Genomic DNA, 71,489 nt, shown 5'->3' on the forward strand with positions numbered 1-71,489 from the left:
GTGTCCTGGGAAAGGAATTAGCAGTCAGAATAAAGAGAGGTGACACATGGCCGCCGTGGGAAGGGTGAGAGGAGTGTAAGTGAGCACCTCGGCGGATGGCTGAGTCTGTTTACATTTGTAACGGAGTGCTAAATGGGAGCGTGTTGGCCTTGTGAAGTAGATGGTTTTCTTCCTTGACCTGGTTCCCGAGAACCTGAATCTACTGACGTCTACTCACCTGCCTCCCTTTTTATCCCTTCCAGGTTTGCAGTAAGCATTGGCTACTGGCATGACCCTTACATCCAGCATTTTGTAAGACTGTCTAAGGAGAGGAAGGCCCCCGAAATTAACAGAGGCAAGTGACCCCCTCCCTTCTCACTATTCCCTCATCAGCTGAGAGGCCTGGGGTTTTAGGGATTCACTCTTTTTTTTTTTTTTTAAACAATACAAATTTATTATCTTACAGTTCTGAAGGTCAGAAGTCAAACATGGGTCTTACTAGGCTAACATCAAAGTGTCATCAGGGCCGTTTCTTTTGGAGACCATAGGGGAGAGTCTATTTCCTTTTCTTGTCTACCTTCTAGAAACCACCTACATTCCATGGAAGATGGCCCCTTCTCCATTTCAAAGCCAGCAGTATAACATAGGGATTCATTCTTAACATGAGAGTTCCAGTGTTCCTTCTCTCCAGTAGTACATGAAAGTGCTTATTTCCCCACATCCTCACCAACACAGTGTATTATGAAACTCTTCATCTTTGTGAATCTGAGACATGAAAAGTGGTATCTTACAGTAATTTTATTTTAGATTCCTCTTATTTTTGGGTGAAGTTGAAGATCATTAGGATTATTTTTTTAAGATCTTTTTTAAATGTTTATTTTGAGAGCAGGCTAGCGAACGAGAGTTCACTTGCTTGCAAGCAGGGAGGGGCAGAGAGAGAGAGAGAGAGAGAATGAGAGCGAGAATCCCAAGCAGGCTCCATGCTGTCAGCACAGAGCCCGATGTGGGGCTCAAACCCTTGAACCGTGAGATCATGACCTGAGCTGAAATCAGGAGTCGGACACTTGCTTAGCCCACTGAGCCACCCAGGTGCCCCAAGATCATTTTTATATGTTGAAGAGCCATTTATATGTCTTTTACTGTGAACTGTCTGTTCATGGAAGGAATGACTTTTTTTGGCCTTGTTAAAGTGATAGTAACACTGTTAGGCTGTACAAGTCATTTCTATCAAGGCAGTGAAAGGAATTGAGACAGGAGGGTGACTTAGTCTCAGCCAGATTGAGAAATTGGCCAAACGACCATAGTTCTTGTGGGTGCAGGGCATCTTGGCCCTAAAGACGGATCCTATGGGTAGTTTCAATGAGAAATGCGAAGAAATTTTAAAGTGGTGCTTCCTGAGAATAAGGACATGGTACTTACTTTGAGCTGAGGGTGAAACCAGGCATCAGTAAGATTGGACGAGGCCTGGCTAAGAGGCCTTAAGCCTCCCTCCCGCACTCTTGAGGACGCTTTCCTAACAGACGCTGCAGAGGCAGGGCCCCACCATGGCGCCCTGGGTGCTGGGGGCCCTGGGCAGCAGGTCAGCCCTCCGGCCTTCCTTCTTCCTCTCCCTGGGTTGGCATCGCTAGACTAGGGCCCCATAGTAGGAGAGTGCTTCCCAAACAGCGTGTGGGGAGCATTTTTAAAATTTTTCCAATGTCCAGTCCGTTGTGGGTGATAACTCTGTAACCCACGGTAAAAAGGATCGACTAGAAAAGTGAAATGGAAGAGACATGTAACGTTTACTTATTTTTGAGACAGAGAGAGAGACAGAGCGTGAACAAGGGAGGGTCAGAGAGAGAGGGCGACACAGAATCTGAAACAGACTTCAGGCTCTGAGCTGTCAGCACAGAGCCCGACGTGGGGCTCGAACTCACGGACCGTGAGATCATGACCTGAGTCGAAGTCGGACGCTTTACCGACTGAGCCGCCCAGGCGCCCCAAAAGAGACATGTAAAACGGCAAGCTCAAATTATTTACTAGTAGAACCCATAGACATGAAATCCCTATGTCAAATTGCAGTAAGTGTCTAAATGCCACTCAAATTTTGTTCTTAAAATAGTAATACTGTAAGCAGAAGTGTTTAGAACACAGATCAATATTATCTTCCTTTGACCCTCTTTTATTTCTTGTCTCCTCTGGTCCAGCTTCCCACGCCAGAGCTTAACAAGTCAGTTTATTAGGCACCATTTGCCTGTGCACCGCTCCCCGCCCAACCCCGCCTGTGATGTTTTACAAACATCGAGGCTCTAACCCACACAGGATGGAGATGAAGGGAGCACGATAAGAAATATGGCTGTCTTTGCTTTGACATTTATCTGCCCCATTTCCTGACCCCAGAATACTTTCCAGACGGTCTCCCAATTTTGAGTTTCAGCAGAATTCAGAGTAGCTTTCACTGAGCCAGGAAAAAACACATTTCTAAGAGATCCCATGTTTTGATGTAAAATATTTTTCTTTCATATGTAGAATTAGGGGACGTTGCGTTTTCCTTAAGGTAGTTGATCCAACCATTGGATAGATTGTGCTTCTTTTGGTTCAAATGGCTTTAAAAAAAAAAAAAGAAGAAGAAGAGAATGTTAAAGTCGTTACTTCTCCCATAAGGTCTATGGATAACCTAAACCGCTACCCCTGAAGAAGGGCAGAAGTGTTGCGTTTTGTTCTCCTGGTGTGGTGAACTTGGCAAGGCTTATTTCCATCATCACTGAGTCATGGCTTGTCTCTGTCTCTCTCTCAGGATATTTTGCTCGCGTCCATGGCGTCAGTCAGCTTATAAAGGCATTTCTACGGAAGACAGAATGTCACTGTCAGATTCTAAATCTTGGGGCTGGGATGGATACCATCTTCTGGAGACTAAAGGTAAATTAAAAAATACCGCCCCCTTGTTTCCCGAATTGTTTAATTTTCTGAAGGTTCCCACCGGGTTCAAAAATGTCAGGGGCGCCTTGGTGACTCTGTCGGTTGAGCACCCGACCCTTGACTGCGGTTCAGGTCGTGATCTCTCAGTTTGTGGGTTCAGGCCCCGCATTGGGCTCTGTGCTGACGGCACAGAGGCTGCTTGGGATTCTGTCACTCTCTCACTCTCCCTCCCTCTCTGCCCTTCCCCCATCTCTCTCTCAAAATAAGTCAATAAACATGTTTTTAAATGCTAGAAATATATTCAAAAGGAATGCGGTGACTGCCTGTCTCGCGTCCCTGTCCCCATCTGCTTGCACCTGCTGTGCCACCACTGTCAGCCACGTACGTGATGTCACCAGGGCCCTACATATGTGCCTTGCTTCTTAGCTCCTGCTGTTACAAACAGGGCTTTTGATCAAAATCCTTGTATACATTCTCTGTGTGTGTGCAAGAGCCCTGCCAGTGGAGTAGCTGAGACCAGGGGCCCATGCATTTGCCGTTTTGACGACAACGAAAGACTTTACTGTCGTCGTGACGGTGTCTTCAGTATGGCTTGGAGATTTGCAAGGCTGGGTGATGGTAGCATGACACAAAGCCCTTTTAAGTTTATTTATTCATTTGGGGAGAGAGAGAGAGAATCCTAAGTGGGGCTTGGATGCGGGGCCTATCCCACGGAGCACGAGACCGTGACCCAAGCCGAAATCAAGAGTCAGAGCCCAACTGCCTGAGCCATCCAGGTGCCCCTCCATTCTCTGATTTGGTCCCTCACCTCCTTCGTTAGGGTTCAAGAGCAGGTTTAATTACACTCCCTCACAGAAGAGGAAATGGGTCCAGTTAGTGGCAGAATCAGGACCACAGGCCTGGTCTTTGATTCCGGGCTGGAATTGTAGCACCAAACCTTTTCTCTACAACGATCTCACTGATTGCGTTTTCTTTTTTGTAGGTTTGTACAGATCTCTCTCGGTTCTCCTGTCAGGTCGGTCATGTGGCAGTCATGGGTACGTGCATTTCCCCAGATTCTTGCAGAAGTACACCAAGATAAACTAGAGTGTGTGGGCCTAATGCGACCTGAGTGTGTATTTTGTCCCTCATCAGCTCACCCGATGAGGTCTTTGGTCATCGGTGCCCCCAGCCTCTCTCTCACTGAGGCGAGAAATCAGTGGCCTCAGCACAGCCTTAGTATTAACCGGTTGCCTCTGCATTCTTCATTCAGGATAAGATACCTAACGTTTCTGAAGGGCGTGCACATCCATGACCTCGGGAATGAACATGAGAGCTCTGCAGGTGGGGGGGGGGGGTTTACCCAGATGGGGCAAGGCGGGCTCCGAGAGCTTGTGCCGTCCCCAGGTGGGACAGCCAGTGGCACTGGAGCATGGAACAAACAACGGACTGCAGTTCGTCCACGTCCAGATTCCCTCCTTGTTCTCTCCAGAGAGCCCTGCGGCTGCTCGGGGGGTGGGGGGGGGGCTCTTTGCTATAGGTCGGCGGTGCCTCTGGGCCTCAGCGACCACGGTGTGGTGGAAGGAACTGGAAGAGAATGCAGTGGCAGAATGTGTGCGGTGTGAACAGAAGCCACGGGAGAAACTCCTCCTTTGGGCTTGACACCCTTTTCGACGTGGTCCCGTGGTTTGGTTTCTCCCCCCGCCGTGTAGGTGGGTTAATCATTACTAAATCTGAGATTTTTATTTCTGAGCAAGGTACGCTGAAGCTCATGTGCCCCTTCCAAGAAAAAGGTTATCTGTGAGGAGCGAGGAAGGAGAATAGTGCAGGGTCTGAAAAATTTGGTGGAGTTTTTTCGTTTTGTTTGATAATGACATTAGTTATAAGGGTTTTAAAAAAACCTGAGTTTCTTTTTAGAAAAATGATGCTTGTTTGCTCTTTGGAGCAGGAGCTGAACGGGCCAAACTTAGGCTGCCACCTGTGTTGGTAAATAAAGTTTTACTGCCAACTCCCAGTTCCTTCCATCTTCCCTATGGCTGCTTTAGCCCTACGGCAGCAGAGTGGAGAAGTCACAGCAGAGACCGTCTGGCCTGCAAAGGCTAGAGTACTGGCTGTTTACAGCACGTTCGCTGATCCCTGTTTTTGAGCTCTATGTGCTTCTGTAAAAGAGGAGGGGAAATCTCGTCGGCTAGTCTTGTCGTCTCGTGCACCTTCCACCTGGGAGGGTCCCCTGGCTGCACCAGCAGAGGCTTGGCTGTGGGTCACAGGCTTTGTGCTGCCGCTGGTGTGTGAGCTCGTTCTGTATGACGTCAGGCCCCAAGACCAGTCGAAGGGACAGTTGAAGGCTCTCACCTTCAAGCAGCGAGTGAGAGTAGGGTGCAGGAAAGCCAGTACAACCCCAGACAAAGAATAAAGGGTGAGTGAAATCCTTTAAGGGACCTCAGCTTCTTGGTGTCTCTTGAATCCTATTTCCACACGGCCAGAGGATCAAGGACGCAGGGGGTCAGTCTCAATATGGCAGCCTGTGCAGCGGTCGGCCACGTTGGATCTCCTTTGAGCCTACGGGATACTCTTCCTCACGGTTGTCCCCGGCTGCCCTCCGGTAGCTATCCACGGTCCTGGTTGCCTTCCATGCCTCCTGTGACGTGCAAGCTACTGGCGAGTGGAGTGTCGGAAGGGCTTAGGGAATCCCAGAATAAAAAGTTGAAGCGTCATGTCCCACAGCCATTTGTTGCCCCTTTCCCAAAGGCAAGAAAGAAGATGTCTGTTCCTTAAAAGCTCCAGGTGTGCCTTTTGGAAGCTCTCCCTCCATGGTGACCCCTTAATCGGCATTCTTAAGAGGGCAAGTAGCTGATGAGTGGGAAAGCTCTTTAGAAAGTCAGAAGTCCTAGACGAGCTATAGGATTATATGCTGTCCTGCATTTGCTTTTGTTCTCCGGGTCTTCTAGAATTTTAGCGTGTCCTTAACCTCATATCATGTGAGCGAAATCCTTAGAGGTTGTTCTGGAATTTCCTAGCAAAAGTCATCTTCTGGTATGCTCTAAACGTTTCCTCCGAATATCTTCGGACAGCTTTTTACCCGGCCCTGCCCTACACACGGGCAGGGGAGCGCGGCAGCACCGAGAGAGAACGGTTGAGATCGGTGAGCGTGTCTCTTCTGATGGGTCAGGAGACGGTCTTTGTCTCTGTCTTCCTGTCTCCCCCTTCCTCCCTCCCCTTTTGTCCCCCAGACCAGATCCCCTGAGATTTTCCAAGGGCGAGGGGTAGCTGGCTCTCACAGTTCTGACACTTGCCCTCAGGGTCACCTCCTACTGGAAAATGCTTGCTTGTGATTGCTGCCCCCCCGCTCCCCCCTGCCTGTCATGCTGTCTTGGGGGGCCGGCTCCCTCTCTGTCCCTGCTGTCCATCGCTCGTTACTGTGCACGTAAATGGTGTTCTGCGCAGTTGCTCAAGTCAGAAAGAGGGGTGTCATCCTCACCCCAGCTCTTCCTTAATCCCGGCCCACACCTGTGAGGCCCACCACCGGGTTCTGGGCACCAACCGTTGTCTTTTTCTTGGTCTTTCTTTCCACTTTAAGTAAGCGGCTCTGTACTTGTGGAATGTAAGTACAGGTGGATACGGAGGCGTTAGAAGAGCGCTTTGGGGGGGCGCCGGGCAGGTCACCAGGTTGTGGAGCGCCTTGTTTCTTTCCCCAAGCCTCAGGGGCATCGGGAGCTGCTGCAGGCAACACGCAGGGTGTCGCTGAGGGTCCAGACAGCGGTGTCCTTACAGTGTGTGCAGTTGGCGAGCTGAGGAGGAGAGAATGCGTTCATGAATACGCATCGGGGCTGAGGGACCGGTTGGACATGACAGAGAATGTGCTAGGATGGCCAGGGGGCCAAGGGGAGAGCAGGCCGTGGATGTAGAAGGGGGAGCAGGGTCGTGTGTGTGTGTGTGTGTGCGTGTGCGTGCGTGTGCGTCTGGCACGCTTTTTTACTGCAGCCCTCAGTAAAGATAAATGTACACCCCAGGCCAAGACCTAATTCTAAGTACCCATGTCAATAAGGTTTTTAAGTTTATTTATTTAACTTGAGAGAGAGAACCGGTGGGGGAAGGGCAGAGAGAGAAGGGGACAGAAGATCCAAAGCGGGCCCTGGCCCCTACGTGGGGCTCAGACTCTCGAGCCGTGAGATCATGACCTGAGCCAATGTCAGACACTTAACCGACGGAGCCACCTCGGCGCCCTGTCCCCGTGACAGTCAATGATAAAGGCACACACGTGGCACTTACTAAGGCAGGTCCTGTTCTGAGTGTCCCTTGTGTGTACTTATTTCCTCATTACTCCTCACAACCCCGTGAGGTGCTGTCCCTGTCTCTGCTTCGCAGAGGAGGGAAACTTGGCCCAGGGAGTGGAGTGACTTTGGGGCCTCGCAGCAGACAGGCGGTGGAGCTGGGATTCGAACCCCCGTCCCCTGCTCCAGAGCACCTGCCCTTTACCACCCGCTGTATCCTCCCCTCACAGAAAAAAGTAAACGTGTCACAAAACAGTACTCACCCCCACTGTGTGCGATGCTTCGGCATTTTTGCTGTTTTATTCCATTTTATCCCTCAAATGCTGGTCAGCATTGGTGTCCTGACCCTCTCTGAGTCCTCTCGATCTGCTTTTTGGAAAATTCTGTCAGGTCCTACTCCCCCAGCGCCTCCACATACCCCCACCTCCATCCCAGGCACTGGTCCCCCAGTTCAGGCTCCCCGTGACTTCTTCCCTGGACAGCTGTGAACCCCTGACTCCTGTCTTCCATCCATTCCCCACGCGGAGACCACAGTAATCTGGAAAATACATCTCTGCCCATATCGTTCCTGGATGTCAAACCCTTAAGTGCCCTGATGCTCTTCGGGGCCTAGTACTCGCTCGGTACATGAAGGTGGTCAGTAAATGTAGGAGTGAATACATAATTCTAAAGCTTACTGCGTGTTTTTCCTCAGGATGAAGATCTTCTCCCAAGTAAATATTTTGAAGTGGACTTTCCCATGATAGTCACGAGAAAGCTGCACAGCATCAAGTGAGTATGGCTTTGACCAGATGAGAGAGCCCGGTAGGATTCAGGGGCAGCGTTCAGGAGGTGGCCCGTCTGAACGCCAGAGACCTCATTTTAGGGGACTCTTCCCTTTTACCCCCTTCCCACCTTCTTTCTGGCCCCAAGATCCCCATTCCAAACTGTCTTCAAAATGAAATGTCCCCTCCCTTGCAACTCTTCTGTCCGTTAACGTAATTTCTCTGAACACTTAATAGAAATGACCTATAGTGGTATAATTTTAATCTGAAATTAAAAAAAAAATGTTTTAATGTTTTATTTATTTTTGAGAGAGAGAGAGGGAGACAGAGTATGAGTGGGGGAGAGGCAGAGAGAGAGACAGAATCCAAAGCAGGGCCCAGGCTCTGAGCTGTCAGCACAGAGTCCCACGTGGGGCTCGAACTCATGAATCGTGAGATCATGACCTGAGCCAAAGGTGGACACTTAACCGACTGAGCCAACCAGGCGCTCCAATAATCTGAATTTTTATGTGTGCTCCGGCTACTTCTGTATCTCCAGAGCATAGAAAGGGGCCTGTCTCACAGCAGATGTGTAGTAAATAGCGTTTGAATGAATAATGGGAGGCCAACTTGGCCATTTACTATATATGAGATAGTATGGGGGCCACCCTGAGTCCATGTTTTAAGAATTCTGCAGTTATAGATGACGAGTTTGTGAATCTTTGCTGAGAGCTTTTGGAGCACCATGTGAAATGCTTCACTCAGATGATCTCATTCAGCCCTCAGAGCCGACTCAGGAATGACATGCTTTTATTAGCAGTTGAGGAAACCAAAGCTCAAAGAAGTTAAGCTAATTTCCATAAGGTTACCTGTTGACAAAGGGGTAAAGCTGAAATTTAAACCCTGACCTCAAGCCCAAGGTCAGATTTTCTCAGTGGTTTTTAACGTATACTTCTTCCCCTTCTTTTTAACTTAGTCATTTAAACAAAATCTTAAGTCTTACATTTAAAAAAATTTTTAGTAAACATTAAAACTTTCACCTTGTCCTTTAAAGAGGTGTAATTCCCACAAGCTAGAAATAGTTTTCAAGTTTTTTTTTTTTTCTAACTTACCCTATGGAAACAAGTTTTCCCCTTTTCCAAATACAAGATTATATTACACGGAATGTGCATTTTATCTAAAAAAATTTTTTTTTAATATTTATTTATTTTTGAGAGAGGGAGACAGAGTGCAAGCTGGGGAGGGGCACAGAGACAGGGAGACACAGAATCCGAAGCAAGCTCCAGGCTCTGAGCTGTCAGCACAGAGCTCAACGCAGGGCTCAACCTCACGAGCTGTGTGCGAGATCATGACCTGAGCCGAACGGAGTTGGATGCTCAACCGACTGACCACCCGGGCGCCCCACGTAGTGTGCATTTGAGATGCGCTATGGCATCTGACGCTGTGCAGCCACAGAATACGACCTAGCTTGTTAGGACACCGAGTCAAATAAGAGCAGGTGGGCTCTCACTTAAGCCTAGAGGAGGTTTCTGGGGTGAAAGATGTGTGTATGGTGGTTGCGATACGGAAATCGGCTCTCTGCTGTCTAATTTTTTGCACATTCTGGAGGAGAGCAGAGTCATCACAGAAATGTTACTGAACGTCAGGTCTGAGTAGGAATCGGTTTGTTTAGTTGTCTGTGGTTAATAATGGTTAAAAGTTTTAATTGAGTGAGCAGAAGCAGGAAACGAGAGATGGCTTGGAAAACACTGGAACGTTTGGAAACATATCGCTAGCCTATCTTTGGCGATTTCTCCGTCTTGAGTGTTTCGTGATCAGTTTGTGACTTGACGTCAGGTTCAGAGTGTAACGCTTACTGACCTACTCTGACAGCTGATCCACTGAATTTTTCATGTGTGTGCCTAGGGTCAGACGTGATTAAGCAGCAGGCCCTCTGGAGTCGCCCTTGCTTTGAGCAGTAGCGGTACCTATTGGCCATTTCGGTAGTGGGTGTTTGCGTTTTTTCACTAACTAAGCTACTTGACTCATTTCTCTCTCTTTCCCATCTTCCCATAGACACAAGCCTTTCTTATTACAACCCATTATAGAATTACATTCAGAGGACACACTGCAAATTGGCAAGTACCCTTAACCTAAGTAATACAGTATGGGCTACCTCTCTGCTTTTCTTCCCCTTTCTTTTTAAAGATGGTGTGTGTGTGTGTGTGTGTGTGTGTGTGTGTGTGTATGTGTGTGAGCCTGCGCGTCTGAGTCTGCGCGTGTGTGCACATGAGGTCACAGGGTGTATACTTCTGCATCACATTTACTGTGAAGGAACTTGAAACAATTTTTTGTATGGCCCCTCTTAGGTGTCCATAGGTCCCAATCTTAAATCTTTTGAAAAACATTTCAGTGAGTTGCAAACATTTCAAATATAGGAGCTTCTTCCCGAAAATCTTTTCCTTGGAAAAATCCAGTCCGGCAGCCTCAGACCCTGACTCCTACATGGCTGCTTCGCTGAGAGGGAATGCACATCCCCACCGCTGTTGTCTCGTACCTGACCCGCTTCACCTGTTACGTTAGGCCCTTGGCCCCGGGGCTCAGTTTTTCCCCGTAAGTTTTCAGTATGAGTGTTTCCAACAACTCTTTCCTCCCTTCTAAGCCTTTGAAACTAAGATCACAAACACTCTTCCAGAATGTCCCATTGTGTTCAGTGTGTGTCTGACAGAGAAGTTCAAGGGGCTTATTAATAATTCAGGCCAGAAAACATGCTCAGAGAGGATGGCCTTAGATGGTGGGCACAGAGAACACAGGAAACGTCAGGCAACTAGACAGGCCTCTACACCAGCACAGTGCCCTCGTCACGCTCCTAGTGAACAGACTCCCACAGAAACTAATATCTCCTCCATCCTTTGTTTCCGTCGTACAAATTTTTAAGTAGAACCTCCTCAGGCTTTGCCATTGGCTGGCACATCTGCTTTCTCTACATTGTAGCCGTCACACTTTTCTGTGTATTTGGTTAATATTTGCGTCAGGGGGCGCCTGGGTGGCGCAGTCGGTTAAGCGTCCGACTTCAGCCAGGTCACGATCTCGCGGTCCGTGAGTTCGAGCCCCGCGTCAGGCTCTGGGCTGATGGCTCAGAGCCTGGAGCCTGTTTCCGATTCTGTGTCTCCCTCTCTCTCTGCCCCTCCCCCGTTCATGCTCTGTCTCTCTCTGTCCCAAAAATAAATAAAACGTTGAAAAAAAAATTTTAAAAAAATATTTGCGTCAGAAGGATTAGCTGTAATGAAAGGGTTAGCCCTTTGCGTTGCCTTCGACCCATCAGTGTAGAAACAGCTCAAGTAGAAAGTAAAGACCCTGCGTAATCTCTCCCCCCACCACGATAACCACCGTGCAGGGTGTTTTCTCCTGTGGATGGACAGTGTACCTAGAGGCAGGTAAATATCACGCGTAAGAAAATACACATGGAAATAGAATCCCGTGCCCGGCCCGCAAAAGGTTCAGTAAATTTTTGTTGAAGGAATGTATGCCTATATTGAATAAATAAATATATATGATGTAGATCAACATGCATTTGTTGAAAGAGGGAATCTATACTTCTATAAATAAATAAATACAGTTTTATGTATAATTTTAGTAAAGCGAATCATTTACACGTACTGTTTTGAAACTTGTTCTTCGTGCATCCTAGTGAAGCACGGCTGTCTTCATGTTGCCATATTAGATCTACCTCGTTATTTCTGGTGACTTCGTAGTACTCCTCTGCATGGAAATTCCATTTTACTTAACGTCTTCGCTCCTGATGGTCCTTTAGATTGCCGCCTTCTTTATGGTTTCCTGTGAAACAGTTTTGTAGAAGGCCTAGTTATAGGTGCATATTTGCAGGAATTGCCAGTTCAAAAAATTGTACCTTATGAATTCTAATAGCTACTGCCAAGCCGTGCTTCAAGACCCTTTCGACTAATTTGTATTTTCACTAGAGTAGATGAGGGTTCTCTTTCCCTACACCCTCGCTAACACTGGCTACTACCATTTTTAAAAATTCCTGCCAGTCTGCCAAATCTATGAATTAAAAAATTTTTTGTAACTTTTTTTGTTTGTTTTAAATTTTTATAACTTTGAACGTGCTAGTGGAACGGAGTACCCTTCCTTCTGTTGGCCTGTGGGATTTCTTTGTAAATTTCCTTTGCTCATATATTTTCCAGTTGCATTGTTTCATTTTCTTTTCAATTTATAGGAATCCTTTACAACATAAAGCAATGTTCTTTGATATAAATCCCTCATCAACTGTTGATTGGCAGATTTCTTTCCTAGCCTTTCACTTGGTTTTTAACTCTGGGTTTGTGTCTTGTGTAGGCAAATTTTCTAGTCCTGTCCTTGATAGTTTTTGATCTTGCCATCATACTGGGAGAGGGACAGTTGAAATATAAATTAATGAAAATACAAATGTGAGTGAAAATTTGAGAAAAGTGATAGGCGATGATAACAGACACACTTTCACTGAAAAATTGCCCTATTTCATTAAACCTTTGAGGCTGTGATTGCAAGAATCACACTATTTATTTTCTATCAGGAAAGAAAAGGTGCTGCTAAGTTAAACCGAAACGTTATTGACTGATGCATCCTCATTTCAGAAATGTGAAACTGAGAAAAAATACGCATCTTGAAATTGATCATTTCTTAAAGCTGAAATATGCATGAGGTGAAACTTAAAAGTATCTAAATGGGCACACAATGAAAAGTAAGTCCGAATGAGTAAATCAAGGGGGACGTCTGGGTGGCTCAGTCAGTCAAATGGCCAAGTCTTGATTTGGGCTCAGGTCAGGATCTCACAGTTCATGAGTTTGAGCCCTGCACTGGACTCTGTGTTATTAGCACAGAGCCTGCTTGGGATTCTTTCTCTCCCTCTTTCTCCACCCTTACCCCACTCTCCCCCCACCCCCACCCCCCGCCATCTCTCAAAATAAATAAGTAAATGAACCTCCATGTACCCATCACGGAACTTTTAACTGTGGCCAATTTCATCCGTTCCAGTGGTTCTAAAAGTGTAGTCCTGGACTAGTGACATCACCACTGCGGAGCATTTGTTGGAAATACAGATGTCTAGCTTTTGAAAGAATTTGACAAAATGTCTACTTCTGGAAGATCTGCTACATCAGAAACCTGGGGGGTAGAAGCCATCAGTCTGTTTTAACAAGCCCGCCAGGTGATTCTGATGACTGCCAAAGCTCGAGAACCACTATAGAAACCAATGCTGTCTGACCTCTGTGGGAGCATTTTCAAGCAAATGTCATCATTGTAGTTGTAAATACTTTAGAAGCTATTTTCTTTTAAACACAGTATCTCACAAATTGGCACGACATTTAGAGAGTGGCCAGCCGATCGGTACCAATACTTAAATAGGTTACCCTTTGACCTCCTAATTCTACTCCTAGAGACCTACTTAACTGGACAGGTGCTTCATGAGGTCTATACAAAGATGCTCATCGCAGTGCCTCAGATGGAGAAAATTTGGAGATACCACAGGCCTAATCGTGAGGGCTTGGCTGAGTAAGTCGTTTTATCCACTGATGGAATGCTAGGAAATCATTACAGACGATGATGTCATTGATATTACTGTTAAGTAGGAAAAGCAGTTTTCAAAAGAAGAATTGGCCCTGTTTTCTTTTTCCTGTGTGATGTGTGTGTACGTATTTGTGTGACAGAAAATGTGCTTATGTTGTGTGTATGGGGTTATGTTGTATGTATAGAAGAAAGACTGGAATGTTCTATACCAAAACATTAATAGTTGGAAGATGTGATTTTCGTTCATTCCACCCTCCTCCTTCCTGATTTTTTTTTTTTCCTTTTTGCAGTGGGACATGTATTTGTGTAATGGAGAAAAAATAATTTAATTTTGAAAAGAAATCCATTGAAATGATCATCTCTGGATGAATTTCTGTTGAAATGATAATCTCTTTCCAGATGGACACCTGTTGGATTCAAAGAGCTATGCCATTATTGGAGCAGATCTCCGAGATTCACCTGAACTCGAAGAGAAGCTAAAGAAATGGAACATGAATCCACAGTGAGATCTTGTTTTAACCTCTTACGCGTTTGTGATTTCATGCGAATACGAAATAAGGTCAGGTGAAAGTGCAGCATGAGACCCGTGTTCCGTTTTTAATTCTGAAATGTTTATCATTTCATGGCTATGAGGGAGGTTTTCTAAGTTTTTGAGAAGCAATGTTTCTCCTGTTTTCACATCAGAATCACGTGTATTGCTTTTATGACATACTGATGCCTAATACCATAAAGTTTGAGAGAAGATAATTCTATGTATAGAAACCTACAACTGCAGGGCGCCTGGGTGGCTCAGTTGGTTAAGCGTCCAACTCTTGATTTCCGCTCAGGTCATGATCTCACGGTTGGGGAGATCGAGCCCCATGTCAGGCTTTGCGCTGACAGCTTGGAGATTATATTAAGTATGCGTGTGAAAGCAGTTGAACGGAAATTGGCGCATAAGCTATAATCTGTAGATTATTACAGTTGCAGTGGTAACCAGCAGCAACCCGCTGCGAACGTAGAAACACACCATTTGGGCAAATGTGCTACATAGCCAGGGAAATAACCACTTACAAATCAGGAGAGCTCTTGGGATGCCTGCGTGGCTCAGTTGGTTAAGCATCCAACTTCTGATTTCGGCTCAGGTCGTGATCTCATGGTTCATGAGATTGAGCCCCACATTGGGCTCTGTGCTGACAGAGCCTGCTTGGGATTCTTCCTCCCTCTCTCTCTGTTCCTCCCCTGCTTGCCCTCTGTCTCTCTCAAAATAAGTAAATACACTTAAAAAAAAATTAATCAGGGGAGCTCCTGATAGGCAAGTTTGCCTCACTTCTGGAGATTTACAAAATGGATAAGGAACAGCGGCTATCACAAGTATTAGAATTACATCCATAGTTCTCTGGGGTTCATTTGTGCTCTGTGTTTTCCTCCGTGGGCTGTTTTCGCTTCACTTAGACTTCTCTTCTGAAAAGTATTAATCCTGTTTTTAATATTGGCGAAGCTACCTCTTAAAACTACACTGTAAACGTGTCTAACTTTTCATTTTCAAATAATTCAAATTTGTAAAAAAAAAGTTGCAAAAGCTGTACAGGAAATTCCCACGTAGCCTTCTCCACCTGGCTTCCCCCCATGTGGTAATACCGTATGTAATAGTCGGTGCCTTTTGCATTAAAAAGGTTTTTGGAGGGGCACGTGGGTAGCTCAGTCGGTTAAGCATCCGACTTCAGCTCAGTTCGTGGTCTCATGGTTCGTGGGTTCGAGCCTTGCATCAGGCTCTGTGCTGACAGCTTGGAGCCTGGAGGCCTGGAGCCTGCTTCAGATCCTGTGTCTCCCTCTCTCTCTGCCCCTCCCCTGCTTGTGCTCTGTCTCTCAAAAATAAATAAACATTAAAAAAATTTTTTTAAATCAATAAAAACGTTTTTGGAACTGTTTTTCTCTAATTACCAACCTATTGAGGTTTTGAAACTTTTTTTTCCACCCACTCACTTTTTCTAATCGTTCCTATTGATATAATCTGGGGTTTTAGACTTAGGTTAAAAAAAATTGCTTACTTTAAACTTCCTTTTAATGTTTTTCTTTCTGATTTTCAACTTCATCTTGGACTTCATTGTCTATCCTCTGGATTTAGTTCTCTCATTCTTTGTACCATGACCCAATTGGGTCCAGAGAGCATTTGTAGATATATACATACATATGTGTGTGTGTATTTGTATACACATACATATATATTTATTTTAGAGAGAGAGAAAGAGAGCATGTGCAAGTCAGGGAGAGGGGTAGAGAAAACGAGAGAGAGAGATAAGATCCCAAGCAGGCTGCGTGCTCAACGTGGAGTGCCAACACAGGGCTCAATCCCATAACCCTCGGATCATGACCTGAGCCGAAATCAAGTCAGATGCTCAACTGACTGGGGTACCCAGGCGCACCTGGATATATATTTTTAATTTCATTTAGTGTTTATTTATTTTTGAGAGAGAGTGCGAGCACGAGCCGGGGAGGAGCAGAGAGAAAGGGAGACACGGAATCCGAAGCAGGCTCCAGGCTCTGAGCGGTGAGCAGAGCCCGATGTGGGGCTCGAACCCATGGACTGTGAGATTATGACTTGAGCTGAAGTTGGATGCTTGACCGACTGAGCCACCCAGGCACCCCTGGGTGTATATTTTTAAGTCACTTGAGTTGTACAACATTTCCTTGTCAAAAAAAGGAAAAAAAAAAAAAAAAAAAAGGAAATCCTGATAAACAGTAACAGTGGATAGTCGGGACTGTCAGGTCAAAGCCAGCAGCATTTGTGGGTAGCCTTTCTCTCTAGTGATCATGAGTCCAGGCACTGAGTCTAACTGCATGGGTTACATTCTGACACTAATGTACACGATGTTCTTTTCAGCAAATTTCTTGGGTATTTTCAGTTCAGACAATTTATTTGTTTTGAAATTCCCCACCAATAAAAATAGGCAAAAATAATCTACGTGCTTTGTGAGAAAACTAGCAACCAGCCATGAGGAACAGCAGCGTAAAGGGGCAGAGAAGGAGGAGGATCCAGTAAAGGAGTCAGAAGGAGCAGGAATAAATCAGCAGAGCTCACATAATTTAGGGCTGCCTGTGTTCCCTTCCAACATGTAAAGCTTTTAGAGATTTCTGTAGGAGTTTATTGCTTTTCCTGTTTCGTAATTTGTTCGTTACTTCGGGTCTGGTAACTCAGACCGCATACTAATGTGTCATTTGCTGAAGACTGTTCGTGTTGTTTTTAATTCTTGATGACAAAAGTCTGTGTGAGAAGAATTAGATTCTGTTGAAGGGATAGCAGTATTTCTGCATTTTATCAGTCAGCTTTTGACGTGTACCAAAATCTCTGCAGCCTCAGCGGTCTCGAACAACTCACAATTCAGAGCAGTTCACAAGTTGCTCAGGATTGTGTGAGTTGACCATTTGGACTGGGCTTCGCTGGGTGGTTCTTCCACTGGAGCCAGCTGCAGCTGAGGTCCCCTGGGGTTCCCTCCTATGCGGATGCCTCATTCTCACGCACAGGGCCTCCCCTCCGATAGCAAGCCGGCTTGGGTTCATTGCCACACTGGTTCAGGCTGCTGAGCAAGAGGGCAAGGGCCAACGTGCAAGTGATTTTCAGCTTCCGCTTGCGTCGTGTTTGCTACTGTTGTATTGGCCACAGCAAGTTACAGGCCTAACCCAGATTCCAGGGGAAGGGAACTAGACTACCTGGGAGCAAGGGGTCTGCAGGGCCACCTCGTCACCATGTGCGGGCATGCCGGGGGAGAATTTGGAGCCAGCCAGACAAAACCTTGCTCAGTGCTCACGTTGTTACGGTCTGAAACTTTGGGTCACAACGGGGCTCTCCGCCTCTTAGCGCCCTGATAGTTGACGTGCTATCCGGGGCTTCTCCTCTTCCTGCGGTGTGCACCCCAGGGTTTTCCTGCCCTGCCAGCACTATCCGTGGCTGCCGTTAGAGTCCCGATTTGATGAATACATACTTATGTGCCTTTTTTCTTCTCTGAAGATTGCCAACACTGCTGATAACGGAACGTGTGCTGGTTTACATGACTCCGGAGCAGTCGGCCAACCTTCTCAAGTGGGCAGCTAACAGTTTTGAGACAGCTGTGTTCATAAACCATGAACAGGTAAAAGGAAGCTCCAAGACCTTTGCGTGCTGTATGCGTTCGCGTGGTGGCTAACCCTCTCTGAGCAACCTCAGTATAAATTTCCACTCACTCTTTTCCTTCCGCCTCTGGCCACACACACATCTCCTTTTTAAATCGATTCCAGCAATTCCCAGCGTTCCTGATTTCTTAACTTCCTGCAAACTCGCAGCCAGGGTTTTTGGAACTTCTCTCTTGGCCTTTACAAAAACTTTGTAAAGTTCACATTTTACCGTTGTATTAATTATAGAGTCATAGATCGCGATGGAAGGAATTTTGGCTAACATATGGGTGTCAGGGTAGCGAACCCTGATTCCTTCCGAGGCAGGCAGGTGATGCAGTGGAGGAAGTTGGCCAGGTGTAAGGCAGACAGGAGTGCTGGGGACTCTGGTGAACCACAGTTCACCCCTGCTCAGTGCCACCTCGTTCCCATGTGGACATGGGAGCCCGGAGTTGAGAACCCCCAATTTTTCAGGAGAAGCTACAGTGTAGAATTTTAATGTAAAATTCCTAATTTGTAAGATCCCCGAGTTTGGCCCGCTGGTTGCCTGTTTTTCTCTTCTGATGTGGTGGGAAGGCTTCTGTTTTAGAGCTTTGGAATTACTCAGCGTGGGTCCGAGTCCTGGCCCTGGCTCTTAGGATTGGCCGGGTGCCCTTAGGCAGAATTGTAGGGTGGTTGGGAGTCCATGCTCTGGAGGTAGATTGCCTAGCTGTGTGACCTGGACAAGTTTCATAACCTCTCCGTGCTGTCTCTTGATCAGGAAAATGAGAATACTAACAGTCCCGACGTTAATAAGGTGTAGTGAGGAGTAAGCGAGTTAATTTGTACAAGAGCGTTTTCAGGATTGCCCGGCTGCTGAGCAGGTTATTAGCTGTTATTTGGATCTTTCTGAGCCCCAGGTCCTTGTTTTTGATTTTGATTTGTTTTTAAAAAAGTTCTCTACTTATTTTGAGAGAGAGCATGAGCAGGGAAGGAGCGGGGTGGGGATGGGTGGAGAGAATCCCAAGCAGGCTCTGCGTTGGCAGCCTGGAGCTTGACACGGGGCTTGATCCCACGAACTGTGAGATCATGACTTGAGCCGAAATAAGGCTTGGATGGACGCTCAAGTAACTGAACCACCCCGGTGCCCCCGCCAGGGCTTTGTTTATAAAGGGATAACTTCTCTGGACTATTATGGGAGTTCATGAGATGATGTGTAGCGGGAGGCACGTGACTGAATGCATGGTGGCTAATTTCATTGCTTATTTCATTTTAAGTTTATTGATTTTATTTTTTTCATCTCATTTTATTTTTAAATGGTGAGAGCAGTAAAGGCTTTGCCCCGTGTCACATAATTATGGACAGATCTAAGGCTAGACCTTGGTGGACTTTCTCACCCCTTCATGCTCCAGGCCACATTCCCGTAGAGGTGGTTCTCGGTTGAGTTTTCTTCCTTCCCTCTGTGTAACTGGGGGCATTCCTCAGACTCAGTCTTCAGTCCTGGTGAGTGGACATAATGGTAGCTGGCCTCATCTGGCTTCTGTAAGTCCTGGGAATCTGTCTTTGCTTGCAGAATACCAGGACTGGGGAAAATGAATTCTGCTTGCTTTCTTTTTTTAATTTATCTTATTTTTTTAGCGTTTGTTTTTGAGAGAGAGAGAGAGAGAGAGAGAGAGGGCGCGAGCAGGGCGGGGATAGAGAGAGAGGGAGACACAGGATGTGAAACAGGCTCCAGGCTCTGAACCGTCAGCACAGAGCCCGACGCGGGGCTCACACTCACGAACTGTGAGATCGTGACCTGAGCCGAAGTCGGCCGCTTAACCGACTGAGCCACGTAGGTGCCCCTGAATTCTGCTTTGTTTTCACACATTGTGGGTGTTCACCCTGCTCTGTTCACCTTGTTTCATTCGTGCATTCTCTTATTCAACATCATATAGCAATGGTGGATGAAGTGAATCTTGACCACGGACCCAGTCACTTGGGAGCAAGCCTGGGGATGTGTCCGTTTTAACTTAATTCAGCAATTTCCTAACAAATGCAAACCATCAGCCTCCTCAGGTGTACTAATTGCTCACATGCCTTCCGTGATTTCCTAATCAGTGTTTTAAAATGACAAAAACCACATGAATGATGAAAAAAAAATTTTTTTAAAATATTTATTTATTTTTTAGAGAGAGAGCGAGCAGGGGAGGGGTAGAGAGACAGACAGAATCCCAAGCAGGTTCCATGCTGTCAGCACAGAGCCCAGTGCGGGGCTCAAACCCACAAACTGTGAGATCATGACCTGAGCCAAAAATCAAGAGTCGGTCGCTTAACCGACCGAGGCGCCCTGAGTGATGCAGATTTCAGTACTGATACAATAAGGGTAGCGAACTTGTAGAAGTTGCTTGCTATGTAGCAGGCACCTTCCATGAGTGTGACCTGTATTAACCGACTTGTCACAGTAACCGGGTGTGGCGGGTGTGGCCGGTGAGGGGACCGAAGCACAGAGGGATTGGACAGCTTGCTGCCCACGGCCGCACGGCCTCACGGCTGGTAAGTTTCAGGCCAGGATTCAGACCCAGGCAGGAAGACGACGGAGCACATGCTCACAGGCACCCAGTGTGACCATCCGTGCCACGTAAGCCTCACACGTCCACCGAGAGAGAGTGATGCTGCTTCTTGCCTGCCACCGTTGTCACAGGAGCTCTGGGAATCATTTCGTATGGGGGGGGGGGGCGGGTAAGCATCTGCATGATGAAACAAGGCGTTCCTTGAAACTGGCAAACTCTTGAGGCCCCCGTGGATGTTCTAAGAAAGGGACAGGAGCAGACAGTTGCCACCTGCCTCCTGTGGGAATTCTGCAGTCCTCAAACTGCCTGCAAGGCCTGGGGCTTCAAGGGTTCAAGGAGGTTGTGCATATTTATTACTAACGTGGGATGTGGGAGAGAGAACACTGATGTGAAACCTAGTCTAGTTAAAGGTTATCGAGCCCAAGCAACATTTCTGAAAGTCTGAAAGTGAAGCTGAAATATACGATCAAAGCCAATGAGCAAATATTACTAAGAATAAGATTGTCAGGGCTCCTGGGTGGCTCAGTTGGTTAAGTGTCCAGTTTTGGCTCAGCTCATGAATTCACGGTTCAGGAGTTCAAGCCCCATATTGGGCTGTGTGCTGGCAGCTCAGAGCCTGGAGCCTGCTTCAGATTCCGTGTCTCCCTCTCTCTCTGCCCCTCCCCTGCTCACATTCTCTCTCTCCCTCTCTCTCTCTCTCTCAAAAATAAAATAAACGTTAAAAAGAAAAATAAAAAAAAGAAGAATATGATTATCTAATAATTCTTTAAAAAAAAAACCCTCCTACTCTTAATAAAAACTTCCGGTCCTTAAAAACAACAACAACAACAAAAAAAACGTGCTCTTAGAATCTTCTACCTGCAGGTGGCTGTCATAATTTAGAAGGATGTTCTGACATGGGCTGGCATGGCATCATTTTTCTAAGCTATGCCAGCTCCTCTCTGTGGGAAGAGACAGAAAGTCACCCGGGAGCAGACTGCTGGTCTTCAGGGGCTCAGGTGAAAAGACCTGCCGAAGGTCATGGAATGAGAAGCAAGGACACAAGCAAGGAGGCTTAAGAGAAACCTCAGTGCAGAAGGGTTCTGTCTTTCCCGGCGTGCCGTGAGGTGGGCGGAGACGGAACGGGGTTGAGGCCGAGTGAAGGGATGTGCACAAAGGGTCCCAGGCCTTCTGGAAGAAACCCCCAGCCCCAAAGTTAGGGAAGCCTGTGAGAGACGAAGTGCAGTGGCCCCGGCCGAGGTCCCTGCAGGAAATATCCCTCCTGCAGGGCAGAAAAGTCCAGGCTGGTAACAGGCCACCTCAGGGCCTCAGGGTGGTTCTGACAGGTCTGGTCACCGTCACTGAGACTCTATGTCCGTCAGGAGCCAACTCAGCCCAGAAGTGGAGGAGGATAGCATGAGAGGCAAGAAGTGGAAACTCTAGGCTGTTGCTGGCAGGGCCTGTCCCATCAAGGACACCGTCATAGCAGCGAGCGACAGGCCCGCAGCCTGCCCGGGACCCGTGACCAGGCTGCAGTGCCGGTGGACCGGCCAGGCCAGCCAGCGCCTCCCCCACCCCACCCCGACACCTGGCACTTGAAAGCAGGACAGCCCCATCTGAACTTCACAGCATGACACCGAAGTTCCAGATCCCCTTTTTATCACCGTGCAACCCAACTGCTTTTCTTTCCTGCTCGGGACCATGCCGATCAGTCTCATCGTGTCTCAGATCATACATACAGACGTTCGTACACAGATCTGCTTCAGTTCTCGCCGATGAGGCTTTGTTTTGTTTTCCTCTTTAAGCAAAGCACTTTAAGAAGATTTTATTTTGTTACCTGTAACAGATCTTCACTGAGGACTTCTGTTTTCTCAGCTCTGTGGGAAAAAATGAAAAGCTCAGAGTCAGAAATCCAGAAATGCAAAGGAACTCGTGAAATGTAACAATTATTATCCCAGAGTTTAAAACAAAACAGCTAGGGACGGACGCCTGGGTGGCTCGGTCGGTCGAGCATTCAACTCTTGACCTCAGCTCAGGTCATGATCCAGGGTCGTGGGATCAAACCCCACGTCGGGCTCTGTGTGGAGGGTGGCGCCTGCTTGGGGTTCTCTCTGTCTCCCTCGGCCCCTGTCTCCCCCCGTTCCCCGCTTGTGTATGCATGCTCTCTCTCTCTAAAATAAAAAAATAAAAAATAAACAAAACAGGCAGAAATGAATGATAACGTGGGGAGAAATTCCACCAATGTTGACATCAGAGGGCTCCTTGAGCAAAACCAAAGAAAAAAACCAGCAAACAAAAGTCTGCAAAGAATAGCAACCCCAAACAAGAACAAAGCCTCGAGACCAGTGGCTCCCAGACCTGGGCGTGTATAGAATCACTGAGGGTGGGGAGTGTGCGGATTTAAAATGCCAGTTTCCAGGCCTCACCTCTGTTCAAAAGCAGGTCTGGAACACGATCCTGCTTCTTTAAGAGGCCCTTTCCTCCCAGAATTCCATGGCCGAGACCCACAGGCCACCCTTGGAGAGAAGACTGCTCTAGAGGCGCCTCGCTGGCTCAGTCGGTAGAATGTGCAACTCTAGATCTGGGGGTCATGAGTTTGAGCCCCACATTGGGCATGGAGCCTACTTAAAATAAATTTAAAATAAATAAATAAAGAGCGCTGTAGAGAAGCTGAACCTTCAGTTCCTAAAATGATCATTTCTGGGGCACCTGGGTGGCGCAGTCGGTTAAGCGTCCGACTTCAGCCAGGTCACGATCTCGCGGTCCGGGAGTTCGAGCCCCGCGTCAGGCTCTGGGCTGATGGCTCAGAGCCTGGAGCCTGTTTCCGATTCTGTGTCTCCCTCTCTCTCTGCCCCTCCCCCATTCATGCTCTGTCTCTCTCTGTCCCAAAAATAAATAAACGTTGAAAAAAAAAAAATTTAAAATGATCATTTCTGAGCTTGACAGCCTTACTGAAACACGTTTGTCACAAATCCAGGAACGTGATTCAATGATACACACACAAATAGTAACAACTGAGTACTTCCTTCAGGCATCTCATCTTTACTTTAAAAAGAAACAAAGTACTTTCACAGCGTTCTCCCACTCATGCTTTCCAATTATCATTAACTATGTAGACCTTTCCAGAAAGCCGACCTGGCGGCCATCAATCGGCAGAGGAACATCCTGAGTTGCTCGAGCCTCAGTTGCCAGATCACGCTACTTTCCGAGGACTCCTCTGCAGTCCAAAGGGGCAGCACTGTTGCTGTACGTAATACCCAGAATGACGGCAATCGAGGTGCCATAGTGGGACTTCTGGTTCAAACAGTGATTTAAGTCGAGTCATTTGACACCCCTGTAATCAAGTCATTTGATTACAAAGCAAATCAATGTATTTATTATCCTTTGTTTCATTTTACCAACTAGACCCTTTGCTTTCAATTTAGAGGTACTTTACCTAAAAAGGTATCTGGAGACTGAAATCTATGTGGAACATATTATACGAAAATGTTAACATACAGCTTGAAAATAAGTTGACACTATGTTTCCTGCCTTTATGGACACTCAGCCACATATTACACTGATAAAATTAATTTTAGAAAGAGATCCAATATCTCTTCTTAATCAGATTTATTTCTGGGCTTTCTAGTCTGTTCCATTTATGTATCTTTTTTATGCCAATACCATCCTATTTTGATGACTACTGCTTTGTAATATACAGCCGACCCTTGACCAACATAGGAGTTAGGGGTGTTGACCCTGTGCAGTGAAAAATTGGCACGTAACTTTTAACTCCCTGAAAATTTAACTACTAGTAGCTACTGTTGACCAGAAACATCACTGAGAACATAAATAGTTGGTTAATATGTATTATATGTTATGTGCATTGTTTAATGTATTCTTACAATAAAGAAAGTTAGAAAATGTAATTACTTTTTAACATTTTTTAATGTTTATTTACTTTTGAGAGAGAGAGAGAGAGAGAGAGAGAGAGAGAGTGTGTGTGTGTGTGCGCGTGCAGGTGAGGGACAGAGAGGCTTCAGACTCTGAGCCTGTTAGCACAGAGCCCAATGCAGGGCTCGAACTCACGAACTGCGAGACCATGACCTGAGTGGAAGTTGGACGCTTAACCGACTGAGCCAGCCAGGCACCCCTAGAAAGAAAATGCTATTAAGCAAATTGTATGGAAGAGAAAATACATCTACAGTACTGTACTGCAAAAAAAAATCTGCATATACGTGGACTCATGCAATTCAAACCCACGTTGTTCCAGGATCAAGGAGTTTGAAATCGGGAAGTGTGACGCCTCCAGCCTTGTTCTTCTAGCGCAGGATTGCTTTTGCTGTTTCAGTCGTTTGTGGTTCCATGTGGATTTTACAATTGTTTTTCTTTTTTCTGTGAAGAATGCCATTAGAATTTTGATGGGAACTGTACTGAATCTGTAGACAGCTTTGGGTAGTATGGAGGTTTTAATATTAAATCGTCTAAACCATGAATACAGGCTATCTGGTAAGATTACTTTTTGTGACGAATCAGGAGTCTGGAATGTAACATACAAATTGGGGTGGCTCCTTCACACTAAGATACCCCCATTGGTCTATGCTAGCCCCACCTTAATTTTAGGGAACCACCATGGTCCCTACCTCCCCCAATACGTGCTCCAAATGACTCGATCTTTCTCATCACTGTGTCTGGTCCAAGGCTCAGCCCTTTCTATGCTGAACTGTTTGGGAGTGTTCATCTTTACCAGAGAATCTGCCAGTAGAACTTTTACCCAGGGAAGTCTAGCAATTACTCAGAATACTGGCCACGGTGCCCATTCAAAGAGTATATTAGCCACAGAAACTTGGTTTTTACTGAGATGTGATTTTTTTTTTAAGTTTACTTATTTATTTTGAGAGAGACAGGGAGAGTGTGACTAGGGGAGGGGCAGAGAGAGAGGGAGAATCCCAAGCAGGCTCCTCGAGATCAGTGCCCAGAATCTGATGCAGGGCTCAATCTCACAATCTGAACCGCGAGATCATGACCTGAACCGAAATCAAGAGTTGGACACTCAACCGACTGAGCCACCCTGGCGCCCCTGAGATGTGATTTTTGATCAGATTTTAAAAATTCATGAATAAAGCAAAGAGGGAGAGCAATATGTTAAGCTTATCAAGGCACCTAGAGACAGCGCAAGCCAACGATTAAAAAAAAAAACACTTGCTAAATCACATTGTTTTCAATCAGACATTTTTCTCCACAGACCTAAACTTTTTGTATGCGGGTCTTTTTCTGCTTCGTCAGAGCCTTCTTTGTGTCCAATGTTCTGTGCTTGAAAACACACTTGAATGTTTCCTGTCTGTAACTGGGAAAACGATACAAAGCAGGAAAGCACTTCCGGCTCACCATTTTACTCTGGGGTTTGTTTTTTCCTATGCAAGCCACTGTGCAATCTCACTAGTCATTCAAACAAGGCTTACTTACATAGGGCAGCATTTTTAAATTTATTACTTTTTGGTAAAGCATTAACTTTTTCCCTTGTAATCCCCAAAACCTACAAGCGGCAGGGCTGTGCAGGCCTCGATGTCCTCCCCGGTTCCCTTGACTGGTTGTGGTAATGGCCGCCTTTCAGTCGTGCCTAACGGGAGTCTCACGCTTACTGGGCCAGAAGAAAACGGAAACGCCCCCAACCTGAAGCAGTTCAACTTACCCGGAAAGACACAGAGGCTTGCACTAGGGCACAGGGTCAAAGGAAAACCTCCAACTGGCGTGACAATTTCCAACTCTAATTGTGGACTGATTTCTGGAGAAGTTTCTGCCATCGGTACACTCAAATGCCCAACGCCACTAATGTGAAACACCACCCTGTTTCCCAGGATACAGACTACTTACTGCACGTGGGCCGCGTCCACCTGCATAACGCACGTATCATGGGACCGTGGAAATAAATGCTCAAGTCCACACCTTCAGTGCATGCTGTGATCTGCCAAGCACTGTGCATGACTGACCTCTTCCCTGCGAGCCAGAGAGATCCACGGGGGCAGAGACCAAGTCTATCTCGGCCATCACTGCCCCCCCCCTTCCCCGGAGCACCCGGCTTGCCATGGCCACCTGCCTGCCACACCGTTGTGGGTGCTTCGTAAATACACACTGAATGCATTAACGAAAAAGCAAATGGCTGTCCCAACAATAGAGAATGGTTTGAAAAAAAGGTCTTTCTAGATTTCAACAGAGGTAGCAAGAAAAAAATCCAATAGCAGTAGGCAGAAAAGCAGACGTGTGCGTAGAATTGCCTTCCACAGTAAAATCCACAGCGACTAAAATTAAAACATGATAGTGCCTTCCCAAGCTAATGTTTTTTGTTTTGTTTTTTTTTAATGAAAGAAAGAAATACAGCAAGTAAACTACCCATATTACCAGGGGTCAGCGAACTATGGCCCACAGATCCAATCTAGCTCACTGCCTATTTCTGTATGGCAAGCTAATGGTTGTTACTTTAAAATGGTTGGGGGTGGGGGAAAGAAACTCCAAAGAGGAACATACGTACGATGCGCAAGGATGCTACGAAATTCAAGTTTCGGTGTGCACAAATCAAGTGTGACTGGAGCACAGCCAGGCTGATACGTTTCTGCATCATCTATGGCTGCTTTCACACCACAACGGCAGGGTGGCGTTACTGCGACAGAGACCAGACGGCCTGTGGAGCTCAAAATATTTACTCTCTGGCTGCCTACCAACCAGGGTGCCAACCCCGGCTGCACACCAGTGATCCTCACGGGGTGTGGTGCAAACCTCACAAGGAGGCTTTCTGGAGTCACTTTGAGGACTGGTACGTGAAGCCGGTCCGGAGGCGTGTAGCCGGCCTTCTCCGAAGTCCCGCCTCATGTTTGAGAAGCTGCCGCTAAAATGAACGGGGGCGGCTGACTCTGATGATACAGTCCAAATGTGAGGCGCAGCCCGATGCTGGGGACGTTGGTGACAGGCGGAAATCAGACGTGATGTCTCTCCTCCCCCTACCCACCTCCACCCACTCCCCACCCCAAAACCCACTGAAATATTGTTAACTATTGTTCTCTTCCCAATGCTTACCGACACACCAATGTCAGGACAAGTTCTAAATAAATACCACTGCCTGGGTCAGGCGTCGGCAAACTTTCTCCGGAAAGGCCAGATCGTAAATATTTCGGGCTTGCAGGCCACACCATTGCTGCTGCAACTACTCCGCTCTGCCACTGAGACACAGAGGTTGTCACAGACAACATACAGACGAATGGACCTGGCCATGTTCCAATAACCGTGACTTCTGGCCGCTGAAATGTGAGTTCACATAACTTTCCTAGGTCACAAAATATTCTCCTGATTTTTTTCCCAAACACTTAAAACTGCATAGTTTGCTGACCTCTGATCTGTGTACCGGTTCAGTGTGGTTTCCCAAGAAGCTTTGATCTTTTCTAATCACTCCCAATTCTTCTTACTTTGAAGGGGGATGTCTGCGCGTTCCCAACTTGCTCTTCTGAAGGCAAGCGGCGCCGCTAGCTTTTCGGGATTTCACCAGCTCTGAGCCACTCTCAGCCCGAGAGCAAAAGCTCACCTTTTACCACTCAGTCCCTCTCTCCCCAGGGATGGCAAACACACGGCCCCGAGAGCCAACACGAACTTCAAACATCAGTGCCTTCCCACTGCCCCAAGATTCTGGTGTTGACGGCTTTGGTTGACCAAGCCACACGAGAGTTCATAATTCTGTTGGTTTTTCACTTCAACCATCACTTGGGTGTATCCAAAAAAAAAAAAAAAAAAAAGTGAGACACGGAGAGAATTTTTAATAAACTGATTTGAAATGCTGGTTACCTGCAAATATTTAAGTGCATGTTTGAGAAAGAATATAAACTATGACCCATCAATTGAGGCGTCTCAATACGGTCTACAGGGCAAAGACATACACGGTCACCGACTGCAATGAAATTTATATTTGCAGGGAAATGACAGCGGCCAGATGCATTCTGCCGGGAACCAGATTTTGAGCAACGCTGTCCTCTCCTGGTACAAGCCTTTACAAAACCCACTTGAGCCTCTGTGCCCAGTCTGGACACACTCGTCTGATTTCACAGTGAGCCAGGGAACTACTGGGTGACTTTTTCCTGTTCTGTCTCATTAGATTAGCGGTCTTCTTAAATTTCTGGGCAGTGATCTGAAGTCTACCTAACTGGATTTTAAAAGTAAAGGAACCCTATGACACTTTATAAAAATGAAACAATTTGTTACACATTCCAAAAGTAGTTTTAAAAGACTTAAAAGAGGGTTTATAGACTTCTAAAGGGAAAGTATGGGAAAAGAAAAACAGAAGACCCCTGCATAACACTGAAAAGGAAAAGGGTAGTTTTCAGAGGGAAAATGATCAAAGTATTCTGGTAATAGGATGGGTGAAATATACCTAATACCTATTTGTATATACCTAACACATATACCTACGTACATAATTGCCTTCATGTTTATAGCTTTCCTAAGATTAATACCGTTTACTTTTTACCTTAAACAACGATAACAAAACCCTGATGGCTCTTAACTGAATCTCTGTATTATTATTATTATTTGAATTCCAGTCAATAAGATGAAAGGTTATATTCTCAGATAAACGGAATTGGGTTTTATTGTCTTCCTACGCACGTAAGCTTATCCCACAGCTTTTTGTTTGGTCAGCTGGCCTTTTTCCCCCTCTGGCACACGAAATGGAATCTATTTGCTGTCCCTGCTGTAACCATGTGCTCCACCAACAATTTCTGCTCGTGGCAAAGTCGGAAGGAAGCTCGCTGCCGGGGACACTGTGCAAGTCCCTGCGGTGGTCTCCCCAGGGGAGTCATTTAGATAGTAAACCTGCTTGGGCCTGAGGGCAGCTGAGTTTGAGGTTTCAAAATGTACTGAAGCAGGCAGAAATATGTGAGACCTATTTTGTAAAGGATCTCAACGCGGACAAAGCATGTGGAGCTAAATCCTATCGGGGAGGGGGGCGGTTCTGGGATGGGGGATTCAGTTTACTGCCACAGCCGGGCAAGAAGTCAGGCGGAGGCGAAAGGCCATACACAAAAAAATGTAAAGCAGAAGTGCCAAAGGCAAGGCCACACGAATTCAGGGCTCGGCTCTGACTCAGTGCCGTGGCCACCGGCAGGGAGGCACTCCGCATCTTAAGACAGGTTGTGCAAGCTCTCTTCCAAATGCTTCTCCCTAAGTCAGCACATCTGGACTTTGAAAAGCACGTTTCCATAAAAAGCGGGTTATAAATGATCATTAAGCTCTCAGTCCAGGACCCGCTGGGCTTACGGCTTATCTGAAGTGCTCATTACGCTTACGGCTTATCTAAAAGGCAGCCCTTGTAGGCGCCTATTGATTTCTCTGAGCCACTGTGAATCTAGGCAACGGTAGTAAAAAAAAAAAAAAGAAAAATCCAAGAGGTAACAGCGATTCTCAACCATAGCTACACATTATAATCCTGGGGGCTTTAAAAATACTACAGGTGATTCCATTTTTTTTTTTTTTTAATATTTATTTTTGAGAGACAGAGAGACAGAACACGAGCAGGGGAGGGGCAGAGAGAGAGGGAGACACAGGATCCGAAGCAGGCTCCAGGCTCCGATCTGTCAGCACAGAGCCGGACGCGGGGCTCGATCTCACTAACGATGAGAGCGTGACCCGAGCCAAAGTTGAAGTTTAACTGACTGAGCCACCCAGCCACCCCCAGATGATTCCATTTGTATGAAATGGCCAGAAAAAGCAAATCTACAGAGGCAGGAAGCAGATTAGTGTTAACTGAGGGCAGGGGTGGAACTGAGCACTGACTCTAAAATGGCCTAAGGGATCTCATCGGGGTGAGAGAACTTTTGTAAAATCAGACTGTGGTGACGGTCACACGATGCTGTCGGTTTGCTAAGAAATCACTGAGTTTTGGGGGCGCCTGGGTGGCTCAGTCAGTTAAGCGTCTGACTGCGTTCGGCTCAGGTCATGATCTCGCAGTTCGTGAGCTCAAGCCCCACATCAGGCTCCATGCCGACAGCTCAGAGCCTGGAGCCTGCTTCGGATTCTGTGTCTTCCTCTCTCTCTGTTCCTCCCCTGCTTGCACGCTGTCTGTCTGTCTGTCTCTCTCTCTCTGTCTCAAAAATAAACATAAACATTAAAAAAGGAAAAGAAAGAAAGAAATCACCGAGTGTTGCACTTAAAATGTGCGAGTTCTACGACATCCCAAGGTGGTTTCAGAAAGATTAATACCCGGACCCCAAGCCGGAATGACCGAATGGAACCTCTGGGGGTAGGGCAGGGCATTCTGTCGTAAAGCTTCCCCGGCCATTCCAAAGTACGGCGAGGGTTGAGAACCCCTGAGGGAGGAGGGTCAGAGGACCGAAGCTGGCAGGTGGCGCGGTAATCACCAGGACGCGACAGAAAGAGGGTCCGGCAGTAAATGGCTGGGAGTAGCAAAAACAGAGGTGCTCCCAGAGAACGGGCCGCGGCCGCACCCTTGCTGGGTCAGTACTGCCTGGAACGGGGTCTGTGTGTGACTCACAACCGAGCTCACGCTCCTGCCTTTGCAGGCTGAGTGATAAGAACCCGAGGGCTGGCGGACTCTTAAGGTTCACCGCAGGCAAAGAAGGAGACGGAATGCGGTACGAGCCGAGTCAGGGCTCTGGGGTCAGACAGATCTGACTTGGGAGTCCCAGTGCTGCTGCTTGGTCGCTGCAAATATGAGTGCCCATGCCTTCCACAGTCAAATGGGAACGATGGTCATAATAATGCCACCACCACAGTGATCGTTTAGCGACGCCATTCATCTCCTTCGGCTCATTAATGTGGTCCCGGGTGAGGGTTCACGGAGCGTCAGCTGTCCGGAGCAGTACGACAGATGACCGCCACCTTCAGATAACTCCCAAGCTAAGTCTTATCTGTGGAAGGCTTCTGCAGTGACCAAGCGTTCTAGCTTCTCCCAGAAGTTACGGCCGAGTGCAGGCCACACAAAGATAAAACCACAACAGAAGCGGGCAGCCCGTTCAGCTACAACAAAGAGTTGGTTGTGGTCACACTGCGTGGGCTGGAGGCCCCCAAAGAGAATCACAGGCACGTAACGCACAGAAACTCAGAGACCTAGTATGTGGTGAGTTAGCAAAAACCCTTCATCGAAGGATCAACGTCTCAGTCCTCTGTGCCTGACGCCGCTGGGAATGAGGCTATACAAATGCCAGCCCTGGTGGTTCTCAGGTGTGCCTTCCCAGAGGGCCAAAGAACTCTCTGGACAGAAACCATCTTAGGATGACCTTGCTATGAGATGTGTAGATCTTCATTCATTCAGCCGGTATTCGTGGAGCCCTCTCTAAATGTCAAGCACTGGGGAGGCTAGAAGGAGAGAAATGAGCCGCAGTCCCCACCCTTGGGAGCTAAAAGGAAAGACAGAAATGTAAAGAACCAACTTTGTTCCGAGTTTCTGGGAGCAGAGCAGCAGAATGGATTGTGCGGCCAGGAAAGGCTTTACAGGGAAGCAGTCTAAGCAGACCCCAACAGTATGGGAGAGGGAATGCGCAAAGGGTCCTACACTAGGGCACAGAAGAAGAGGAGAGGGGGGCCTGGCTGAAAAGAACCAAGAACCAGGAACTAAGGGGCAACAGGGAGCCATTGATGGTTTCTCTGTCCTGGAGTGGCATCAGATTTGAGTTTCAGAATGAAAATTCTGACCCTGGAGGACAGGCCAAAGGTAGGAGAGCATTTGAAGGCCTCTGCAGTTATTCAGGGAGTGAACAAGAACACAGGCAGGAAGCCCTCCCAGTCTGATCTGGGCCGATGCCATGCTGCTATTTTAAAAGAAATGGTAGGACTGACTCACCGACTATAAACCATCAACTTGAAAAACGCTTTAAAAAGTTCAAGGAAAACCTCTAAAATGTGGAGGTCTCTCTGATCAGGAAATAAATCAGAATAGAAGCTAGAATTCATGGACATAACTCAGGTAATCAACCAGCTTTCCAGTACTAGATTAAGCTTGCATTCGTACATTCCTCTCTGTTATGAAAGCGCTTTTGCATAATTATTTCATTTTATTCTCTTACACGTACCCTTATGGGGCAATTTTTATCCCTAGCTCACGGGTGTGGAAACTGGGGCAGCCACCCGTTAAATAAATGACATGGGAACCGAAGCCTTTGGACCCTCAGGAAGAGCAGTTTTAAGGTCCCTGACCAAAGCGGACTCTCTCCTCATTTGTTTTCACGCCAGATTCTGGTCCCGGCTCCACCACAAACTAACCTTAGGCTCTAAAAATACAACTCGTGACATTCCTGTACCTCACTTTATTTACGTTTGCATCAACCATCTCATGCAACTTTTAAGAGATTGCAACAAAACAGAATGTTTGTGAGAAAAGAGAATATTTGAAACCTTCAAAGCTGTGCTTTGCAAATGTACGGTCGTATCTGTATAAACAACAATAAATGCTACAGATTTTTCAAGGCATGCAAGGCAGAGAATTTGGAATAACTGTGGATCCCCTAAGTGTCTAGGAGGAGAACACAATGCGGACGTAGCCCAGAAAGTTCCATGATCAGCGTGGTGCAGAAAATGAAGGGAAAAAATGTTCACCTGGAAAACTGGGGTGAGGCTCTTTTGCTGGATGACGGCGAGATTCTGGGTGGACAACACCATAAATCTTCACTTGCCCTTTTTTAAAGGTCAAAGAAAAGAGTGTTCCGACACCGTGGCTTGATGGAGGGAAGGACGCTATTGATGACTCAAAACAGAACGCGAGGTGTTTTTTTTTTTACCCTGAAAAAGAGGCTTTTCCCCCAAAGGATATTCAGAATGATGAAATGGTCCCTGAGTGGAACAGTACGGCCCATCGCTGCATTCGACCCCACAGGGTGTCATGCATACTTTGCCGCTAACCTTTTCACTCAGTTAGTCACTGAGCAAATATGTGTTGGAGTCCCTTCCATGAGCCATCGCGAGTAAGAGTCACGGCCCCTGCGCTGACTGGGCGCAAGGGCTGTCAAGGAAAGTAAGCGATTATGCTCCAGCGCAGTGAGTGAGGCACAGGGCCTCCGAGAGGAGAGGGCTGTCGTCTCCACCATCACAGCTAACTAACGTTTACTGAGCTCATACTATGCGCTTGGCACTGGTCCAGGTGCCTCGTAAGCGTTAACCCCCTTGACATTGGCGGTAACATCCAGGGGGTAAGTATCGTTACCTCCACGTTAGGTAGGAGGAAACGGAGGCACTGAAAAGTGACGTGACCTGCTCCAGGTTTCACGGGAGGGCGCTGAGTCTGGGCAGTTTTGCCCCCGAGATCCCGTTCTTCGCCTCTGTGTTCCGAGTGCTTTGCACGTGTGGACTCACTGAATCCTCAAGATAACTAAGCCATCGATGCTATCACCATACCCATTCTGGAGATGAGAAACCTAGACGCAGAGATGATGATAACTTACCAAAGGTTAGAAGTGATGGGAGGGCATCTGATGCAGGCCTGAGACAGCAGGAAGGTTTTCTGAAACTGGTGATGGCTCTTGAGACCTACTCCGTGAGCTGGATTTAGAAGCTTGGGTGCTGAGGAAGGGTACGTGAAGGCAGTGAGGACGGACGTGGGAAAGAGCGCGCGGGAAGAACACACGCAAGGCGATAACGGGGGTGGGAGAACCGTGGGCCCCGGAACCCCTCAGGCTTGGGTGTGTGGGGCCTGCTGGAGTCTGAGGGGGAGCGGGAGGTCAGGGCCGCCCACCACGGAAGGAGGGCAAGGGACAGCTGACGACACCCCCGACCCTGGGACCATCCGAGGCTCAGACAGGCAGAGCCTGCCGAAGAGCGGTGGGAACGACCGAGAGGAGGAGCGGTCCCTGCCGGCCTCTGCACCTCAAAATGAGTATCGGGCACTGGGCCACTACCGTAGGGAGGGCACGAGAGCTGAGGAGAGTTCTAGCTCTCCTGAGGCAGGCACACAAGTCCTACTAAGTTTGGGGGTAAGGCAGGACAACTGAGATAAACAAGAGCTGCCAAAGGAGACATTTTCATCCGACCCTCAAATAAGCGGAAGCCTGTGGCGAACTGAATGCGCCCAGAGCCACAGCAGAGCCCAGACTCCTGCAACAACAGACTAGCAGAGCTGAGTGCCTGCACGAACAGCCTGACACAAGAGGTGTGGCACTCTCAGCGTCGACACGTGGCTAGCATCCCGTCAAAACTCACCACAGGAGAAAAACAGAAACGATGCATTATCAGGACACGCAGTCAATGGAACTAGATCCAAAGACGGCCAAGATGTTGGAATTATTTTGCAGGGACTTAATTACAGTAAGTACCTTAGAGCATCTAGTGAAAAAGGCGGGCCGAACGAATGAGTAGATGAGGGGTTTCATCAGAGGTTTGGAAGTTGAAAGAAATGATCCAAACGAGGGGCACCCGGGTGTCTCAAGCCAGTTAAGCGTCTGACTTTGGCTCAGGTCATGATCTCACAGTTTGTGGGTTTGAGCCCCGCATCGGGCTCCGTGCTGACAGCTCGGAGCCTGAAGCCCGCTTCGGATTCTGTGTTTCCCTCTGTCTCTCTCTGTCTCTGTCTCTCTCTCTGTCGCTTCCCCGCTCGCGCTCTGTCTCTCTCGAAGATAAATAAAAACATTAAAAAAAAAATTTTTAAAATGACCCAAATGAAAATACAGAGAGGAAGAAAATTGGAACGATATCCAAGAACAGTGGGGCAGAGAACTACTGAATACCCAGTGGCTGGGAAGTATCCAAATTTAATGAACAATACCAATCCACTTATTCAGAACTCCAAGAACTCCAAGCAGGATAAACACAGAGAACGACACACCTAAAAGGATCAAGGTTGAAGTGTTGAGAAAGACAAAGAGAAAATCTTGAAGGCAGACAGAAAAAAAAAAAAAAAAAAAAAAGAGGCACTTAACGTGCAGGGGAGCGACACAGGAACGACGGCTGACTCATCATCAGAAACACTAGGACCAAGTGACAACAGAGTGGCATTTTAAAGTGCTAAAGGAAGAAAAAACAAACAAACCAGTCAACCTGCAATTGCACACCAAATGCCAATATTTCAAAGATGAAGACAAAACTAGTAACGTTTTTGTAAGTAATCTCTACAGCCGACGTGGGGCTCGAACTCACGACCCCAAGATCAAGAGTCGCGTGCTCTACCAACTGAGCCAGCCAGGCAACCCTAAAATAATGACATGTATCAAAGAGACAAAGGTTAAAGAGATCTCATCTCCTGAAGACCTCACCACGGCACGGTCGTGCGGAGGGGAGGGAGAGGGAGGCGGAGAAGGAAAGAATTTAGGCATCTGCCATCTATACTGGACCAGTCTGGGCGGGGATAGCTCTTAGGGAAGGAATGATGCCAGCACTGACTCGTCATGGCTGTCTGCAGTCCCGGTCAAAGGAGGGCTGTGAGACTGCACCCAGGCACCCTGGGAAAGAGAACCAGACAGACTGACAGTGACGACAGAAGGATGTACCAAACAGTCCAACTACGGATGTTTTTTTTTCCCCCAGGCTAAATGTTATTCTTGATGTCACGCCTTGAGCTTCACTGTGCGGGCACATCAGGCACAAGAAGTGTTTGTTGGAGATTTATCTACTTTCTAGTAAAGTATTAGGATAGTTTAGCATAAAGAGAAGACTGCCAACTTTCAGCTTGCAGCTTTTAACTTCTTAGGTCTCTGACATCTTGGGAGATTAAGGAAAAGTTCTGGTTGCAAGTCGGCTTGGCAATTTACAGTTCACTATTTCCCAGCCTTGACACTTTTGACATTTTGGTCTAAATAATTCCTTCCTGTGGGCTGTCCAGAACACTGTAGAATGTTAACAGCATCCCTGGCCCTTACACGCTTAAAACCCAGTGGCAACGTGTCCCCCTCTCCCCAGCAGGGACAAGCACAACCATCTGGAGACACTGCCAGATCAGGGGGCGAGGAGGATGGCAAAACTACTTCCGGTTAAGAACCACTGGGATAAAAAAAAAAAAAATCTTTAGGGCTGCCAGGAAGGCTAAAAGACAGCAGTCTTTTCGTGTGATCGTCAACGTGACTTAGTCACATTAATAGGACGGGACGCTTGCACGAAGAGGAGGGACGCTCCTCTGACTGTGAAATGGCCTGTTTTAGGAGTGCTATTCCCGACGATGTCCATTTGGGGGAGTCCTATATCCTGAGAAATGAAAGAACACAGAAACTCGCTTCACTGCTTTTCCAAAGACCGTTTCTTTGCTTAGTGTCCTAGGACTTTTTATGAACTGGTGACAGATTTTTTAATTGCCAAGAACTCTGTACCTTTTTCTCAGTAGCTTGTTTTTGTTTTTGTTTTTAAATGGATGTACGAGCCTTTCTGAGGATTTTCTTACATCCTATTGTCCTGCCTTGGACAAGGAGCGAACAAATAAAACAGCCCCAGGGCTGCTTCTGAATCAGTCATCTGGGACTTTTTCTGAATGGCTTTTAGTACCATCTTTTCTAATTCCCAGATTTTTTTTTTTTTTAAAATACCTAACATTTCAGTGGACTGTAATGAGAGAGAAGAAACACACACGTGTTCACCAGGTCACCTGAAACGAAAATGTCTCCCATAATGTCTTAAGTTCACGAGAGAATTTTCCTACCCTGGATAATTTCAGGAGCCTACTGGTGGAGACAAGCTGTTGTGCTATAACATACTACTATGGTAGTTGTATTCCTAAGGATTTATGAAAAATCCCAAATCATACGGTCAACGCCTACAAAGGCAGGAGGGAAAAACAGAATGAAGCATGTTCAACTGGCACAGGAAATTCAATGGCATTACTGGGCAAAGCGTCCCATTCCATCTGGATATCACTTGAACAGGCGCTGGTCTTTTCTCATCACACTCTTAGTAGCATGAACATCTCACACAAGTATACCTCCTTTGCCACCCACAACCCAGAAGAACAGAAAAATACTCCTGAAAGTGTGAGTTCAGAAGGTGCTGGCCCCTTGTGGGCGGGTGAGGTGGCTAAGACTGACAGCCCAGAGCACATCTGCTGCGGGTCAAAGCCCCGTCCACCGCCTACAAGCCGTGTAAGTATGAGCGGGTTACTTCATGTCTCCGTGCCCCTGTTTCCTCGTCCGAAAAGCGGAGACGTTAAGAATTTCCAACTTCCAGAGCTGAGTGGATTAAAAGAGAGGATACACGCAACGAGCTAATTCCTAGAAAGCTCAAAATGTGGTTTTTGTTGTTATGACGTTAAGTGGCTGAGAGTGTAGACTCTGCAGACAGACTTGCTGGTTCTGTGACCTGGGACAACTTAACTGAAGCTCTCTGGGCCTCTGTTTTCTCACCTGTAAAAGGGGATAATACAGCACTGATTTTGGTATTAAATGAGTCAACACAAGACTAGCGCTTGGGAAAAGGCCTGGCAGATGGTAAGCACCCAAACACACATAAGCTAGCAGTGTTACAATTATTTTCTTTGGAAGGATCCTCCTGGCAACAGTGTGGAAGGTGCGTGGAGGGCTGGGGAGGGAAGACACACTGGTGCGCAGGGAAACTGAGGAGTTGAGAATGAAGAGACCGGAGGGAGAATGGGAGATCCAAGTGAGAATAAGGAGCCCCCCCCACCCCCCCGCCCAAAAGCAGCGGATAAGGAGGGGAGGCGACAGAGAGCTATTACAAAGATACAACACGCAGGACTTCGTGACGTGGCGTGGATGGAGAGGGAGAAGGAATCCCCTAGAACGGCCACCATGTTTCCACGCTGAGTGACCGGCTAGACAGCGAGGCTCTTCAACTCCAGAGAAAGTCTGGGAGCCTCTGAGGTTGGGGTCAACACGGTCAGCTCCGGAAATGCCGGATTTAAGGGGTCGATTGAGCGTGCAGTGGCGACGTCCGGTGTGTTTCTTGCTATGAGGTTCCGAAGCACAGCGGAGGCGCCCGGAAAGGAAACTCAGAGCGTGTTAGCAGGAGCAGCAAAAAGCACTGCTTTGGGGGAGTTTGCTCGGAACGCAGATGTGGGGAGAAGACGAAGGCTAAGCACAGAAGCCTTAGGGGCAACGCAGCGCAAGAGCAGCCCAAGAGCAGAGAGCAGCAGGGAGGCCGGGGAAGAAGCCCAAGAAGCTGGGAGTGTGGGCCACCAGAGCAAGGATGAAGGACCGGCCGAGAATGCAGAGTGTGGCAGGGAGGGCAGGAAGGTGTGAGGGCGGTGGCTCCCGGGAGCCAAGACGCAGGGCGCCGAGCGCAGACAGAGAAGCAAAGCCACGTGAAGAGAGACGCGAGCTGTCGCAAACCTGAACATCGCGAGTGGCAGAAAAGAGCCAGTGGAGAGAGGGAAGCTGGAAATGCAGAGTGGCCAGAGGAAGGCCGAGGAGGGAAGCCCCCGGGGAGGGGGGGGGAGCGGTGTGCGTGCGGGAGGTAATGACCTTGAGGGCAGGGAAGGTGGCGGCAGCAGGTCTTCTCTGGGAACTGGGAGGCAGGTCGTCCATCCCAGGAGAGTGGGTGTGTCTGCAGAAGGGGTGGAGTAGGTTTGAGGGAAGTAAGAGTCTGGCAACAAGGCTTAGGAAAACGGGACGGGAAACTGCGCCAAGGGCTGGAAGGCAGTCTTTAAAGCCCAGCTGAGCTTGGAGGCCGTGACAGTTGGGCCGGCCTGACCCTCCACATGAGACGATCTTTCTGGACCACGCCCTGCATCCCAGGTACAGGCGCGAAGAAGCCCCAGATGAACGAGCCTGGCTGTGGCTCTGCGCAACAGGTGAAGGAAAGAGGCCGGCTGGACAGACGGCTGGAAGGGATGTGAAAGACACCCTCTGTGACTGACTGAGGTCAGAGAAGGAAAGGGACCCAGCAAAGCACAGAGGGGGACTGTTCAGGAAAGGAATCCAAAAAGACAAGAGACTGGAGGACGAGGTGGACGATTTGGGTTCCAATTTTAGAAATGGTTCTTAAAACGCCAAGGCACATTTCTTTCTGGAAAGGAATGCCAGTTTATATTCCCACCTGTGTATGGCTGTATGACGGCCTTCGTCAGTTCTCCCGAGACAGCAACATATCATCATTTTGAGCTGTGCCAGTTTAGTAAGTGAAAAATGCAGTCTCAGAGCTTTGGGTTTCTTCGGTTAGTTACAATTTTGAAATGAGTCTTATGTACTTACTGGTCATCTGTATTTCATCTGTGAGCATTCTGTTCATGGCATTTGCTCACTATAGTGTGCTTTTTTGAGTGAGTGAGTGAGAGAGAGAGAGAGAGAGAGACAGGTTAGTGCAGGAGAGGGGCAGAGGGAAAGAGATAGAGAGCAGAGGGAGGGAGGGAGGGAGGGAGGGAGGGAGGGAGGGAGGGAGGAAGAGAGAGAGAGAGAGAGAGAGAGAGAGAGAGAGAGAGAGAGAATCTTAAGCAGGTTCCATGCTCAGTGTGGGGCCCAACATGGGACTTGATCCCATGACCTTGGGATCATGACCTGAGCTGAAATCAAGAGTCAGACGCTCGACCAACTGAGCCACCCGGGTGCCCCCGTCGTGCACTTCTTTCAACTGATCGATAACACAGCTTTATACATTAAAGATCTTAATGCTCCGTTGTGGCTGCTCCTGTTTCCACCTAGTCATTGGCCATAATTTTAATTATGAGATAGGCAGACAGAAGTTTAATTCTTGCGTGGTTAAGTTTATAATGGTGGTTTTATTTGCGTGGTTATCTTTTATTGTTCATTCTCTGTACTTTTCTGCCAGAGCGTGAAGAACTTTCCATCTTTTCCTCCGTTCTGTGGTTCTGGGTTTTCACTTGAAACTCTTCATCCATTTGGAATCGACTTTGGCCCCTAATGGTGAGGTACAATCTAACCCGCCTACTTTTTCCAGTGCTAACCTGTTGTTTCATACTGTTTCCTCCCTGTCTTCTGACGCCTCCTTACCTCATGCCGCCTTCTTAAATCTCCCAGGGCCGGTTCCCAGGTGGTAGCAGGAGCCCCGTCTCACCAGCGTGGGAGCGCAGCTGGGAGGCTCAGGCGGCCAAGGTCAGACAGAGAGCTGGGGGACCACACGGACTCAAGTCCAGTTACTCTTTACTAGACTCCAGCTGCCCCACAGGAGTCTTCGTTTTCTTAAGCCCTCACCTAAAAGCTCTGAAAACATTATGGAACGGACTATCAAAAGAAGCCGATTATTCAGGGAAAGTAATTTCATGTGATCGCCAGATCTCATCGTGGAGAATATCCCATCTCAGCTTTTCTGGGGAAGGCTCTCACAGACGTCAAGCGTGTGTTCTGGAGAACAGCGGAACACCACCCACCTACACCGGAGGTAGACACCTGTAAACAGCGCTTCTCCACAGATGTGTTTCTAGCGTGGGGGCCGTGACTACACATCTCTCCAGGAACTAGCCCGGGGTTCTTGGCCGTGGGCTTGAAGAGGTCTGTGGAGTCCGTGAAATTCTCTGCCAGTCTGTGCGTGTGGATGATTTTTGGGGGGGGAAGAGGCCGTCAGAACCTCCATGTAACATCTACAGGGAGCAAGGTTTCTATTCCTAAAGACTGTTCTAAGAGTCAGAGGCTGCCCTCTGTTAAGCCCACTGCCCTGTGACCTGCTGATCACTTCTTTAGAAGTTATATTAACATATATTGCCGGGGCGCCTGGGTGGCTCAGTCAATTAAGCATCCGACGTCAGCTCCTGTCACGATTTCGCGATTTGTAGGTTTGAGCCCCGTGTTGGGCTCTGTGCTGACAGCTCAGAGCCCGGAGCCTGCTTCGGATTCTGTGTCTCCCTCTCTCTCTGCGCCCCTCCCCTGCTCACATTTTCTCTCTCTCTCTCAAAAATAAAAACCTTTTAAAAAATAAAACTGACGAAACAAATAAAAACCTATTGCCACATAGGCTGCATTTCAAATTTCTCTTCCAGTTCCTTCCTCCGTCCAAGTGCACTGTGATTGTTTTCTCCATACGGTTAGGCTACCTCAATTCAGTATTCTGCCTTTAAGCCACACGCCTGCCAATCTTATGACTGAGCCTTGGAACAAAGGCTCAAACATCAGACACACTACAAGGTGTGTGGCTCCAAAAGCAGAGGGAAAATGCTTGTAGATTTCCACTGAGCACCACTCAGATTAGGACATTCGCATTTAAACACGAGTCCACCTTACCACATTTCTGGAATGCCTAATTAGGGTGAAATCACACGCCCTTTAGACAATATTGCTATAGACAATTATACAGCTACACATTATTTTCGAGGCTAACCAATTAAATGAGGGATGAAAAAGAAATTGCTGAAAGAAAAGGAAAAGGAGAAATAAAAACATAGATAATACATACGTAGAAATTCAAGGAAGTCACAACAATGATCAGCTAGGACTAATTTAGCACATCTTTATTTAGTACATAAAGATATAGACAGACATGAACACCACTCACGTTTGCCAACTGAACTAATCAGGCACTCTTCCTATGACAACAAAGCCCTCAGGAAGCACAGAAAACCTTTGTGTGTAGAAAGAGATGTGCCAGGCTCATGGGAAAGGACATCAATCCTCCCCAAAGTTTAGTTCACAGATATGCCAGGCCATCAATGCCTGGGATTTACTTATTTTTGGGTTCTCAGGACCCACCCCATAGCAGGGACCCACTAAATATATGGATGAATGTGCTCTCGACCAATCACAATCATAGAATTTTTCTAGGAACTAGAAACGATACCAAAATTCACTTCTACACAGAAATGGGAGACAGCAACTGAAAAAGGAAAGCCAAAGGAGCCCAGCTCTGCCAGAGTGAGAACACATTACACATCCACAGTTATTATTAGCACAGTGTGGCGTCGGTGCGCACAAACACACCCACCCGAAGCCACGTGTCAATGAAAACAAAGCCAACAGAAAGTCGAGGCAGGTGTGAGAATTCTATGGTTCAAAAAAGACAAGCATTTGAAACGAATGGAAAAGCGAATAATCACTGCGTCACCGATTTCAGTAGATAACATCCAGACATAACCCGAATCACGCCAACCCCTCCCTTCTTCGCCCCTAAAGCCATGGTGCTAAATAGTTTCTCACGTCAGTCCCACGCCATTGTCCTGCTCTGGGGGCCATCACCTCTCCCTCAGGCTGCTGCGATCGCTTCCTGCTTCCTGACTCGTCTTTCACTCGTGTCCCTTCCCCTTCCTCCACAGTCCTGGCTCACCTGCCACCACAGGACACCTCCTCAATCACCAGCTTGGCTTCCTCAACCTTCTGCACATATGGGCTCCCCCAATTCTACTGCAGTGGTCCTCAAACCACGATCCCCCAAAACTGGCCCGGAAGCTTTTCGAACAATGGTCCTCCACCGATGAGCACAAAGGCCGATCGATACTGCCCGTCTCTAAAAGTTGACGTCCACGGTCACAGGTGTTCGTGTGTTTTAGTCCTGCCACCTTGGGGTTGTTTGAGGAACGTTACACATCCTAGCGTGTCCAAGAAGGTAAAAGCCGTGAGAGGAGTGAAAAGGTTCTAAGAGGAGATGAACAAGCATGATGCAAATTAAGGAAATGATAAGCTTCACCGTGAGAAATGATGCCTCCACCGATTTTCCCATACAAATATGGGACACATTCATTTCAACCTTAGCAGAAAAAATGAAAAACCGTCTATTTTGGGGAAAGATGGCTGTCAGTGTTTATTAAGCAAAGAAAATAAGGGTACACTGGTTTTAAACCTTGTTTACTAATGTTGATTTATTTTGAGAGAAGAGAGAGAGAACAAGTTGGGGAGGGGTTGAGAGAGGGAGAGAGAGAATCCTAAGCAGGCTTCAAGCTATCAGCGCAGAGCCTGACACGGGACGGGGCTCGAACCCATGAACCGTGGGATCATGACCTGAGCCGAAATCAAGAGCTGGTTACTTAACTATGAGCCACTTAAGTCCCCTGATTTTAGAGCTTCAAAGCTTTTAAGAACCAACTTACTCTATCTATTGGATGGAAATGCATCCAGAGGCTTGTGAATTTAAACACCACAATTGCTCTGGACTTAAGACCATATGGATCTACAAACAGCCATTAGTTCACTACCTCATTGGAAAATAAGAGCTGGACAGACTTTTCCCACTGCTAGCAATCAGATAGTGTCGCCTTTTTCCAATTTATAGTAAACAAACAAGCAAACAAACAAAACATGGAGTTAAAGGACAAAATGGTCAGTGGGTTAGGTTTCCCCCGGGAATTTTTCTTCTCCCTGGGAATCCTCTACCACCCATCACCCCCTACCTTCCTGTTCTCAAGATTATTCAAGTGTCACGTGTCAGAGAAGGCTTCACGGACCCCTGGGCACGTCTCAGCGACCCCATGCCAGCGCCCACGCTACATCTATCCTGCACCCACCGTACCTAGTGAAGTAGAAGTACTTTGGTGTATTTCCCCAAGGTACAGATGCGCATGGGTTCAAGTGGCCAGTCCTGTCTATGCATCAAAGTATCCAGAGACCACGTGGAGTCCAAGCTGGTAGACTTATAAATGGAGCTGGTCATTGCTTAGGAGAATTTCTGTGCAGTTCTGAACATTTATTTTCATTTGAGTACCTTGTCACTCAGTCTACCGCTTATACTATAAACTCTTTAGGAGGCAGAAACTTAACGAACCCATTCAGAAATGACAGAAAAACTGCTAATGAAACATGAATGGAGAGATCAAGTGGACAACTAGGCCGAAGTATCTCTGATAAGGAAGACACTTAAAAACAACAACTGTGAGAAAGGACAGAGAGAAACATGCTGGGACCAATCAAAAGGAAGGAGTCTAGGCAAGTAATTAATAAGCTGTAATTCACAGGCAATAGCAAGACTTCAGACACGAGTCTTAAAACCTGGAGAGCTGAGATGAACTTGATATTGTTTTCGTGTCACTGGCTACAAAGAGGCTCCTCCTATTCAAAAGCAGTTTCTTCTATAATCCACAGGGTCGGTCGGATTTTCAACAGAATCCGCTTTATTTTCTGACTCTTGTATCAAACCTGTACCTAGTCGTGAATGCGTTCCCTCAAGATTCTGTCACTGCACTCATTACGTGATGTACCTGAGGAGAAGAAAGTGAACTTGTTTACCTTGTCATGTATAAATAAATCAAGATGTGGCATTCATACTTCCTAAGGCCTGCTGGAATAAGTACAACCGGCTGTATTCAAATTATCTGGTGTAGGTCTCTCTCCCCACTCAAATTCCTAGGAATCCGTTATCTTTTTAACCCCAGCATTTGACAGGTTCTCAGCAGACAGGTGTTGAACCGAAACTGGTGATTAAAAAACGAAATTGACAACTGGCAATTAAATGACCAAATAACACATATAGAAAACTCATCAAGAAATACAAATATGGGACACATTCATTTCAACCTTAACAGAAAAAATTAAAATAGGTAGATTTTTTACAAGACAGCATCTACAAGTCAGCACAGCGTGACGGTGAAACACGACATTCATCATATCACGCACGGTGACATACAATCCAGTGTAAATTATTTGCCGCACCGTAACTCAATGACAGCGCTATCGTTTCGAAGACAATTTAGCAATACTAGGACGACATAAAATGTCCTACGAACGTCATGATTTCATCAGAAGAAAATAATTTAGAGAGGAATAGCTATGACCATTAAAATTTGGATTGGCCATGTCAGACCAAAGAGGAAGCCCAGATGTCCCACGTATGGATAAAATCCAGCTCAAGCTAGCTAAGCCAGTTGGAAGACAATTGTGAGTCCAGGTTTAAAAAAAAAAAAAAAAAACAGTTCAAACCATAAGAGACTTAAATACGGAGAACAAACTGAGAGTTGATGGGGGCGGGGGAGAGAAAAGCGGGTGATGGGCCTTGAGGAGGGCACCTGTTGGGATGAACACTGGGTGTTGTATGGAAACCAATTTGACAGTACATTTCATTAAAAAAAAAAAAAAAAAAAAAGAAAAAGAAAGAAAAAACCCCGCAAGCTTGAACTAACTGAGGCCACCGAGAGGCAGAGACCAAGTCAGAGACGGTCCAGAGGCAGAGCTGCCAGATGGCAGGGAGAGCCTGGATATAAAGAAGATGGAGGAGAAAGAGGGGGATCGCAGGTGACAGAGGAGACGCGGTTCCGGCATTCGGTGCGCCAGGGCGGGTGTCCACAAACTCTTCCTGCAAAGGGCCAGGCGGTAAATAGCATGGGCTCCGTGGGCCATACAGTCACCGTGAGATCTGCTTGACTGTGCTGCTGCAGTGCGTGGCTGTGATCCAATAACCCTTTTTCACAAAACAGGCAGTGGGCAGGATTTGGCCTACAGGCCAGAGGTTGCTGACCCACGGCCTAAGGAATACAGGGAAAGAAGGCCAATTTGAGGATGCAGTTCATGAGCTGAATTTCAGCAGGACTTTTAAATAGAGAAGTTCAAGACCAAGATCAATCTAGAGATGAAGAGATGCCAGGACTAGAGACATAAAATTAAGGAGCACCCAGAGGGGTTCAGTCGGTTAAGCATCTGACTCTTGATCTCGGCTCAGGTCACGATCTCCCGGTTTGTGAGTTTGAGCCTCGCGTCAGGCTCCGCCCTCACAGCGTGGAGCCTGCTTGGGATTCTCTTTTCCTCTCTCTCTGACCCTTCCCTGCTTGTGTGCGCTCCCTCTGTCTCTCTCTTGCTCTCGCTCTCTCTCTCACTCTCCCAAAATAAATAAATAAATAAATAAATAAATAAATAAATAAACCAAAAAGACATCAAGTTGAAAGTCATCAGCCGTGTGGCGGTAGGTATGGGGATAGGACCAGGGATACGGTCTGAGAGAACAGAAGATGAGGCACACCTCCCAGTCCAAATACGGGGGCGGACTTGCAATGGCACTTCAGATCACTGTGGCCCTGGAAAGGCAGGGACATTATAATCTAACCCCCCTTAACTCAAACTTTTTAAAAAAGAGGGTCCTATTTTGACTTGGAGTTCTCATTCCCTTTTCCAAAAGAAATAACATTAAACTTTCAAATTCATAGATGAGAACGAAAACTTCCCCCTGGCTAGAAAATAAGGCAGTGCTCCAGTGTTTTTTTCTTTTCAAATATTTTACGCTCCAAAATTACATAATAGGGGGTATAGCTCAGGGGTAGAGCATCTGACTGCAAAATTATGTGACATATACGTAAAGCACAACGAATAATGATAAAGCAAATGTCCCATCCCCATCTCAAGAAAGCGTTCACTACCAAAACACCACGGTCCAACTTTTCATTCGGTAAGAATCAGTCTCGCAGCTAGAGGTCAGAGCAGGCAGCCCAAGGCCAGATAAAGCTTGCACACAGATTTTCTCTGGCCTACGTCCAGCGGTTTCTTTTCTTTTCCTTTTTCATTGCTGATATTTAAGTATCAATAAACTTCACACACACAAAAAAATCACCGTTCTGGAGTATCCTTAAAAATGAGAAGGTGGGTGTTCCTGCACCCACATTCACCATGTCAACAGGTAGCTAGACTTGCCAAGAGCAAGCAAGCCCGTGCAATGAGCTGGTTTTGCTATTCCTCGCCTCTCTCTACTGCCCTACAATTACCTTCCCTTCGCTTATTAATTTTACCTGCCTAGCCCTTGAGTCTGTGACCCCCTAGTTACAGAACATCATTGTGGTTTCTAACTTTTTGGAGTAAGGGGGCATTACGTAGAGTAAAAGGCAAAACAAAACAAAACAAAAAACAAAAAACCATCTCAGATTCTCTCAATAGGAGCATTACTGCTGAGTAAACCACCTCCATAACCCCTTAGCCATCACTTTGAAATCTAAAAAACAAGGTTTTTTGGTAACTTATTTGGTAACAAAACTTGACCTGAACTAACATGAAGCCATTTACAATCTTTAAGTGTTCCATTTAGCATGAAGTACCTTTATATTTTCACTCTACAAATATTAACCTATTCAACAAAGGGCTGCTGACCCACACCATGGATTATACAGTAACAGCATATGTACATTTTTACTCTTCTACAATCTGAAAAAGGGGCGCCTGGGTGGCTCCGTCGATTAAGCGTCCGACTTCGGCTCGGGTCATGATCTCGAGGTCCGTGAGTTGGAGCCCGGCGTCTGGCCCTGTGCTGACAGCTCAGAGCCTGGGAAGGGGGCAGGGTGGGGGTGAGGCCTGGGGAAAGCTTGCGTCCAGACTCCAGAGGACGATGCTCAGCGGGGCCGGGACAATGGGCGGCGGGGACCCGCGCTGGTCGGGGGGGGGGGGGGGGGGGTGTCGCGGAAGGCCGGCCCGCCCCGCTGTTCCCGGGGGCTCGGGCAGCGGCTCCGAGCTGGGCGCCTGGCCGCTGCGTGGCGCAGCCCTCGTCCCTGGCCCGCAGCGGACCCGGCGTGGAGCGGGCGGCCGGCCGGCCGGAGCGCGGGGCCCCGCGGGGCAGCGGGCTCGCCCCAGCCCGGGACACGACCCCGACCCCCGGTCCCCGAAACGCACGCTCCCGGCCGGCCCGGCACGGCTCACTCACCCGCCCACGGTCTGGTTGGCGAGCTGCTTCGTGCGGTTCAAGGGCAGCGGCAGCGGCGGCCCGCGGGGCTCAGGCCTGGCGCGGCTACATCGCTTCCGGGCCGAGGCGGCGGCTGCTGCTGCGCCTGCTGCAGCGGCTGTGGCTGCTACTGCGGCTGCTGCCGCGGCTGAGCGGCGGCTGCTACTGCGGCGGCTGCGGCGGCTGAGCGGCGGTTGCTGCTGCGCCTGCTGCTGCGCCGGCTGCGGCTGCTACTGGCGGCTGCGGTGGCTGCTGAGCGGCAGCGGCTGCGCCGGTTGCGGGTGCTACTGTGGCGGCTGCGGCGGCTGAGCTGCTGCTGCGCCGACTGCGGCTGCTGCGGCGGCTGAGAGCCGGCCGCGGCAGCTGCTATGGTGGCTGAGCGGCGTCTGAGGCGGCGGCTGAGCGGTGGCGGCGGTGGCGGCTCCCGGGCCGGAGCCCCGCCCTCGCCGCGTGACTTCCAGTGCCGCCCTCTGCCCGGCTCCGGCGCCGCGCGCGGCCTGGCCCCGCCGCCCGAGCCCCCGCCGCCCCCTCCACCCGGGCTGCCCCGCAGAGCGCACGGAGCCCCCAGTCCAGGCGCCGCCTGGGTCCCGATTCCCGGCCCCTGCTAGGCGGGGCACCGGTGGGAGGGGGCAGCAGGCGCCAGGGGCGTGACCCCGCGATCCTGGCGGCCGGGAACAGCCACACCCGGGCTTGGGGCGCTCTGGGCACGGGGCTGGACCCGCGAGGGGGGCTGGGGGGGCGATGGTGGGAGACGCGAGGGGTTGGGGTAGGCGGGAGCCTCCGGATGCCCCCTTTAGGACTGTGCCGACGCGCGGGTGTAGACCTGTTTCTACCTCCTAGGTGGATGGGTGCTAACACTGTGCACATTTCATGTCAATTACAAGAAATTGTTACCTGGAAACCACAAGCTGCAGAGCGCTGTGTGCTTTGATTGGACTTCCCGGGAAAGTCCAGGGCGAGACGCATTTTCCCCCGCAGGTGCTCACAGGCACCTGGGGACCGCCAGGGATGGCCGCGGGGCAGTGGGGGGAGGGTAAGGGGTGGGAGGTCGTGGGCAGGGGTCGCGCGGACCCTAGCAGCCCCGCGTGCGGTGTGGCTGGCGTTGCCTAGAAACGCCCGATTGTGATGTCATCGGTAGCCTCGCGCAGGCCTCCCTCTGGAGACAGTTGGCGGGACTGTCCGACTGCGCTGGACGCTTTTTGCCGAGCGGACCAGGTCAGTTCTGTGACCCGCAGCGATGTCCTTTTCGTTTGGTGGCCAGGGCCATTCCCTAGAGCAAGTGGGTGGCAGTGTGGCTTCCTTCACTGACCACATCTCGGAGGTCATCAAAGATGTGTGGGTGGAGGGAACCGAAAAGGTGGGAGAAGGACCTGACTCTGACCGAAAAGAGAGTGAAGTGAGTCGGGAAACCTTAAGATCGGAGAATCAGAGACTTAAAAGTCTTTGTAGTCATCTGGAAGAGAAGTACGAAGCCTCGGAGCTTCAGATAAAGCGGCAGACTCTTAGCTACCGACATCAGCTACAACAGAAAGAGGTAGAAATGAAACTTCTTAAAGTGAGACAGATAGGGCTCAAGAACCAGTTGCTGGAGCTCCAATCAGCCCTTCGGTCAACCACAGCGTCACCTTCCGTGGGTTACGGTATCAACTACTTTGCTTCAGCTTCCCCGGGGGATGATCTGGACTTTGCTGACCTCATTTGGTCACAACAAGACATAAGCAGACTGTCAAATGAAGTTTTAAGACTGGAGGCTGAAGTTAGCCATTGGAAGCATTTGTCCCAGACTTCAGCACCGGGAGCGAACAGCGCCGAGCAGAATGAGATCTACAAACTGCAGGTTACCATCAGGGAACTTGAACAGAATCGAAATGAGGCAATTGATGACCATCAACTTGAAAAGGCAGTACTGCAGAACGTCTATCAACAGACACTGGCAGAAATACGTCGCAGGTACCGTCAAAAGTCAAAAGGCTATGAAAAAAGAATCAAAGAACTGGAAAATCTGTTAGAGAAGGACGACTCTGGACTCAGAGCAGCTGAGGAGTCTGTCATTGAGCATCTGCAAAACACCATTCAAGTGCTACAGACTGAAAAAGTGGAGTCTACCAGGAAAATTGAAGAACTTGAGGACACCGTCAAGTACATCCATAGCAAATTATCTTCGGTAGAAAGTGAGAGAGACGCTTTAAGGAGAGAATGGGACCGGATACATGAGGAAAAGAAAGAGAGGATTGAAGAATGTGAATCGCAGCCTTCCGTTTTGAGGCAAAGTGATACAGTGACGGAAAAGGAAAGAGTTCTTTCCGAGAGTACAGCGGTGGAAGAAGTGTCTGGACTGCGGCAAGTGCCGTCCGATGCGGAAAAGGAGATGACGCCACGGTGTAGCTCAACCCAGGGTGACGATCTCATTGGAGACGATCTGAAACTTGAAGAGCGAGTCTACGTTTTAGAACAAGAAAACTCATTAGGTCAAGGACGGGAAGCACTTCAACCGGCACTTTGGAAAGTGAGCCATGAGCAGGAAGTGATTGAACGTACGGCTCCAGGAGGTGTGAATTTGGATTCAGAAGGAGAGCATTTAAGATGTGCCTTGGAGGCCGACGGACAAAAATCCACTCAGGGTAGGACCGAGAAGGAACTCCCAACAGCAGAGCTGGGGGAGTTCGATGGACAGAAACAAACTACACAGCCCAGGGTTTTGATGAGAGGTCAGCCATCAGAACCACAAAGTGAAGGCAACGGCATCAACGGCAAAGTGGAACACGATCTCAATGATGAAAAGAGAGCTTGTCCATTTGAGGATGAGCAAACGGACAGAGCTAAAGAGTCAGATGCGCAAAACGAAGAATCACCTCAAAGTCAACTGGCTGTTAATGATCCGCATCGGTCAGATCCGTCGCAAACGCATAATGTAAATATCCCAAAGGAGAACGCTGAACTTAAGGAACATATTAAACAAGACGAGGAGGAATCTGCTAGAGCTGAGAAGGAGCCAGCACAGTCTCTTAATCAAGACTCTGACAACACTGTTGACGACGACTCGCTTCCAGGGAGGGAAACGACAGTCAGAAAGTTGCAGCAAAGCCTTTCAGAAATGGAAGAGCCGAATGGCCATTTAAAGAAAGCTGCTTGCAATCTCAAGGTGGAAAATGGAAAGCTGGGTTTGGAGCCTGAAGACGTAAGACGTCGGCTGGAAGAAACTACTGTCTGTAACCATAAGAATTCTCTGGAAACAAAATCTATCACGCGGGACTTAAAAATAGAAAAAGGACAGTTAATCGTAAAATTGTGCCGGGCTGAAAAGAAGGTGTTGGAGAAAACAGCCAGGTATGAGCAAGCTAGTAAAGAACCGACCAACACGTATCACTTGTCTAAATCCTCCTCCCAGTTAGAGCAGGAGTGTTTAATTCAACGCAGTCAAGACAAAGATGATGAAATACTACAACTCAAAAAGAGTGTTGAGCAGATGGATGCCGACCATAGAGAAACTAAGGCAATGCTCTCCTCTGCTCTGGAGGAGCATAAGCGATTGACACAACTTATTAAAGAGAAAGAAATCTGTATCGAAAAACTTGAAAGAAGGCCAGAGCTCCAGGAGCTATTAGAGAAGTACGTCCAAGTCTTAAGAGAAAATGAAATTTTACAGCAAACCGTGGAGGAGCAAGACGTTCGTCTTGCATCCACGAGAGAAGAGAATGAATTTCTGCAAGACGAACTGGAGTGTCTGAGAGAACACAGCCAATCTGTACCTGTGGTCGACCAGCAAACGCAAGACCGTATCACAGAACTAGAATGCGAGGTGTATCAGCTGAATGTAGAAAGAGTTTGTCTGGTAGACGAAATCAAACAACAACAAAAGATCATTGAGGATCAACGCCAGGGTAAGCTACAGTGGCTTCGTTTTTTACAAGACCAGAAACGGAGGGCAGAGGATCTCACACACCAGCATGAGCAAATGACCATTAAACACGCTCAGCTCCTTTCAGCGAAAGATGAGGAGATTAAGATTTTGCAGAACACAATAGAGGAAATGAACACCCAGATCCTTCAAAAACCCAGCACATTCCTACAACACATCCTGATGTGTTTCAAGTAACAACGATTCAGCATCTTCCTGTAGAAAAACGTCAGTGAAAAGCGTGATGTATCTAAAGCTGAAACTGAAAGATTAAGTAAAAGGAACAAAAGGACAAGAATTGGAGATTAAAAATAAATAAAACATTTAAAAAAAAAAAAAAAAGAACTGGAGAATAAACTCCTCACTGAAAAGAACATCTGATTAACTGAACGGACTGATCACCCATCCAAAGATGAGACTGGTAAACTAACTCAGATTATCCGGCAAAAAGATTTGGAGATAGAGGACCGCCCCAGCAGGACGTCTGTGGCTTCCTACAACCAGAATGTGGCAAACCTTCTGCAGCAATTGGAAGATATGCTTTGGAAAGAGAACAAGTATTAGCTGCCTTGCAGGAGAACTAGGGAAAACAGCAATCTGAACAGAGAGTACCACAAAATGACAGATGGAATGGTTGCCAAAGAAGCGTATCTCACGAAGCTGTAAGATGAAAATCTTCACTAGAATCGAGTCTAGCGACCAGGACGTGTTTAGAGAAACGATTCAGAATTCGTCACACGTTATTCAAGAAAAAGACACCGGAGTGGACGCATTAAGGCAGGAACGTCAGGCTTTATTGGCAATTTTGCCAAACTCACCGTGACAATAATCCTAAACTACAGATGACCTGTATTGGCCTGGTCCAGAGTCACGAAGGAAACGAAATCAAACTAAAAAAAAAAATCAGAGACAGGACTGACACAAACGCAGCTTAGCACCGCGGAGCTCTGCAATGGCAAGGATCTGCTTTTAGGGAAATTCGCCATCATTTCGTTCCAGCCCTCCACCGAATCATCCGAGTCAGCAGGCTCTCTCAAGGCAATTAAGTCTGGTGTATCGAGTGAGTCTTCTCGATTGCTCCATTAAGAGGTAGAGGAGCTCAGAAAGTCAATGCAGGAAAAAAGACGCCACACTGAGAACCCTCCAGGACGATAACCAGAGATTGTCTGCTTCGACTGCTGCCCCTTCAGAACTGGAAAGAAAACAACACGAACACCCCGATTCGGAGATCAAGCAGCTCAAGGAGGAGCGAGATGTTTTACCAAACTGACTTCAGGAAAAACAGCTCCTGTTTTCCCAAAGCAGAAAACGTGATGAACTGCTTCCCCTGAACGAGAATTTCGCCGGCGAAGTGGGTGAAAAGGAACTTGTGAGGCAGGCAGTAACAAATCTGAAGGAGAGACTATCAAATTTTGAAATGGACGTGTGTAAACTAAAACAGGACAATGAAACAAGAGTGGAAACGTCTAGAGAACGGGAGACACAAAATCAAGCACTACCAGAGACAAACACGCAGCTTTTAATGGTGCAGAGAGAGGAAGAATCCTAGCGTGCTCCAACGAAAGAGAAGGTGCTTGCTTTGAAAGGGCTACTGAAAGACAAAGAACAGGGCAAGACCGGGGAATTACATCAGCTTGTAAATGCAGTTACAGCAATTCAGGACAAGACAGCGATGTGCCGGCGGGAAGACAGATGAAGTCATGTGGGCCCCGGAACAAAGAAATGGAAACCTGTGCCCTCCAGAATGAGATGCAACATCCACGTGAAAAAGAATGACACCCAAAGCAGGAGCTGGAGAGATCACAGCGCCACGCTTTGGGATCCGAAGATTCTCGTCAGCGCGGTGCTTTGGCCGCAGAACACGGAGGGGCTAAACCAAGAAAGAAGACCACGGTATTGGAGGAGAAGCTAGTTGTGTCTTCCAACGCCATGGACAATGCGAGCCATCGAGCCAGTCCGCAGACAGCGTCACCGCAGGAGCAATTACACGTGGTCACCAGGCAGAAAGACGAAAGCGTATTCTGGCTTTCTGCCTCCCAGGAACAAGAAAAAAGCAGCACGCTGGAGCACTAGCTAAGCTAAAGCTGGAAGCAGCCGAATGGATGGAAAAAGCGGACACCCTACAAGGAAAACTGATGTCACTGCAGGGACAATTCACCGAAGCGGATGCTGTCTTGGATCCCAAGGAAGACCAAATTGAAGAATTCAAAACGCAAAATGAGGTCCAACAGGAAATACCGGATGATGCGCGCAAGAAATTAATGAACTCACTGACGCCGAGAGGTGGATAGAATCCTGATAAGGAAACTCTTAACTGGATATGTTCAAGCACAGGAACACGGACGTCGTGAAGCTTGATGGCTGATGGGATGCAGCCTGGGTATCAAAGAGGAAGAAATGAGGAACAAGGTGGTGTCACCGGATGGATGACTGGGTGGTTTGGACCCAAAGGTGCCCCCAACGCACCCGGGAAACCGAATCACCGATCCATGCCCGGGAACTCTTTTCCAGGACTTTTGGTAAAATTTCTAAAAACCGAACCTCAATTAGCTTTTCCACCGCCCAAGCTCCCTGCTCATGACATGAAGCCTCCAGACTCAGCAGGAGGCTGAGCGCTGGCTTTAGAAAAAGTACCACCATGTCTTAAAACTACCCTTGGATCCACACCCAGAAACACAGATGGGATTTCCCAAGCCACGGCCACTGCTGTGTCTCTTATCAACCCACCCGGACCGGAAACGGATGGCGGTGGGCATCCTCTTCTAAATGCTGTGACTGACACTTTACCCACGTACAACACCATTAATACTGTCACCCGGGAAGAGGACTGACCTGGCCAAAGACCTTTCAAAGCAATACAGGATTCTTAAGCCAGAGAGGAGACAGTACTCGAAAGAAACCAAGTCACTATGCGTGTGTACCTTATCGCAAAATGGCCTTTTGCGAGATGTACGAGATTGATGGTTTTGGTTTAAGTTAAATAAAAATATTCTTAATATTTGAAAAGACTGTCTTTTAATGACTGCAGAGGTATTCACCAAACTGAAAACACTGGCTCCTTATGGGGCACCTGGGTGGCTCAGTCGGTTGAGCGTCCGAAAAAGAGCTCAGGTCTATAGGCAGGAGGGAGCAGGAAGAAGGAAGTAAAAGAAAGGTGGGTTGGTTATTGCAAGGTTCCTTTCCTTTAGGGGATGTAAGGGGCTTATCATGCAGGTGACCTGACTCATGATGATCAGGCTAGTCAAGGGTTTAAGGTTCCCTGTCTGGGAGAGCCAAAACTGTAATTAAGTTAAGCCTTAGTTTGGTGGAGTGGGACTTAGCATAAGCGACTCCATTTTGGGTATGCGGTCTTGTCTTTAACACTCTCAAGGTGGAAAGAACCGGCACTGGAAAGGCTCGCCCAGTTGCCACTAGAGAAGGAGGCGCATCTGCTTCAGGGCTCTGCCCTAAAGCACCTGGCTCTGCGCTAAAGCTACCCCTAAAGCACCAGGGGTCAAGTGGGGCCTTAAGTACAGTCTACGCTTTCCTTACCAAAGCACATTCCCTGGTTCAGGGCTGAATGTGCCAGGGGAAAGAGACACATTTTCCTCCAAGAAGGAGCCCTCCCATTGCCAAGCTGTGTGGCCATGGGGTTGTGTCTACCCAGAGGGGGCACATCTTGCAAATCCACTCAAAGGCATTATAATAAGCTAGCAGCAAGCCTGAGCGGTACCACCCCTGCACTACTGTGGCCCCTCCGATCTCTACTACCCCTCAGAACACGGAGGACAGGTTCCTGTGGACCCCATCCCCGAATCAGGCTTACCCTGACAGGTCACCTGAAGAGCAATCTTTTGTTCATTATGAATCACAAATCATTTGCAAAACAGGGAGCTGCCTAAATGCTGGCATGAGCTCCCTGTGAACTGCCGTAGGAGGCAGATGGTTGCCAATTAAGGTAGGACTCGGCCATCATGGATTCAGTAGGGCTTCAAACGGGGTGCCTCAAACAGGCTTTGTTCACGCGCCGAGAGGCTCCAGCTCTAAATGCCGAAGCACCTTCGCCCTGGCCTGTCCTTGTTGTTTCCAGAGCTGACAGAAGCCCAGCTGTGGATGTTCAGGGACATCTTTGGGCAGAATACCAAGCCTCGCAGCAGTCAGCCCCTGTTCAATTAAGAGAAGAGAGGACTGATAAATGTTCGGTTTACTCGCATCCCCTCAAATATCCAACACAAGGGAGAGAATAATCTTAATACGTTCTGAAATAACTTAAACTCATTAAAGTTGAAAAAAAGAAACAAGGGAAGAAAGAATTCTGCAGCAATGAGCTGACACAGAGCACGGGGATTTGGTGACGTCACACAACAAGCCAAAGATGTGGCTCAGAAAAGACAGGAAACCCACTCGGGATACTTAAAAGTGTGACCGCTCAGCCAGCTAGCTAACCAACTAACCAGACAGGCAAACCAGGACCAGGGGATCAGTCTCAAACACCCTGTGAAGTGAGGATGGACGGTTGAGTTCTGTTCTCCATGTTAAACCCGAATGAATTATCCTGGAGGAGGGAGAACTGCTATCAATTAAACAAACAATATGCTGAGAAAAGAGCTGTGTGATGATAACCATTAAGCACATTTATTCACATGCTGTACACACATTTCATGCCCTCTGTTCAAGACATAGGCTCCTCCTCTGTCACAGTCACACAGACATGATGTACGTACTTGCTCTGATGCCAGCAGATACAAAGCCCCTCTCCCTCGGCACGCACACCACTCGCCCGAGACCACCCAGGCAAAGGGCCTCCACACGCCGACCCCACGTGCACCTTCATCCATTCCCCCGCCTCAGAGCCACACGTACCAGTGGCCAGCCTCTTCATGCCTAGCAAGATGATGGAACGTTCTGCAAAGCTGGTGGGGTCACTCTACTCCTCAGGAAGGTGCCACCTCCTGTGGCCTTGCGTGGCCCCTGGCTTGGGTCATGGCACTGCAAGCACTGCTCTGCTCCCCCTAAGGGTGGAAGGACCCTGTTGCCCTGAGGCTCCAGGTTGGCCCTCCACAAGCCAGTACCTGTGATCTATCCTAGGCCGTGGGGACCCGGGGAAGACACAGGAAGACACCCACTTCTGTCCTGCTGCTCTGTTCTCTGTGAAACAGAGAGTTATAAATGCAGAAGGAACCAGCCAGACTGGGGATATAAACAAGGGCAGCTGGCTGGGTGGCCCCCTGTGAATGAAGCCCTAGGCCCCATTTAAAGAAGACAGATGCTGCTCAAGCCCTAGATTAGAAGAGGAGCTAGAAACAGGATTTTCAAAGGAACGCTCCTCATTAAAAAAAAAAATGCTATCAGGACACATGGGTGGCTGTCAGCTGAGCGTCTGACCTCGGCTCAGGTCATGATCTCAATGTGGATGGGTTTGAGCCCCACATCAGGCTCTGTGCTGACAGCCCAGAGCCTGAAGCCTGCTTTGGATTCTGTGTCTCCCTCGCTCTCTGCCTATCCTCTACTCACGGTCTGTCTCTCAAATAAATAAATAAATAAATAAATAAATAAATAAAATGTTGAAATGAAAAAAAATAACTTTTAGAAATGCTATCAAATTCTTTAAATCTCCCCTTTTCCAAGATAAAACACATCTATTTGCAACTTGCTCTGTTGTCCCAAATATCTGGTGAATCATAGCTTTTGCTGTCCTTGAGGATGCTGTTTTGGTTAATCTTCATCATCAACAGCTCTTCCGGTTATTGCACGTGTGCGAAAACTTCATGGTCACGATGTTTCTGATGGGGCTTTCCACACATGACAGCTGTCTTGGACCTCAGCAGAGAAATAAGTTTCATGCTAACCTGTGCGCCTTCCAGAGTTTTCTTTTTCTCTACCCCCAGTGTACCCACCTGTACCCTGGACTCTCTGCACTGACCTCGCGGTAACACAGATGTTGACGAACGATGGGGCCTTTTACACTTCACAGGATCTGTTGATTGTCATCCACCCAGAGAACCTTCTCAAACATTTGTAATACAGAAGGTCCAAAGAAGAGCTTGACGGGTTAGGGGAATTTCTAAGGAAGGTGGCCTTACTAAGTTCCCAAAAGCCTTCTAGGGTGGCATTTGCTTTTTCTGTTCACAATACGGTTCTCAGTTTATTGGGCTGAAATACCGTCCAGACTCTGACACGGGACCCGTTTCTGAGGTGGACTTACCGAAGTAAAGGCTGGTATGGAAGGTGTAATTTCAAAGCATTCATTTACAATGAGAAATACAATTGTTCATTCAAGCCCAATGGCCAGCAGCATCTTTACTGTAGAGAAAGCCACATGGGAAGCCAACCTATAACTAAAAGTTTGCCGATGGGGGGAAAAAAATGAATTTGATTCACCTCAAACGGAGTAGCCACGCTGAGTCTGGCCAGAAGCCAGGGCCTCTGGCTTCTCATTCATCTGCTAAATGTCACCGTGGGTTCTCAAGAGAAAGAATACTGTAGGCAAGATCACACTTTGTACCGAAAGGCTTTTGTCCCAAATCTAAACCGTGTGGCCCATTTTAGAGGCAGGCCAAGGTCCTACTCCAGGGTAAGCAATTCTTCCTCCCTGGCCTCTTCTCTCACATTTACTGCTTGATTTGGGGGCTTGTGGAAGACCCAGAGACACAGCGCTCAAGTTCCCCTTCAGAAGAAGCAAACTGCCGTGGCAAGAATATGAATCACTGACAGCCTCCATCTGGCAGCTCCTCCCAGGTACTTGGATTTGAACCAAGGTAACACTTTTTGTGGGTTGGTCCTTGGCCAAGACTGAGAAGTATGGCAGTACTAGGGGCTGGCCATTTCTGCCCAGTGCAGGACTCCTCTAATGGGCAACCTGGGCTCTGGAGCACCCTCTACTCTGGAAGTCCCCTGGGATTCTGGACATTCTGGAGAAGAGACGGGAACTCCTTGAGAGGAACAAGACATCGAGAGGATCCAAGGAAGAGGTGACCTGGGCTTGCCTCTCTACAGCCCCAGAAGGATGTGCCGGCGTCTTGGCTGCAAAGACTCAGACCTCAGTGATGAACGGTATCTTTATTCCAAAGTCCTCTGCTGGGATTGTGGTGTCCTGAGCAGGTATTTTTCCAGTTTCAGTGAAGCAATTCCTTCAAGAAACAGTCTAACGGTATTTCCAAATCGTCCAAGCTGGGTCACCAGGGGGATTTTATTAGACATATTTATTCTACAATCCAGCATCTCACAAGACATCCAGAAGCTTCCTGTAAGCTGCCTCTCCTGCCTGCCTCCCAGGCAGAATTCTCATGTTGCTTCTCAGACATTAAAAATAAAATGAAAAAGCTCCTGTTGTGCAGGATGAAACCTTCTGAGCTGAAAGGTTCCTGCTTCCACCCCAGCCAGTTGGTAGACATGCCTGTCTTCCACCTCCTTCCTGTCTGTGTAAGTCCCCTTGTGGCTGGGAGCCTTTCTCTGCCATGGTCAAACCGACTTTAGATCTGCAAGGCTGAGGCCATGGTTGAAATGTAACACAAAACTACCCTGCCTCTATTTTCATTTCTATTAGACCTTTATAATGATTCCTTCTTGAACTGACGCTTAAATGGCTAAAGACTGATCATAATAGAACACTTAATTGTTTACTTGTCTAACTCTCTCAGCCCTAATGAAATACTGTGTTTTCACTGAGCAGCTTACATGGTGTTTTCTTCCTGTCACTGAAGAGAGCAAGGGGGCTGAGGCAGAATTCAGATGAGCCCATGCTCGCTTGGTGTTCTCATCCTAGGCATTTTTCATCCAACAGCGAGGAACAGAGCCCTCTGGAGGGAGAATCACAGAGTTCTGGGGAACAAGCTTTTGGACATGATCACACGCAGGTCCTCAGAGAGGAAGAAGGCGGCTGAAGAGGAGTTACCAGAGACCATGTCACCCTGTTGGGATTCCTAGACGGGGTGCAGGCTCTGCGTGTGAAAGGCTGGTGTTGGAGCCACTCCAGTTACCTTTCTTCACACACCCCCTTCTCACTGCCTATGGTGTCACCTCCGTGCCATCCCCCGGGTGCACACCGCCCTCCCCTGTCACCAGATCATTACAGAAGCCTCTTGACTGACCCGTGTTTATCCCAGCTTCACTCCAGTCTGCTTCCAGCACAGCAGCAAGAGGTCTTTCATGTCCCTCTCCATCTGAGGACCCTCCAGGGGCTCCCAGCTCACTTAGAAGCAAGCCAGGGTTCTGACCACAGCCTCCACCCCCACTGTTCCCTCTAACCTCGCCTCTTAGCGTTCACCCTTTGCTTGTTCAGCTCCAGCACTACTGACCTCCTACCTCAGATATTCTTCACATGCTTCCTCTTTAGGGCTTTTCACTTGCCATCCCCTCTACTGGAACAGAACTCTCCCGGAAACCTGCGGGGTTCACTCCCTCATACCTTTATCCAAATGTCATCATTCAATGGGGCCTCTACCCCTTACATACTCCCTAGCCTCCATCTCTGTCTTATTGTTCTCCATAGACTTTACTACTGACACACACTTTAGTTCACCTACTTATTTGGTTTACTGCTGATCCACCTTACTGGGATCTTAGCTCTAGGAGGGCAAGGATTTTCCTCTGTTGTTTTCACTGCTGAATCGTCAGTGCCTAGAAAAATGTCCAGCACTAATTAGGTGTGCAAACACATATTTTTTTGAGTGACTAGAGTACATCAATAAATGTAAACATGCATAAATGAATGAACAGGCATTCATTTCTGGCCACGAATCCCAATGGCCACAGTCTACTCTCGGCCAGAAGCCTGGACGTATCTGCACTTTGCATTCTAGGATTCTGGGCAAAAAGAAATCTTCCGGTGGGAGACGGCGATGCTAAAGGCAGAGTGAGATCCAGAGCTCAGAATGAGCCCCAGCCTTCCAGCCAGAAGCGCTGATTTAAGCCTAGGGCAACATGCTGGAGGAGGAGGGGATGTGAACCTGAGTTCAAAAAGGCCCTGCTTCACAGCATGACAAGGGACAAGTGGACTCAAGGAGCTTCCCTGGAGGCATCAGATAAAGACAGTTCGGTGAGTGGAGGAGGCATCACTGTGAACACCCCCTGAGTCTGGGGATGCTCTGGGAGCCTGGGGATGGTTTTGGCTGTTAGAGCCCAGAACAATCCAGGACAATTTTCCAGAAGGAGAAGAGGGGAAGTTGGCTACCTAGGACCATGTCCTTTGTATACAGGACCGATTCATAGAATCGTGGGGCCAAGGTCAATGACTGAGACACATCCCTCTCCGAAGGCTTCTGGAGAGGGGAGTTCCATGTATCCCCTGTTCGCCAAGTCTGGGGTTTCAAACTTCTTACAAGAAAGTAGTATTTCTCCATGAGACTTCGACATTTGAGAACCTCAGTCGGTTCAACCTAACACTTACGTATTCATCAAATTTTCAAGGTACGCACATTTTACGTTTCCACACTTGTGTCAATCCGCCCACCAGAAACAGCGTACCGATTTATATTGTCTGTTTCTCATGCCTTACATTGAGTATCTCTCTCTTTCTACCTGCTTTGAGGGGAATCCTATTTCCCAGAGACTTGTCTACTTGATTTATCCTTCCAAAGTTCTGGTCCTTGGTTTGATTAATCAATTCCACAGACTTTTTGCTTTGTGATTAATGTAGGCTCGTATCTTTATTAATTTCTTCCACCACTTTTTATTTTGCTGTTCATTTTCTAGCTTAGTTTGAATTCTTCATCCAATTATTCTCAATCTTCCAACGTTTAAGCGTATTTATGTTAGCAGTATCAGCTTTAGATGATGAATTTTTACTAAGAATAACTTTAGTCCCATCCCCGTATGTATTTGCATACAGTGGTCTCATCATCTTAAATGTCTAGTCTGTCTTTTCAGTATTGATTTCCACTTTGTCAGAGGAGCTATTTTTTATTTTGTTTAACTTCCAGATGGCTATCATCTATCTTCATTTAGGCACAGTCTTGCTATTAATGTGATCAGGAAATAGAGTTTGTAAAATTTTAATTTGGGGACCGGTTGTGGATTTCTTTGCCTGGGTACGTACATTGTATCAGTCAGGATGGGTTAGGTTAAGCTGCAATCAACAACTAAATATTCTCAGTGCCTTAACTCACATGGGTAAGCTGGGTGTTCTTCTCATCGTATCCATTTAAGGACTGGAGAGGATAGAGGCTCCACTTTGACACCTGCTTCCATGATCACAGGGGCAAAGGAAAGAGAACCTGGCTCTTAAAGCCACTTCTGTGTTCATTTCATTGGCTGAAGGAAGTTCAGATGCCAAGGTTCCACACAGCATGGATGTCTTAACCTCCCAAGGGAGGAGGACTGAGTATTTGTGAATAAACATTCTATCATATGCATTCAACAGATACTTATAAAGGACTGTGGAGACACCTCCTGCTATATACCAAAATTTGTCATAGACTTTGGAATCCTAGCAGATACTGTCAGTTGATGTCCTGCCTCGCCTTCTCATCATCCACTTTCCAGCCAGAGGAGGCCATGTGACCCAGATGTAAGTGGAAGTTGGTGAGGTTCCTAGGAAACCTTTTTTCTTTTCTTTTTTCTTTTTTTCTTTTTTAAGCTTTTGTTTTTCTGATGTTGGTGCTGCCTGGTCTTCTTCCTCCTTCTTCCTGTCTTGAGTGCTCATGTTGAGAAAGGCCAAGAGAATGCCAGAAACATCTGCCTTGACATTGTTGAGCATCTGAACCAATGTCAGCAGCTGCCTACTCACAGATTTCTCATATGAAGAAACAGGTAGCCTCGTGTTTGTATAAACCACTGTGGTTGGGTTTCTTGTTACTCGCATCTGAAAGCATTTCTGAGTCATAACAGAATTCAGCATGTAAACAAGACAATTCCCATCTTCAGTGAGTAATAATCCATGAGAAGCATTGTTATGAAATGATAGAAAATATGTTCATCGGTCTCTGCCCCCAGTTCCTGCACAGAACTCCCAAAAGCCTTGTCATTTCCTAACCGATCAGAGCACCAAGAGCTTCTTTTGTTCCAATATTTGAGATTTGATCCCAGTTCCTGACACAGTTCCTAAATTCCCCGGAATTTCCTGGGTGATAGCAGTGCCTTTTGTTCTAATGAGAAAACTCTGGACGGGCTAATGGGTGGCCCCTGGATGGGGGCTGGTTACTACACAGACCGTGATTAGAAGCTTGGGATTTTCAGCCCTACCACCTCTCTCTGTGCCTTGCCCCTCCGACCATTCTCCACAGAGGAAAGAGGGATGAAAACGAGTCAACAGTTGTCCATGCCAACGTGACGAAGTCTCCATAAAAATCCAATAGTACAGGGTTTGGAGAACTTCCACGTTGGTGAACAGGGTTGGTGAACCCTCCCAGAACTTGCCCTATGTATCTCTTCATCTGGACAGTCCTCTGTATGCTCTATCACACATCATCTTTGTCAATGTAAAGCAGTGTTTCTCTCAGTCCTACGAGCTGTTCTAGCAAGTAACTGAATTCAAAACGGGGGTGGTGGTGGTCATGGGAACCTCTGACTAGCAACCAAGTCAACAGAAATTGTGGGTAAGCTGAGGACCTACCACTTGGAAATGGCATCTGAAGTGGGGGGGCAGTCTCGTGGGACCGGGCCCTTAACCTATGGGTTCTGTGCTACTCCTGTTAGGGTCAGAATTGAATTGAATTGTAAGATACCCAGCTGGTATCATGGAGAATTGCTTGGTACCGGGGCGCGGGAGGGGCACACAACACATCTGGTGTCAGAAGTGTTGTGAGTGTGGTAGTTGTGTGAGAGTAAAGGAGAAAGTCACAAGAAGAGTGCGTTTTTCCTCCTCATCTGTGGACAGCTGAAAAGAATGCTAAATATGTATTCTAAATATGTAAAAGAATTTATATGGTCCCAGATTATCAAAGGTGTTCAAATATGTGCTAGGAGACAAAGTAGGATTGTCAAAATGTTGATAATCGTTGCACAAAGAATCTATTTTTTCCCCAAACACAGTTTTCTCAATTATTATAGGTGCAACAACCACACTAACAATTACTTAGCCAACTCTAATTTTCACTGGTATCAGTGATTCACCACTGTTATTTTTACAACAGCTTTATGGAAACTAGAATTCACATACCATATAATTGACCAATTTAAAATGTACCTAGTTCTTAGTATATCTGCAGAGTTGAGCAACTATCACCACAATCTATTTTAGGATATTTGCATCACTCCAACAAGAAACTCTATATCCTCTTAGGCGTACTCCTTATTTCATCCCAACCTCCCCCAACCCCTCTTGCCCCTCCTCCATCCCACTTCTGCCCACAGCCCTAGGCAACCACTAATCTATTTTCTCTTTCCACGGCTTTACCTCTTCTGGACATTTCATATACGTGGAATGATACATACATTAGGGGGTCTTTCGAGATGAGCTTCCTCCACTTAGCATGTCCTCACAGTTCATCCATGCTGGAGCACACATCGGTACTTCATTTCTTTTACTCCCAGTTAAGCCACTGTATGAGTACACCACATTTCTTCATCCATTCGCTGGACATTGCACTTTTTTCCTTTTTTTCTATGACGAATACTGCTGCTACAAACATTCATGTACAAGTTTTTGTTTGAACACCTGTTTTTCATTCTTTGGGGGTATATACCTGTGAGTGAAATTACTGGATGTTTAACTTTTTGAGGAACTTCCAGGCTGTTTTCCAAAGTGGCTGCACCCTTTTACATTTCTACCAACAGCGTATCCCATTCCTATTTCTCCTATCCTCTCCAATGCTTGTTATCATCTGTCTTTTTTATTTTAGCCATTCTAGTAAGTGTAAAGTGGTATCCTGTTGAGGGTTGGATTTGCATTTCCCTGATGACTAACAATGTTGACATCTTTTCACATGTTTATTGGCCATGGGTGTATCTTCTTAGACTGAGTTTTTTGCCCACTTTTTCCATTTTTTAAAAAATGTTTTATTTATTTTTGAGAGAGTCAGAGAGAGAGAGAGAGACAGAGACAGAGAGAGACAGGGAGGGGCAGAGATAGAGAGAGACACAGAAGCTAAAGCAGGGTCCAGGCTTTGAGCTGTTAGCACAGAGACAGATGTGGGGCGTGAGCCCACAAACCGTGAAATCACGACCTGAGCCAAAGTTGGACGTTTAACTGACTGAGCCACCCAGGCATCCCTTTGGCCCATTCTTAAATTGAGTGATTTGTTTTTGCGTTTTTGAGTTGTAAGCGTTCTGTATCTATATTAGTACACGTTTCTTGTCAGAAATATGATTTGCAAAAATTATCTCCCATTCTATGGGTTGTCTTTTCACTTTTCAACTATGTCCTTTACAGCACAAACATTTTTTAATGTTTACTTATTTTGAGAGAGAGAGAGAGAGAGAGAGAGAGAGAGCATGAGTGGTGGCAGGAGCAGAGACAGAGGGAGAGAATCCCAAGCAGGCTCCATGCTGTCAGCATAGAGCCTGACGTGGGGCTTGATCTCACCAACTGTGGGATCCTGACCTGAACCGAAATCAAGAAATGCTTAACTGACTGAGCCAGCCAGGCACCCCAAAGCACAAAATTTTTAAATTTTGATAATGTCAATTACCTGTTTTTTTCCTTCTGCTGTGTTTTTGGTGTCAAGGCCACAGAGATTTACATCTATGCTTTCTTCTAAAAATTTAATAGTTTTAGCACTTAACATTTAGGTCTTTGGTCCATTTTGAGTTAATTTTCACCTATGGTGTGAGGCAGAAGTTCAACTTCATTCTTTTGCATGCAATATCCAGTTGTCCCCACACTGTTGAAAAGACTGTCCTTTCTCCCATGGGGTTGTCTTGATGCCTTTGTTGAAAATCAATTGGCTATAAATATGATGGTACATTTCTAGATTTTCAATTCTATCCCATTAATCAACATGTCTTTCCTTACACTAATACCACACTATCTCGATCACTGTAGCTTTCTAAGAAGTTTTTAAGTCAGGAAGGGTGAGTTCTCCAACTCTGTCCTTCTCTTTAAAGATCTGCTTTGGCTATTTTGGGTTCCATAAATTCCCATATGAATTTTAGCATCAGCCTGTCAGTTTCTGCTAAGAAGCCAGCTGTGGTTTTGATAAAGATTTCATTGAAGCTGTAGATCAATTGGAGAAGTGCTACCATCTTAACAACATCGTCTTCCAATCCATGAGTCTGTTTATTTAAATCTTGTTTAATTTCTTTCAATAATGTTTTATACTTTTAGTGTACAAGTTTTGAATCTCGTTTTTAGTTCAATGTAATTAGTATTTTATGTTTTGATGCTGTTGCAAATGCAATTGTTTTTTTGGGGGGTGTTAGGTTTATTAATTTATTTTGAGAGTGAGGGTGCGTGAGTGGGGGGAATGCAGAGAGAGAGAATCCCAAGCAGGCTTAGCATTGTATGTGCAGAGCCCAACGCAGGGCTCGAACTCAACAACCAGGAGATCATGACCTGAGCTGGTCTATAGCCTGGCCCCGAGGCTTGGAGTTGAACAACGAAATTGAACAAAACTAAGCAAAACGTTGGGGGAGGGGGGAACGAAAGTGTAAAAAGCAAATATAGAAAGCTCAAGGGGAGGTAAAAGTGTTTTCAGACACACACAGAAAAGGAGTGTCCCCACGTGCTCTGGCCAAACCAAACGCCCCCTTTTACTCAACTGTTGAAAACAAAGAAGAAGAAAAAGCGATGAAAAAGTCACACTTTCATAGCCCTTCTCGGAAGAAACAGTCAGCGGGGACAGGACAGCTCACTGCCCTGAAAGACCTTGAAAGATTTACCCCAGATAACACAGCACACCATAATCAACCTCCAGAGGCTCTCAAAACCACTACAAACTCCGGTCTCTTCTGTCATTTCATCATCCACCGTTTCTGTCAAGCATTAAAGCCATACCAGAGAAACCTGGAGAAGAATTTGCTCCCCAATTCAAAGTGAGAAAAGCTGTTTGGAAAGCCCCCCCTCTTTTTGTTTTTCCATTTGCCCAAGGCCTTTCCACAATTCTTTCCTCCCGCTTCCAAATGTCTACAGGTCAAGAACTTGAGCAGTCGGGTCCATAGGGGCCACGGTTGGGAGAGGGCACACCCTCCAAAGTCCCTCCAAGGGAGTCCTGAGTCTCCCGAAGCGGCTCCGATGGGCTCTGATCGCCCCTTCCTTATTTACTGCCATCAGGCACTTGGAGGTGGACGGTCGGTCGGCAGCGGCCGGGCGACCCGGAAAGGCTGAGAATGCCGCCCCCCAGAGCACCGCGCCCGCCCGGCCTCGGGCACACCAGTTAGCCGAGTTTCCGCCCAAGGCCAAGCCCCGGGAGAGGGGGGGAGGCCCGGGGAAAGCTTGGGTCCAGACCCCAAGGGACGATTCTCAGCGGGGCCGGGACAATGGGCGGCGGGGACCCGCGCGGGGGGCGTCCCGGGAGGATGGCCCGCCCCGCTGTTCCCGGGTGCTCGGGCGGCAGCCCCGAGCTGGCCGCCTGGCCGCGGCGTGGCGCAGCCCTCGTCCCTGGCCCGAAGCAGACACGGCGTGGAGCGGGCGGCCAGGCACGAGCACGGGGCCCCGCGGGGCAGCGGACCCGCCCCGGCCTGGGCCACGACCCTGACCCCCGGTCCCCGGCCCGCGCGCTCCCGTCCGGCCCCGCACGGCTCACTCACCTGCCCACGGTCTGCTTGGAGAGCGGCTTCATGTGCTTGAAGGGCAACGGCAGCGGCGGCCCGCGGGGCTCGGGCCTGTCGCGGCTACATCGCTTCCAGCTGAGTTGGCGGCGGCTGCGGCGTCAGCGGCGGAGGCTGCTGCGGCTGCTCCTGTGGCGGCTGCGCCTGCTGCTGCGGCGGTGGCGGCTGCTGCGGCGGCCGCTGCGCCGGCTGCGGCTGCGACTGCGGCGGCTGAGCGACGGCTGCGGCAGCAGCAGCGACTGCGGCGGCGGCGGCGGCTGCTGCTCCCGGGCCGGAGCCCCGCCCTCGCCGCGTCACTTCCAGTGGCGCCGCCCGCCGGGGGGCGCGTGGGGCCAGGCTGGCAGCTAGGCTTGGGCGCGGCGCGCGGCCTGTCCCCCGCCGCCCGAGCCCCTCCGCCCACCCCCCCCAAACCGGGCCGCTCCGCCGAACGCGCGGAGCCCCGCGTCCCGGCCCCGGCTAGGCCGTGCACCGGTGGGAGGGGGCGGCGGTTCGTGATCTCGCGTTTCCTGAGTTTTAGCTCCGCGCTGGGCTCTGTGCTGACGGCTCGGAGCCTGGAGCCTGCTTCGGATTCTGTGTCCCCCTCTCTCTCCGCCCCACCCCTGCCTGTGCTCTCTCACTTTCAAAAATGAACAAACGTAAAAAAAAATTTAGGGCCGCCTGGGTGGCTCCGTCGGTTGAGCGTCCAACTTGGGCTCAGGTCATGATCTTGCAGTTTGTGAGTTTGAGCCCCGCGTCCGGCTCCGTGAAGACAGCTGGAAGCCTGGAGCCTGCTTCAGATCCCGTGTCTCCCTGTCTCTCTCTGCCCCTTCCCCGCCCATGCGCTGTCTCTGTCTCTCAAAAATGAATACACGTTAAAAGAAAATTGTTTCTAATTTAAAAAAACAGTGGCCCATCCCCCAGCCAAAATCCCAAAGGGAACCAGTTCCTGCCAGGGAACTTGCCTGCTCCTCGCAATCACCCAACGCTGTGCTTCTGCGGAGCCACCCCTCCGGCAGCAGCGGGTCTGACTCCCTCCCGCTGCCACAGGGCCCCTCCTGAAGTGGATCACCTAAGGAGAAGCGAGCTAAGCCTGCCCCTCCTGCCCCCGTGAACCTTGCCCACCCACCCTAGCTCATAGGCCAGATCCCCAGCACCACAAGCCTGGCAGTGTGCAAGTAGCCCAGACGGGCCACGCCACCCCACAGTGAATCCCGCCCCTAGGAGAGGGGAAGAGAAGGCACACACCAGTCCGACTGTAGCCCCAACGGTGGGCTGGGGGCAGACATGGGGTCTGACTGCGGCTCCACCCACCAACTCCAGTTATACACCACAGCACAGGGGAAGTGCCCTGCAGGTCCGCACCACTCCAGGGACTATCCAAAATGACCAAACGGAAGAATTCCCCTTAGAAGAATCTCCAGGAAATAACAACAGCTAATGAACTCATCAAAAAGGATTTAAATAATATAACACAAAGGGAATTTAGAATAATAGTCATAAAATTAATCGCTGGGCTTGAAAACAGTATAGAGGACAGCAGAGAATCTCTTACTACAGAGATCAAGGGACTAAGGAACAGTCAGGAGGAGCTGAGAAACGCTTTAAACGAAATGCAAAACGAAATGGAAACGACGACGGCTCGGATTGAAGAGGCAGAGGAGAGAATAGGTGAACTAGAAGATAACGTTATGGAAAAAGAGGAAGCTGAGAAAAAGAGAGACAAAAAAATCCAGGAGTAGGAGGGGAAAATTAGAGAACTAAGTGATACACTAAAAAGAAATAATACATGCATAATTGGTATCCCAGAGGAGGAAGAGAGAGGGAAAGGTGCCGAAGGGATACTTGAAGAAATAATAGCTGAGAACTTCCCTGAACTGGGGAAGGAAAAAGGCACTGAAATCCAAGAGGCGCAGAGAACTCCCTTCAGACGTAACTTGAATCGATCTTCTGCACGACGTATCATAGTGAAACTGGCAAAATACAAGGATAAGGAGAAAAGTCTGAAAGCAGCAAGGGGTAAACGTGCCCTCACATAGAAAGGGAGAACTAGAAGACTCGTGACTGATCTCTCTTTTGAAACTTGGCAGGCCAGAAAGGATTGGCACGAGATCTTTAATGTGCTGAACAGAAAAAAATACGCAGCCGAGAATCCTTTATCCAGCAAGTCTGTCATTTAGAATAGAAGGAGAGATAAAGGTCTTCCCAAACAAACAAAAACTGAAGGAATTTGTCACCACTAAACCAGCCCTACAAGAGATCCTAAGGGGGATCCTGTGAGACAAAGTAGCAGAGACATCACTACAAGCATAAAACATACAGACATCCCAATGACTCTAAACCCGTATCTTTCTATAATCACACTGACTGTAAATGGATTAAATTCGCCAACCAAAAGACACAGGGTATCCGAATGGATAAAAAAACAAGACCCATCTATTTGCTGTCTACAAGAGACTCATTTTAGATCTGAGGACACCTTCAGATTGAGAGTGAGGAGATGGAGAACGATTTATCATGCTACTGGAAGCCAAAAGAAAGCTGGAGTAGCCATACTTATAGCAGACAAACTCGACTTTAAATTAAAGGCTGTAACAAGAGGTGAAGAAGGGCATTACATAATGATTACAGGGTCTATCCACCAGGAAGAGCTAACAATTATAAACGTCTACGCGCCGAATACCGGAGCCCCCAGACATATGAAGCAATTACTCATAAACATAAGCAACCTTATCGATAAGAATGTGGTAACTGCAGGGGACTTTAACACTCCACTTACAGAAATGGATAGATCATCGGGACACGTGGTCAATAAAGAAACAAGGGCCCTCGGGGCGCCTGGGTGGCGCAGTCGGTTAAGCGTCCGACTTCAGCCAGGTCACGATCTCGCGGTCCGTGAGTTCGAGCCCCGCGTCGGGCTCTGGGCTGATGGCTCAGAGCCTGGAGCCTGTTTCCGATTCTGTGTCTCCCTCTCTCTCTGCCCCTCCCCCGTTCATGCTCTGTCTCTCTCTGTCCCAAAAATAAATAAACGTTGAAAAAAAAAAATTTAAAAAAAAAAAGAAACAAGGGCCCTGAATGACACATTGGATCAGATGGACTGGACAGATATATTTAGAACTCTGCATCCCAAAGCAACAGAATATACTTTCTTCTCGAGTGCACATGGAACATTCTCCACGATAGATCATATACTGGGTCACAAAACAGCCCTTCATAAGTATACAAGAATTGAAATTATACCATGCATACTTTCAGACCACAATGCGATGAAGCTTGAAATCAACCACAGGAAAAAGTCTGGAAAACCTCCAAAAGCATGGAGGTTAAACAACACCCTACTAAAGAATGAGTGGGTCAACCAGGCAATTAGAAAAGAAATTAAAAAATATATGCAAACAAACGAAAATGAAAATACAACAATCCAAACGCTTTGGGATGCAGCGAAGGCAGCCCTGAGAGGAAAACACATTGCAATCCAGGCCTATCTCAAGAAACAAGAAAAATCCCAAATACAAAATCCAACAGCACACCTAAAGGAAATAGAAGCAGAACACCAAAGGCGGCCTCAACCCAGCAGAAGAAGAGAAATAATAAAGAGCAGAGCAGAAATAAACCATATAGAATCTAAAAAAACAGTAGAGCAGATCAACGAAACCAAGAGTTGGTTTTTTGAAAAAATTAACAAAGTTGACAAATCTCTAGCCAGGCTTCTCAAAAAGAAAAGGGAGATGACCCAAATAGATAAAATCACGAATGAAAATGGAATTATTACAACCAATCCCTCAGAGATACAAACAATTATCAGGGAATACTAGGCAAAATTATATGCCAACAAACTGGACCACCTGCAAGAAATGGACAAATTCCTAAGCACCCACACTCTTCCAACACTCAATCAGGAGGAAATAGAAAGCTTGAACAGACCCCATAACCAGTGAAGAAACTGAATCGGTTATCAAAAATCTCCCAACAAATAAGAGTCCAGGACCAGATGGCTTCCCAGGGGAGTTCTACCAGACGTTGAAAGCAGAGATAATACCTATCCTTCTCAAGCTATTCCAAGAAGTAGAAAGGGAAGGAAAACTTCCAGACTCATTCTATGAAGCCAGTATTCCTTTGATTCCTAAACCAGACAGAGACCCGGTAAGAAAAGAGAACTACAGGCCAATATCCCTGATGAATATGGATGCAAAAATTCTCAATAAGATACTAGCAAATCGAATTCAACGGCACAGAAAAAGAACGATTCACCAAGATCAAGTGGGATTCCTTCCTGGGATGCAGGGCTGGTTCAACATTCGCAAATCAATCAACGTGATACATCACATTAATAAAAGAAAAGATAAGAACCATATGATCCTGTCAATCGATGCAGAAAAGGCCTTTGACCAAATCCAGCACCCTTTCTTAATAAAAACCCTTAAAAAAGTCGGGATAGAAGGAACATACTTAAACATCATAAAAGCCATTTATGAAAAGCCCACAGCTAACATCATCCTCAATGGGGAAAAACTGAGAGCTTTTTCCCTGAGATCAG

General features: G+C 47.7%; 1 protein-coding gene and 1 long non-coding RNA gene across 2 annotated transcripts; one reads left to right on the top strand and one right to left on the bottom strand.

Annotated features, from left to right (window-relative positions):
• The first annotated feature begins 242 nt into the window (after positions 1 to 242).
• On the top strand, positions 243 to 28,342 carry LOC147573018 (leucine carboxyl methyltransferase 1-like). The gene is made up of 7 exons (XM_086692473.1): positions 243 to 334; positions 2,756 to 2,877; positions 7,822 to 7,898; positions 9,926 to 9,987; positions 13,814 to 13,916; positions 17,403 to 17,523; positions 27,989 to 28,342. The coding sequence occupies exons 2-7, from the start codon at positions 2,851 to 2,853 to the stop codon at positions 28,142 to 28,144; spliced, it is 546 nt and encodes a 181-aa protein (XP_086548599.1). The 5' UTR covers positions 243 to 334; positions 2,756 to 2,850; the 3' UTR covers positions 28,145 to 28,342.
• A 12,982-nt stretch (positions 28,343 to 41,324) lies between these two features.
• LOC147573019 (uncharacterized) lies at positions 41,325 to 47,836 on the bottom strand. Its single transcript, XR_015245549.1, has 2 exons — positions 47,437 to 47,836; positions 41,325 to 47,061 (listed from the first exon to the last, which is right to left on the bottom strand). It is a non-coding gene; the product is annotated as an uncharacterized LOC147573019 (long non-coding RNA).
• Positions 47,837 to 71,489: the final 23,653 nt, after the last annotated feature.

Source organism: Puma concolor, chromosome E3 (assembly GCF_028749965.1).
Source record: "Puma concolor isolate L17-30 chromosome E3, mPumCon1.1.hap2, whole genome shotgun sequence".
Lineage (NCBI taxonomy): Eukaryota > Metazoa > Chordata > Mammalia > Carnivora > Felidae > Puma > Puma concolor.

Excerpts from the sequence above, each read along its gene's own strand:
- LOC147573018 (XM_086692473.1), top strand. The coding sequence starts at position 2,851 with ATGGATACCATCTTCTGGAGACTAAAG. Across the intron at positions 2,878-7,821 it reads CCATCTTCTGGAGACTAAAG|GATGAAGATCTTCTCCCAAG; the intron begins GTAAATTAAAAA and ends GTTTTTCCTCAG. Across the intron at positions 9,988-13,813 it reads AGAGGACACACTGCAAATTG|ATGGACACCTGTTGGATTCA; the intron begins GCAAGTACCCTT and ends ATCTCTTTCCAG.